The 72,089-nt window shown below is 40.1% G+C and overlaps 1 protein-coding gene and 1 pseudogene across 2 annotated transcripts; both read left to right on the top strand.

The window, feature by feature from the left end:
* Nucleotides 1–27,689: 27,689 nt before the first annotated feature.
* LOC147895635 (transcription/mRNA export factor) lies at nucleotides 27,690–60,517 on the top strand. 2 transcript variants are annotated; one of them, XM_087382654.1, is made up of 5 exons: nucleotides 27,690–27,910; nucleotides 27,996–28,083; nucleotides 28,179–28,273; nucleotides 35,791–35,855; nucleotides 60,247–60,517. In XM_087382654.1, coding segments are annotated over exons 1-5 (324 nt in total). In that variant the 5' UTR covers nucleotides 27,690–27,908; the 3' UTR covers nucleotides 60,321–60,517. The 2 variants fall into 2 exon arrangements, with proteins under 2 accessions (XP_087238780.1, XP_087238779.1); XM_087382653.1 differs by having other exon boundaries at nucleotides 27,699–27,910; nucleotides 35,779–35,855.
* Nucleotides 60,518–67,830: 7,313 nt separating this feature from the next.
* LOC147895634 (putative pentatricopeptide repeat-containing protein At3g01580 pseudogene) lies at nucleotides 67,831–71,723 on the top strand (annotated as a pseudogene).
* The last annotated feature ends 366 nt before the right edge of the window (nucleotides 71,724–72,089 follow it).

The following is a 72,089-nucleotide window of genomic DNA, read 5'->3' as shown; positions in this document are numbered from 1 at the left end:
CCTTAACCCTGCTTAGGTTCCTTCTTTGCATGTAACATGATTATTTTATTGCTCACACTCCTATTGCACATTGTCTGAATCTGAGTTGAGAAAATATGAGAGAGAGAGGTATTGCAGCATCCATGTCTTCTTCTTTTGGTGTCTATAGTTCAACAACACATTCTGCAACTTGATTAGCATCTTTATGGATGGGATTGTGCAATTGTACCAACTATTTCTAGAGATTTATGATAATATTATTCCAGATGATCTTCTCTGCAATTTGCCTAGCCTTTTGTTTCATATCACGTAGAGTTCTACTTGAGGATGATAATCGCCACAAATTTGGGGATGTCTCTCGAATCGTGAATCAAGTGAAACTTTGTCTAGATATTGTTTGAATGTGCTCTTAACCATGCAAAACATGCCGAAGGCAAAATGGCCTCCTTTAACCCCTATCATTGCACAATGTTCCTTCCTTTCTCTAACAAAATCGCATTGTGAATCTAGGAGCTTGGAACTTGGAGGACAAAATTAATATAGGGATATAGTACTATGCTTTTATAGCAATGTGCACATAACATTTTCCTTGGCTTGTGCCTAATTTGAGAATCATTAGAGACAAAGGTTCTACTGCCATTACCGATGTTCATCTTAACTTTGCATCCACACAGTAGTTGAGCTGTGTGGAAGTCTTCAGCAATTCCCAAGAACATGTATTTCTTTTTCATTATGACTTAATATTAGAATTTGAGGAGCCTCTAAATTGCTCGAGCCTTCTTTCTTTGTTTCAATCATTACCTATCTTTTCATCGTTTTTGAACTATGATTTGGTGTCTTTAAATCCTTTGCTGATCTGTAATTGCACAATGTTCCTTCCTCTCTCCAACAAAATCACATTGTGAAGCTAGGAGCTTGGAACTTGGAGGACAAAAATAATATGGTGATATAGTAATATTCTTTTATAGCAATGTGCACATAACATTTTCCTTGGCTTGTGCCTAATTCGAGAATCATTAGAGACAAAGGTTCTAATATTCTTTTATAGCAATGAGCCTTTGAAGTACATTATAGGGTTTTCATAATGTCGACAATAATGCCTAGCCAAGTGGCCCTTTCTAATGAATCCTCAAACTCAAATTTTGTTGAAGTTAGAGAAAAGAAGAAAATGAAGTGCAACAAGAGAAGAAGCAAACCCATAATCAAACCTTGGTACTATGAGATTGCTAGGGCATCAAGGTTTTCTGATTTTATGAGCACACAAATGCACTTATACAATTAGGAATTTAATATCTAGATGGACAAGGTTTACTATTATATGGATTTGAAAAGTCTTATGATTTGAACATATGTTTATAATTTTGAAATGCTTTATATCATGTTCACACTTTACACGGCAAGTTTGTCTACTAGCTTCATGAACATAAGCTCATATTTGTATATAGATGGACTCTCTCACAACACGTATCATTAGAATCATTGAAGGAGAAGTTAACCCTCACATTATGTGATATTGATATTGCATATTGTGTCCATCTTTTTAATATGTTTTGTATGCCACTTTTTGGTAGTTCAAAATGTCATAGTGTGGAATATATGGCTTCAATTTTCAACTGAGCAACTGTGACTTGGAATAGTTGTAGTAGAGTACATACTTCAAATTATGTAATGAATCTGGTATACTAAAACTGTAATGATTAATATGGGTGTTTCAAACTCAAGCACCTACTATAAGAAGGACGAAGAAATCGTTCCTAATGATATTGATGTAGAATCATCAACTTGTGCTATTGTGACTATTGATAAGTTATCCATAAAGAGATGCTCTCATGATGTCGATGATAGAGATGAGAAACGAATCAAAGTAGAATCCTAGAACGAAGAGAGGTGTCCTAACACTTTGACTCTAGAATCCTCATATCGATTGAATGGTGACAATGAGTACTGCCCAGGTGATAGGTCTTTGTTGATACATGAAATAGACTTATTTGTTAAGAATGGGATGTTTAAGGAGAAAGAACTGAACAAATATGATAAATGGCCCTTGCAAAAAGCTGGGTATCGAAAGATCTTAAATTAGAGCTAGCTAATAGAGAAGGAGGTGTGGATGCATTACCTTGCCATAGGTGAGGTGTATTGTGCTGACTTTGTTAAGACCTTAAATATAGGTGACTACATAAAGATCACCAACTTTTCAATCTGTAGCATAAACACCAACAATGACAGGGGAACGTCCAACTACACCTCAATTTTTTATTCGTACCACTTGGATTGAGCATTTAGAACCATTCATAGTTGACCCCATATTTGTCCCAACAACAACCATTTTGAAGGACAAGGAAGAATGCAAGGATCTCATCAACAAAGTGCAGGTGAACTGCCTGCTCAATGCAGCAAATGTATGAGTTGATCATTGGTGATGGTGAAGATGTGGACAATCTTATAATGGTAACATTTCAATAAGGAATTATTATCTTCTCAATGAAGTAAGATCGATTGTGATGGGTTTCCTACTATTAGATCAAGAAATTGTTACTTGCCTTCACACTACATCTAACATTTTGGAGCAATTGCCACTCTGACTATGTGAAGATTGTGGAAAATGTAAGATTTTTGGCTTCATTGAGAAACGTTGGCACAAAAAAGAATAGCCATCTGATCGCATTAAACATGTTAGATTTAACCATCTTGGTGCCATCTCAGTGAAACGTGCCAGGTGTTTCATAAGCATATCCAACACATTGGGTATGGGAACAAAGTAATGTTTATTATGCATAAAATGGTTCCCTTAATTTTCAAACAAAATGTACTTTATTAATAGTTGACACTCTTTTCGTTTTACTTATAGATAAGGGGTTTCCTCTATCACTGTCACGATGGGATTAACTCAACATTGTTTGAGCCTATATCTTCTTTTAGCAAAGAGGGAAAGATATCAAAGGAAAATACTAAAGCTAGTTGTCTAACATGTGGCAGAATCACTATCTTAGAGAAAACTCCTGAAGTAAAAGGTCTTATCACAACTTTGGATGGCGCAAGCATTGAGATCACACTAAAGAATGTATGGGTGGACAAGGTTTTAACTTTACCTTGGCCATTCATAGAAATGCTTGACAAGGAGACAAAGCTCCTAAAATCAGAACTATTTGACTAATAGATCGAGGGGAGATTTTTGGTTAACATGCATGGGCTAGTTGTAGGGTTCATTCCTTTGTGGAATGACACTGCTTAAGTAGTTCATTGGTCACATGTTATTACTATAGTAGTGCAATTGGTAGTGGTTCATCACCTCTCCTTTGTTTATTCCAAAGCATAGCACAAAGTCATCATGCATATACTATTCTCCATTATACAGTGCAAGACCATCAAATCTATTGCTCTTTCTCCATTGCATAATGCAAGATCATCAGCTTTGTTCCTTTGTAGCATAGTAGTACTTTACTATTGTGCAGTCCAAGTGTTTTTTCCTCGTGACTGAAGGAGACATGTTGTCTAATGTCCCCTTTTATAAATACGTTTTGCTTACCTTTAAAAAATGAAAAAGTTGTACATACAAAATGTTCACATATCTTCTCTCTTTTATAAGTGATTATTTGTTACGTACGATGTGATTCATCCATTTATGAGGTTACAAATTTATTAGAAGTCAAAACACTTGATCATATTTTACTAAGGTTAGGTTCATTTGTTACTTGATATATATCCATCAATAATTGTAACCCTATTAACTATGTTGCTTTATTAATCTATGCATATTTTCAAGATGCTAACAAAATTTATCCCTTCTTTATAAATTCGCCTATCGTACATTAAAAAAACAAAGAAGTTCTACATACAAAGGACTTGCCCATCTTATTTATTTCATACGTGGTTATTCGTTATGCACAATGTTATTCCTTTACCTAAGGATTTGGAATTCGTACCCCTGTGACTCTCAAACGTTTTGTATCATTGCATATTTTAAAGAAAAGGTTATAAGTTCATTACAAGTAATTATACTAAGCACAATTTCTTCAGGTTAGGTTTGCTTATTACATGGTATGTCTCCATTGCGCATTGTAAGCCAATTAAGAAAAACTACTACACATTATTGTAAGATGCTAAAAAAGGTTGCATTGTTTTTGTAAATCCTAAATAGTATTTAGAAGTTTGAAATTCTTGAATTTTCCATTTATTGTAAGGTGCAAGATCTCCAACATTGAGTATATTAATTAAACTTTTTGATATTAAAAGACAAAGACAATGTATGCAAGCAAAAGGATTTTTGTAAAATTCCCAACTTTCCATGGTATACTTTAAGTACCTCTGTTGATAAATAGAATCACTTTGACTTGCAGCAACAACCTAAGAGATACATGGATGACAATGTAAGGTTTAATATAGAAGCAACCAAAGCTTGTGTTCAAAGTTACTAGAGAATAGTTTCAAAATTACCGAAGCGCTTCTCCTTCTTTTGTATCACACAGAACATAGTAGTGAATCTGTGACATACATCAAGCAAACATGTACTCCATTGCATGTGGCCAACTTCAAAACATTTTTGACCTACCTCAAACACACGTCAAAATCAACTTGAACTTATGCTTAGGACTTAATGTCACTTCTGATTGTTCATATGTTCATTCCACTATAATAATAGCAATCTCAATTGATGTATAGAAAGCATAATGAAAAGATAACTTCCACTTAACATTAAAGAGTGCAATTACTATAACATATTCAATCACCTTGTGTCAGACTACGCACACCTACACATTACACCCTCTTAAATATTGTAACATTTTCCCATATAGTGTAAATTACAAACTGCTTGTAAATACATTTTACTACATAGATTGATAGCAGAAGTTCAACTTCGAACTCGACATTCACAAAAAACAACTACAACCTCCCAAAAACTTATTCGCAACTTTGTACACTCCAACATTTACAATTTGCTATGAAATCACAAACTATTATTCTAACAACCAAATCCATGTGATGTATCCATTACACTCAAGAGCTTCGAATTTATAATTACAATTCCAATGAAAAAACAACATTTACATATCTTTGCAGCATAATCTCTTCTCGAAAACATAATCTTTCATCAAGCTTCAAAAATCAACACACACCCACAACTTCAACTCATGCAAATGGGAATCAAACACCATGACAAACAAATACACATGAAGTGTAAATTACTGCAACATATTTAATCAACTCGTGTGAGACTATGCACATCTACACATTACACCCTCTTCATTACTGTAACATTTGGCCCCACAGTGTAAATTACAAAGTGCTTGTAAATACATTCTACTGCATAGATAGATAGCATAAGTTTGAAATCATACTCTACATTTGCAAAAACCAATTACAACCCCCTAAAACCTTGTTTGCAACTTCATACACTCCAACACATACAATTCCCTGTGAAACCATAAACCGTTGTTCTAATTACCAAATCCCCATCACTTATTCACTACACTCAAAAGCTTCATATTTACAACTATAATTCCAATGACAAAACAACACGTACATACCTTTATAGCATAATCTCTTCTTCTCAAAAACACAATCTTCCATTAAGCTTCAGAAATTGATGCACACCCACAAATTCAACTCATAAAAATGGGAAGCAAAAACCATGCCAAACAAATATGTGTGGATATAGAATTTTGCAAACTGTATCTATAAAATAGGTTCGTGTTCATTATATCTTCTATGTTACAATTTCATATCACAACATTAGCATAAAGAAAAATGTCTACTTTCAATCCAGAAACATGTCAAAATACCTCTCTTTCAGTAGGAGGAATGGCGTCGAAAATTCTTTGAATCAAAATTTTTCAAACAACTTTACCCAAAACTCCCAAGTATTGAACAATATTTGGAAGCATTGTTAGACAACAATTCTTACTACTACATGGACGACTTGTTCTTACAATATGTTTTCTTTCACATGTCCGGCTTCAAATTTGAAACACATTGTTTGCATAGTGAAATTAACTACGGCACTTCAAAAAGTATGAAACTTCCACAATAGCGACAAAAAATGCAATTCGTCATAAAATACCCCAAAATGTTCACTTTCCCATGTAAAATCAAAAGTACAAAAAGGAGGAAGGCTCTTTGGACAAAAGATATGGTTATTACATTGGAAGATATCATTGAAGAAAATGCATACATTTCCACAAACAACGCAATGCACATCTTATATGAAAAATTTCCTACAACATTAATTCATGCCGACACTACTAGGCATAAAATCTCATAGATTAAAGAAAGGAAAACAACTACAATGACATGATACAAAGATGAGCCCAGCAACCAAAGCAATAATCACTGTGAAGAGATTAAATAACATCACAACATGACAATAATAACCACACAAAAAAACAACTCAATTCCGCAAACAACATCAACAAAACAAAAAAAAAAAATGAATGCACATAGCAGATGATTTATAACATTGCAAAAGTATTCAAAAGTGTTTGGAACTACTTTAAAGTTTATGCATACATACATCACTATAATTGAAGATATCCCAACATGAATGCTTGTCCTATGGACATTTATTATTCAAGAAGTAAACAACATACATAAAAGAAGACACACACACTTGGATGATAAGAAAAAGACAATGCAACATGCCTTTTGAGAAAAAAAAGCATCGCATTTGCATAGAATGTAAAAAAGCCATAGAAGCAAATAAGATGCCGAATATTGCATACCTCTACAAATTCAATAAAATGCTGAGTTTCTTGATGTGTCAATCCTAAATGATATTGAGGAATGATTGGTTGCTCCAAGAATAACATTTACTCAAATTAGAGAATTAATAAATTGTGGACAATATGGGGTATAGAGTACCATTGTTAACGTCATGGCAGATACAAGAAAAGTACAACATATCTTACCATGATTGATTTTTGATGAGTCATCCATAATATTTGGAATTAAGAAGAAACTACAATATAAGAGTACATACTCTCAGTAAAGTTTGTCCAACTATCATGATGTGAGCGCTACATACGCTCGTTCAAACACCACTTTGCAAATCTAACAATGGAGAAATTAACTAACAATGGACCGAGCATTTGCAGTGCACACTATATTCAAAACAAAATATAAAAGAAGAAGACAACGAAGAAGAACCTAATGCAAACAATGTTGAGCAGACCTACACAGATACTCTAATACATAACCTCATTATAGTTGAACAAATCATAGATTATGAAATAGAGATCATATATCTCGCTCCTTGTAAGATTAATAAACCAAGGATTATTTCAAGACAAGCATAGTGAAGAGTTAAATTTCCCCACACTTTTCTTCAACTTTGAAACGCAAATTGGAAATGCTAAACTAACATACCAAGGCATTATAAAGTGGGAGTTAACACATGCATCCCTCAACTTCCCACAAAATGTAATGAACCTTTTCTTTGAATCAATTAAGGTTCTGGTTAATCAAGCAATGCAATCCATTTGGGTGTGCTTACATAAAGGAGCACTGCAAAACAAAACAATATATGCAAAGGATGTTATGAATGACACCAACATATTAAGCCATTTTAAAGTCTAGAATTAGGTACAAGGACTTCAAGAATGTACGCATTTCCCCAAACCAAAAAGAAAAACTTGGGAAAGATACACTTGTAGTGACAAGGCCTCCAATGCTCTTTATGACATTATCATGTGGAACGAGATGTTTAAATGCCAAAAATTCAACCAATAAGAACAAACACACAATACAAAAAAACATAAGCATTGAAATAAGAGAATTAATAAGAGACAATCCAACAATTTGTGCAAGGTATTACACTCACAAAATCCAACGATTTCTCACATTAATAATGGACAAATAATTACTTGGAAATGTGCTCGATTACTACTTCATGATAGAATTTTAAAATAGAGAACGCCAACATGAAGATGTGGATACAAAGTGCAGCCATATATGGACACTAATGAACTTACATCTTTTGTTGACAAATCCATAACATGTGATAAGAACCTATTAACAAGAAATATTAGAGACATCCAAACACACAAACATACATCCACATGCAATAAGAAAATAATAATGTCTACAGATTCCACTACCTTAAACCTCCACTACATCACACCATGATACTAGCACTCCTACAAGATAATGAACTGCATATTCACAAACAAATATGCACAACCATTCCTACACATATCGATTACATAGAAGTTGAAACACAGATGACATTTGCCAAATGGATTGACAATATTAGAGTAGGCATATCAACATACATACTAGCACTATGATCACAAATACCAAAACCAATGCTATTCTTGAAAAGATATTTTCACAAATGCTTTCAATCCAAAAACAAGTTTCTTATGGCAATCAAATATGGAAATACAATACATTATGGACCCATACTCAGCCACAACATACTGTACTTTGCAATTTGTAACCATATATAAAAGTTAATTAAAATAAATAAAACATTAATTTTAAAAAATTAAAAAAGGGGGAAAAACATTTTTAACCATAAGAATAGTAAATCAAAATACAATGCATGTGTGTAATTGCCATTAAACTCTATGTGTGTGTGTGTGTGTGTGGGTGAGAGAGAGAGAGAGAGAGAGAGAGAGAAAGAGAGAGCTATGTGGGTGTGTGATCTCTCTCACTCACGCACGCACACACACACACAGACACACAAAATAAATATTTAAAAAATAAAAAAAATTGATTAGTAAATGTATCTCACACACACACATTTCTTTACACACACACACATGAATACTTTCCTAACTATGAATTATTCTTTTATGTACCCCCATGAAATCTTTCCTTTACACTTTCTTTTTAACCACCCCACATACCAAGCCCACTAATCGTCCCATACCTCCTCTAATCCCTTTTTAATCCATGCACTCATTTGATCCTTACTCCACTTGTGACTTAAACTTCACTTGTGGCTAAATTATTTTTTTAATTATCTAAGAATCCATATGGTTGTCTATATTCCTAGGTAAAGCGATAACAAGCCAGGGAAAACAGGCATTACCTATCTACCCAAACGTAACTATGATGTTCTAACACCTAGTTTGTTTGGATGGTAGCATGTAAGTGGACTCCAACCTCGGAACTTGGATTGCTTGAGGAAAAATACACATGAGCGCGCACACACACACACACACAAAATTTTTGGGGTGAAAAATTGAGTTGCTTTATATTACAAAATCATCATCCCAAAATAGGAGGATGAGTAATACATCGAGAGAAAACCTCAATATTAGATAGATATACATCATGACATACGCATTTTGTCTGCAAGCAATCATAAAAAGATTGCTGCTGCAAAGAGTGCCTAAAGAAGCAAAAATTGGAAATGTGGGATCACCAAAGACTCTATGATTTCTATGCTTCCATAGAGTCCAGAGTGCCTAGTAATGAACCCAAACAAAAAAACAAATCAAAGTCTCTCTCTCTCTCTCTCTCTCTCTCTCTCTCTCTCACACACACACACACACACACACACACATTTTCACTTGATCATCTCTTCACACACACACACACACACACAAAAGCCTCCTAAAATTATTATCCACCCATTAAAAAATAAAAGTTTAATTTTAGTTTCTTCCCCTTTTTTTCCATTTTGTTTCCACATCCCCCATTTTCTCTTTTAGATTTCTCCCCCCTCCTAACTTTTGATTGTTGATTTTCAAAAAAAAAAACCCTTCCCCCCGGTCTTTCTCTCCATCAAATTTCACTGGTTAAACTTCTCCCGTTCTTCCACTAATTTTGGTCCATGGATCTTATAATGTTATTTTAGTGGCATCCTTTAATATAATAATTATATTCTAACATATGGTAATAATTATATTCTAATATATTGTAGTTAGTTAGACGTTCTTTCTTCTATTTAACCCATGAGAATGAAATAACATTAAGGTTTTAAATAATTATTAAGCATTCTAGAAGGATAAATTTGAAGAGGTGCACGTGAGTATGAGTTGGATGGCGGTGGAAGTTAAGGCATGCCACACCTTGCTTATCATCCTCGCTAATCCTTGGCTCGGCTCCCCTTCAACCTTCTACTTATTTTCTTCTCCTTGCTTGAGTGTCTTGTGCCATGTATTCTCCATGATTCATGTCATAAAGTGTCACCTCTTTTGCCTTTCTTGGCCTTCACACCTCTGGCATGGCTTCTTACTGGTATGCCTCACCTTTTCGACTCTGTGCCCTATGGCCTCTCTACACACACAATTCTTCTTCTTGCTTGGGACTGCCATAGCCTCATCGCCTTCCTTCACAACTCCTTGTCTACTCCAAATTGGCTCTCGGCTCTCCCTTGATGCTGGATAGCCCTTAGCTATGTGCCTGCACATTGGCTTATGTTCTTCCTTTTTTGCCAAGCTTCCCTTGAAAGAAGTCATGCCTCCCTCCTTGTTCTTTACTTTGCGAGTTCTTCAGTCAACATGCTCAAACCTCTCTTAGTCTTCATTGCCAACCTGCACAACGACTTGTCCTATGAGCTGCTCGTTGATGGCATTGTCACGTAGGTTATTGTCCCACTTGTCACTCTTTTTGTAAACTCTCGCATAGTCATGACTCACCTCTTCCGTCTCTTTGCTTATGCCCTATAGCTTTCCTACAAAACTGAGTGGTCTGCTTTTCACAATCTCAAGTCTATGGTTGTTGTAGCTTCCTTCTTTTGCCACTCTTGAGTCTTCTTGGCCCTCCTTCCTGGCCTCTACATTGCCCTTGCTAAGCTTGTCTGCATGGCGACTCATCTTGGCACAAACTGCTGGCCACTTCCTCTACGACCATTTTTTCTTACTTACCTCCACCCTTTCTCTATGTACTTCTTGTTCCTTTGATGAGACACTCGCTTGCTCCCTTTGCATGTTCTCAATAGGTTGTACTTATATTGCTTGATTTGTAGTAAGCCTCTGAGTCTCCTCTCTTTGAGTTGGCAATGCTTTATTGTTTCTACAAGTTCCCTATTTGGTTGGAACGGTTGAAATTGGAGTTGAGAACCTATGAGCCTAATGGTGTCTCCCTTATCGTGTTACGATTTAACATGCATGGAACTCAAAGTTGAAGATGCTTTAACATGCTTCTTTGTTCTTAATGACTTTACATAGAGTCCATTGCGCTTATTACGCCTCCCTTACCTTTGATAACAACTACGACCGCTAGCTCACGTCGCTCTACCTTTCAGGGTTCGAATGTAATTATTTATGTTTCAATTATTTTTATTAAAATATATTCATGTAATTATTTACTTATAATTGCTTTAGTTTCAATAATATTACTATTCCTAATTATGACATATAATGGGCCATGGCTATCACCTTGTCAATTTTCATGATACAACTTGCTTAAGCAATTTATAAGTCTTCTCAGTAATGTTTTTCTACCGTTCCATTATTTTATAGCTATGTATTTATTTCTTTATATTTTCTACATCTTTAATGTCTTTACATTTCTTTCTACATCTTTAATTGCTTAATTTCTCGTCTTATGCTTTTATTCTTAGGCCACTTACATGCTTTCCTATGTACTAATTGGTCTTTATATTTATATATATGCTCTATTTCTTAACACACTTCTACATGTTTATACCTTTACTTCTTCATTGCAGTGTAATTTCCTTATATCTTTATTTCCTCTTAAAATCTTCCTTCGTAATTCCCATTATGTACTTTAGATTTTTTGCTCTTGAGTTTCTATTTTCTAGTGGAAAGTTTTAATGATGAGAAAATTTTGATCAATTAATCTTTAGCATGACCGTTGAAATAATGTGTACTATGGCTCTTGCACTCTCCTGTGCTAGTAATTTTTTGTTGGGTACTTTCCTTTCATTTACATGTATTCAATGTACTCTTTATTCCTTGTACTTATTCATTTATTTACTAGACTAACCATGGATTGGTTTGTCTTGTGTAAATAATCTACTTTCGTATTCATTCTTAATTTTGTAAGCACTTTAATTTTCTTTTAAGGATTTTTACTTTAACACTTTAATTTTGAATTGTGCTGATAACAAGCTGCAGTGCACATGCATTACCTGTCTTCCCTCAAATATCTATGTTGTTCTAACATCTAGGTTTGTTTGGATGGTGGCAGCAGAGGTAAGTGGACCCTGACCCCGGAGCCTGGACTACCTGACAGATTCAACACTTTGGTAGCAATTTTAACTTTATGTACACCCATATATTAATACAATGTTTTATCCACTCTTATTTAAGCTTCGTGTGCTGTGTTGTTAAAAGGTATTATTTTGTACACACACACACACACACTTTCATTTTTCCATTTACTTGCTCCCCCAATTCCCCCCCCCCCCTCCCAACACACACACACACTTTTGAACTACACTTTTATTATGGTTCTCCTCCTTCCTTGTTATTATTTTTATTAAGGTTCTCCCCCTTCCCTGTAATTATTTTTATTTTTATTAATGTTCTCCCCTTATTTTTATTATATTTTTACTAATGTTCATTAATTTTCATGCTCTCTTATTATAGTATTCTCTCCCTTAAACACACACACAAAAATCATGCACATATAGTTCCCTCTATTTTTAGTGTACTTTATATATTTATGTAATATAATCACACTTTCTATATACATATATTCACACTTTATCCCCCCCCCCCATTTTTTTGTGCTTTTAATTGTAAACACTAGGAACACAGACTTAACCATCTTATAGCGATGTGGGGCTACAAATAATAGCACCATGTCACCAGTGTTAAATTCCAGGTGACGTCTATGTTTGTTGGCAGACCGTTGATACCGCTCTTGCGCTTTTCGCATATGATCCCTGACTTGTAGTAGAATGTCTTGCATTTCTTGAACCAGTTGATCAGCTAGGGCCACTCGATGTTGAAGTACAAAATTTGTTGGTACAATCGGAGTGTGTCCATAAGCTGCTTGGAATGGAGTCGTGCTGATGGCACTATGGAAAGAGTTATTATAAGCAAACTCAAGGAGTGGTAGATACTCTTCCCATGCTGCTAGGTGTGACTGAACATAATGTCGAAGCATTTCTTCCAGAACTTGGTTGACTCTTTCAGTCTGGCCATCTAATTCTGGGTGGTAGGCTGAACTGAACAGTAGAGTTGTACCCAAAGAGCCACCCTCTTTAGTTCATGGCTTCCCCTTTCGCTTCGCTTCTACGTTCTTGTTCCTAAGGTTTTCCATTCTCTTAGTGAAGATAAAAGGCAAGTACTTGTTTGCCCTCCTCCTTCTCAGATGCTTGATCATCTGCCCTTCTCCTTTGCTTCGTTACACCCTTTTCGAGTTTCCTCCTAGAACGACTTCTAACTCCTATCTTTCCTCCTACTTTTGCTTCACTTGTGTGTGTGTGTTAATGACCCTTTCTGAGCTCTATGCAGGCTGCTCTACCATCTGCACCATCACCTAGCTTTCTTCTAAATAATGCCCTTCTCCATTTTTACAGATAGCTCCTTCTACTACTTTGATAGCCTGATCTTGGTTGCCACACAACATCATGGCATAGCCGTGCTGCCTTGCTCCCTTTCTCGTTTAACCTTCTATGTATTTAGCTTTCCTTGCTTCACATTCCTGGTGCAGTGCCAAGTGTGCAATTACTGTGATTCTATGCTTCTTGTTGTGTAGTAGAAGACGTGATCGTAGTAATAGTTAACCTTTTCCTCTTTAGTGCATTCTTTTTCATAGTTCAACTGCACGCTCGACTAGATTACTTACACTGCACTTTGTTGCGCTGCCCTTCTACCTACATTTACTTCACTTGGCAACACTCTCTATTGATTTGCGCTTTCACACAGGTACTTTACGGGTGACTAGTCCTTTCACTTAGCTTCACTTGAGGTGGTCACCTTTCCACTTCGTTGCATTTTAACGTTCATGGCTATCCCTTCTCGGTTTATTCTTGTAGTCTTAGATATTTCACTTTCCTTCTAGAATCTCAAAGGTCTGCTCAATTTCTTAGGTAAAGCGATAACAAGCTAGGGAATACAAGCATTTCCAGTCTACCCAAATTCAACTATATTGTTCTAACAAGAAATAGTTGGTTTGGATGGTCCAGGTAAGTGGACCCTGACCTCAGAGCCTGGACTACCTGACAGATTCAACACTTTGGTAGCAATTTTTATTTTATGGACACCCATATATTAATACAATCTTTTATCCACTCTTATTTGAGCTTCGTGTGGCATGTTGTTAAAAGGTATTACACACACACATACACAAAACACAATAAAATATGGACTTAATAAATTAGTCTCGTAGTATAAGATTAGCCCAATTCTATTCTATCCCTTTGATGGTCGTCGTTATGCTTGTAATTACCAAGCTCTTTAGTATCATGTATACGCAGTGATCAAAGGTTCCCTTTCAATGATAGTCATTCTTTTCTTCACGGGAGACGAGAGTGATAGGTAAGTATCATCACCTTTAGAGTGCTTGCTTGCTTTTGTAAATAGTACTGCCCAACATAGATGCCAATCATTCGAGCTTTTGTGATGGAGAGTGGTTCGTATCACCGAACCCAGTGGATGTCCTTAGCTTGAAAACACTACAGCTGCCCTGTGCTTGAGTATTATATCATATACTAGCACCATAGTTGCTGGCTACTCTCTCTTTGGGACTGCCCTCAATATTCTTCATGCTAAGCTGCGCTCAAGATTCCGAATAACACAGATCTTTCATGCTAGTGAAGAACTATGACTAGATGGCTATCCATTGTATTTTTTGTCTTTATATAGTGTTATACAGGTCTTCAGCTGACTCAGTCAGTTTATCTTCTCCCCTTTCCATCATTGGGATAACCTCATGCATTGGGATGTGAATCGACTAGGCATGGGTTGATTTTCATACGTGAAACTGAGAAATATTGCATGTCCAATTCAAATGCTCATAGGCTAGTCTTCATTTATCTGTTTTAGATAAGGGGCCTTTTTCCTCTACGAATTAATGGGATCCTAGCTCATGTAGAGCATATCATATGAGCAAGAAACTTTTTATGTAGAAGGCATGGAAAAAAGGTTCCAACACGAGTTCATAATGGTATATAATCATTAAAAAATATTTTACAAGGTCTAGTCCTAAGTGTTGGTCAAAATTATTCATGAAGTATTAGTGTGGCAAGTAGAGTATGGGCCACAAACCCTATTTTAATGTATATAACTTATTTGTGATGTCCACCCGTATGTTTCAAAGATATAATTCTCCACTAGATGTAAACCATGAAGAGATGAAAAATGTTCAGGTCTAGCAATGATAGTATAGCCAGTCACAACATCATGTAGATACAATCCTTTGTGTGTGTGTGTGTGCGCGCGTGCGCCCAACCATCTAGCCGCACAGTCATAAACCCATACCCTATGAGGGTCACTGTGCCCCCTCGTAGGGAGAGGATCATGGTGCCCACCTTTAGAATGAATGATATCTGAACAAGCTTAATTAGATCATGAATGTTGATTAATCTTCCAAAAGAAACCATTTATGAGAAAGTCCCATTGTAATCAATTTTGAGGAATCTTGATACTTTTCAAAGGGAGAATTTATACAAATTTTATTAGATCCTCAGTTTTGATTAAAGTTCCAAGGAAATCACCCTTGAGAAAGTTACATACAATCCTTTTGAGTCTCAGCTATTGCATCCATTATCAAAAAAGTATCTGAACAGTTCATGGATAAAATACCTAGCCTACTTAGGTTGTTACAAATGTAAATGATAGGCATAATTTGAGAGCATATACCCATATAGCATAGCTTTGATGGTCTATTGTTGTCCACTTTGATGAATCTCGACACCTTAAAAGGGAGGGAATCCTTCTTATCATATTTGAGGATGGTGAACGTCCCATAATATATGGATATGATAACGATCTTTGTGTTAAGAAATTTAGCACTGGTTCCAATTATGCAACCATTATTTAGCTGCAAAAATGTTGTCGTGTCAGCTATAATCTCCACAAAATCTAAAGGGTAAATACAATATTCACCATGGGAGCAAAACTTCATAGGGTTAGGTTTATTGACCAAGCTAATGTCATCGATATATCTAAAGGGATATTGAAACCATTTTAGAATATCTCATCTGCCTTGTCTAGCCAAATTAATGCAAAATTTGTACTCAAACTAAAATAGGTATAAATTGCACCAAATGGGTGAGCATGATAAGCCCATAGGAATTCCAATCTTCTGTCTCCAAGTCATGTTGTCTAGTTGTACATACATGTTCGAGATAAGCCATGAATCAATTTTGATGACAGTTTCCATATCATAGTACACATCAAGTCCATCTGTCGTGGTCCAAATTCCTTCAATGGGAGAATGGGGCATCCTTCAAAAAGAGATGAATTTGAAGTTACTATCCTTGAATGCCATAGTGATTATTTCCCTTATGATGTTAACTAGACCACTTTCACTGTCAAGAGGAATGTTTTCATAGCATTGTGCAATGTCAGTGGAAAAAATACTGAATATTTTGTCGGGAAGATTTAGAGTGTAGTCATAAAGGGATTCGATCCCCCACCAACAAGAACATTTAACTCCACTCCTGAGAAAGTTCTCATGCTGAGTTTTAGCACATTTATTTTGAGTTGTGAGATGCATGTTTTTAGTAAGCATGTAATGATAAGTCCAATTTCATGATATGTACACCCAGCAACATTGGTAATCCATCTAAAAGTGTTTTTATGGGTTTTGTATATTCCCATAATAAATGGTAATTTGGTGGATAAAGGTGTCATAGAAAATGAATGGAGTTCGGCTTCTATTTTAATCTCTAAATTTAATGTGTTTATAATTTCAAAATCTCCATCATTAAGTCTCTTGTATGCCAAGTTATGGACAAATTTTTGACAAGCCCCAAGTTATTAGAAGCTTTGTTGATTCCATGCATGAAAAAATGTTCTTTGAGAATACTTAAATTTTCCTAGAAGTGTTTATCACTCCATACATCTTTCATAAACCTCTTATGGTTGGGTAACTTTATATATTGGTTCCACAACCAGTCATAAGAGAATTTTTTGAAAATTTGTAAAGTAATATGTAGGGATATGCCAAGTATATGGCACAATTTTTTCCACACTTGTTCAAGGGCTTTATGGGCATCTCGTACACAAGGTATTTTAACTAGTATGTGGTTTAATCCCTTTATAGGCTCACATCTTAACAGTTCATAATCAATAATACTTAAATCACAAGTAGCCACATGACCCCATTAACTATCGATAAATTTTTCAAATTTGTGGCACGAGCATTGTAACTCAGCACTATTATAGAAGGTCTCCTTTGGAGAATAAACATATTCTAGTGGATTTTTGTGGAGTTTCCACGTAAACAATATTTCATCAAAGATAGAATTATCCACCATTACTTTGCATACATTATAAGAATTTAGGAAAAAGTCTCTTAAAATTATGCCCTCAAGTAGCAGGTTATCAAAAAGAACATGGATGAAGTGTGAAAAGAGGGTGAAAAGTTACTTTCTCTCATACTTTCTAACATCTTCCTTCTAGGAGTTTAAAAAAAGAGCCATCTATGAACCTGTATCAAAAAGAATCCTTTTAGTAGGATCCTCTAGCAGCCATATTCATGTCATCTCATTGTCTATCCTCTAGCAGCCATATTCATGTTGATGGTGCATGGGATTCTTTTATTTCCAAAATGCAAGTTGTGATTAGAGCTTATGGCAAGTCTTACATGAAGACTCTGAGGGAAACCATTGCTCAGGCCAAATCCACTTGTCAAGACCTCACTGAACTCAATCATCATCGTTCGTTGTCCATGCATGAGCAAACAACACTATGCCAGGCCAGAGATTGTCTTAAATTAAATGATCCTTTTATTGTCTATCCTCTAGCAACCATATTCATGTTGATGGTGCGTGGGATTCTTTTATTTCCAAAATGCAAGTTGTGATTAGAGCTTATGGCAAGTCTTACATGAAGACTCTGACGGAAACCATTGCTCAGGCCAAATCCACTTGTCAAGACCTCACTGAACTCAGTCATCATCGTTCGTTGTCCATGCATGAGCAAACAACACTATGCCAGGCTAGATATTGTCTTAAACTAAATGATCACAGGAAACTGGCCAAATGGGAGACTAGAGCAAGACAAAGAGCCTTTACAGATAAAGGTTGCTCTTCCAAAGAATTTTTCAAAAGTTTACATCAAAGGAGAATCAAAACAGAAATTTGCAGAGTGCTTATGCCTGATGGATCATGGACTACTTCACGATCACAGCTTGCTTCTGTTTGTGTGCATCATTTCTCTCAGCAATTTGGCTCTGCAGCTCCTCCCTCGCAACAGATTTTGCTTGCACGAAATTTATTGTTGGAACATGTTTCTCCTATCATTTCCCCTACTCACGCTTTGGAATTGGAGGAACCCTTTACCGAGAGGGAACTGTCAGATGCAATCAAATCATGTGGCAGATGGAAATCCCTAGGATGGGACGGTTTAATAGTCGAGTTTTTTCTAGAATATTGGCCTATTTTGAAGCATTCATTGCTATATATGGTGAATGTTGCATGGCAAAATCAGAAAATGCCGGACACATGGAAGAGAGGTCTTGTTAAACTCCTTCCCAAAAAACAAACTTGTGAGTCTTTGGCAGACTGGAGACCTATCACTCTTATGCCCATAATTTACAAAGTCACTACCAAAATGATTGTTGATCGACTAAAGGGGTTTTTACATGATGGGTTGCATACTGCTCAATATGGCTTTGTCCCACGTAGGCATATCACAGATAACATTGCTCATGCCTACATTGGAATTGAATATGCCAAATACACACAACAGGATGTTTTGTTATTGCAAGTTGATATTGCTAAAGCCTTTGATACTGTTCAGTGGGATTTTATTTCATTGACTATGCAGGCATTGGGTTTTGGTACAAAAATGCAGCAACTCAACACTTGGTTATATCAGGATAGTAAAGCTGCCTGCATACTTTCAGGAGATATTTCTCCATCCTGGACTCTTGCTTGTTCTATCAGGCAAGGATGTCCCCTGAGTGCTTTACTTTTTGCCATAGCCACTCATCCACTGCTTCAATATCTGGATCACCTCTTGGACACTGACCAATTGCACGGTTTGGAGATTCTTGGCAGTCATAGCATGATTGCTCAGGCATATGCTGATGATTCATTCTTTACTCCAAAAAATACTCGGGCTGATCTGTCCATGATTATGCACGCTCTTTCTACATATGGATTGGCTGCTGGCCTTCGGGTAAATTTTCAGAAATCAAAATTGCTGCCGTTACATGCACAGGAATGGCACAACCTTCTGTGGCCTGGGGAAATTGTCCCCGCTTCTCAATTCATTTGACATCTTGGTTATCCTCTAGGCTGGGGACTCACCCGTTCCCAACAAATAGGAGAATTTTTATTGACTAGGGATTGGTTAGGGCATAGTTAAAAAAGGGGGGAGAACCAAGTTAGGGGGGTAAACAAAGATAAGAAAGTGTGAGAAAGGGAGTTTGTGTGTATGGGTATGTGTGTGTGTGTGTGTGTAAAGTATAGAAAGTGTGTGTGTGTGTGGCCCACCCCCAACCCAAACCACATGGTGGGGAGTACGCCCACCATGTGGAACTTACTCCCCACCTAATAGAATGTTAAGTGATTCTTGTATGGTAGAAATATATAAATATGATAAGTATGAAAAGTGTTTCTATAAGTAGTTGCGTACTCCGAATTCATGAGGTTGGATCCACTATTTATGCACAAGAAACCAATAGTTAAAAAGCAAAGGAAAGAGTAGCCATTATTAAATTGAAAACCGATTGTATGGTACTAGCCCAACCAAGGGCTAGTTGGGAGATCAATATGTGTGTTTAGATTTAATAATCCCATCAATAAATGAACCATACAATCTATTAAATCATTAATAACATTGGCTAGAAATAATTCAAATATGGAGAATAAATACTTTAAGAACTCAAATTAGTTTAAATTCCAATGTATTATTACAACCAAACCCCGGTAGAGTTACAAAAAATGAGTAAATAAGTGGCAAATCCGTCATGTAGTGCAAGCTCCAAGGTTAGGGTCCACTTACTTGCCACCATCCAAATAAACCATATCTTAGAACAACATAGGTTAATTTGGGTAGACAGGTAATGCCTGTTTCCCTTGGCTTGTTATCACTTTACCTAGGAACAAGAACATCCCTCCATACTCTAGCCTATAAAAGTATAATGATTTAACAAAGAAAAGCACTAATAAATAATGCTTTAACTCAATTTTAAAGGAAATGTACCAATAGACTAAAGTTGCATTTATAGAAGAGGAACTTAATTAAAGAAGATATTAATTAAAAATTTTGTGTGTGTGTGTGTGTGAGAGAGAGAGATGTACCAGAAGTAGTCTTGTAGAGGATGCTTTATTATAGGTCGGAAGCCTCTAAGCATGATGCACCTATGGGGTTTCGTGCATGTTCCTCCACACCTCAAAAGTATTGTTGAGGTGTCCATGCTGTAGAAACTGCTTCCATGACTCCCATCCTAATGTCTAGAACAATAAGCTTGCTCAACAGGAATGCTGCTATCCTTGGGTCAATGATCCCAACCCCTTTCTGCCTATGGAAACAATCATAGGGTCGCATCAAAACCTCTTGTAGGAGGTTTCAACTGTGCATCTTTTGTAAAGCACCAACAAGAAGCCACATACCATGCTTTAGCTAAAATGACAGAATTCATCACCAAAGATGGATAGCTAGAAAGCTTTACGGTGCTCCCTTCAAGTGGTTTGTGATGCTTTCCAATACATCGGGGACCTACAATTGTGTCGAACTTTCAATTTCTACCTCACATAGGAAAGACATCAAGATCTGTCCTTTATGATCAGTTCCCTATGCCACGAGAGAGAGAGAGTGTGTGTGTGTGTGTATGTGTGTGTGTGTGTGTATGCTTTTATTGATCAAAATGTGTGTGCGCACGTGTGTGTGTGTGTGTTTTTATTGATCAAAATGTGTGTGTGGAAGCGCGCACGCATGTGCGTGCATTGTGCATGCATGTGCATGTGTGTGAGTTCATGCATGCATGCATGTGTGCGTGTGTTATAGAGTGTAAAAGGGTATAAAAGGGTTCAAGTGTAATGGGTCCACAGTCCCATCCAAGCTAGTTAGCTTGTTCATATGTGGTTGATGGATGTACAACATACTGACAATAACATTTGGAGGGAGGTATAGATATCCAAGCATACCCAGAGTGGTGTATACACTGGTAACAAATACCCAAAACAACACATTTAAAAGCAAACCCTTTGCCAACAACCAAAGAAGCATGTGAATATGCAATAGTTAGGATCTTTGTCACCCCAACCTACTCATAAGGGTGTGTGTTGGCTATTGTCATAGTACTATTAACATCCTAGTTAAGCAACCCAAGGCAATGTAATCATGGGGAAAATCTTTTAGCGAGCTTTTTAATGTGAGCTTTTTTACCATTTCCTTTGTTTTTGCGAGCTTTTTTTAGAAATCCATACATGTTTTTGTTATAAGAAAGATGGGGAGGTTAGAAAGAGGGGGAGAGAATATAGGATATGTTCATTTTCATAGCATGTGGGAGGGGTGGAAGAGTGTATACTATGCACAAGGGGGGGGAGGATATGAGTGGCAGTAGGAGGCAAAAAATTATGGAAGATATGTCCATATTCAAAGTAGAAGGGAGGAACTAAGGGAGATATGTACATTTTAAAAGTGTATAATTTGAAACTTTTGACCTCATATTTGGATTCCTCGTCGAATTCCGGTCATTTTGAGTACCAACATGACCATATTCTGATAAAAATTGGAAAAATGGTGTTTTTGTCATTTTGGCCTGTTTGGGGCCTGTTTTGAGTCTGCGCTAACAGGCCAAAATGACAAAAACAGGCCCCAAACAGGCCAAAATGACAAAAACACCATTTTTCCAATTTTTATCAGAATATGGTCATGTTGGTACTCAAAATGACCGGAATTCGACGAGGAATCCAAATATGAGGTCAAATCTGTCAAATTATACACTTTGAAAATAAACAAATTTCCCACATGCTCTCCCTTCCCCTTTACATTTAGTACATGAACATAACTTTCACATTCCTCATCCTCTCTCTCCTCCTGCACTCCTCTTTGCATACCTTATAAGTTGCCCCTCTACGTTCTCCACTATGATAATGAATATATGTTCCAACTCCCCTCCCCTCCCTTCTCCATGCCACCTTACCCATGCGCCCGTCCCTCCCCCTTTCCTTTATCTCCCCTCCCCCCCTCTCTCCTCTTAACTACAACCACAACCCAAACTTTCAACCCACCCCACTCCATGACCCCCCCCCCCTCTCTCTCTCTCTCTCTCAGGTGAATGAAAAGCTCGCAATATTCATAAAAATTGAAAAAAAGCTCATGACAAAAAGCTCACCAAAAAATCACACCCTGTAATCATGATCTTCATTCTTTCATAAATGAATAAGGATTGTCAAATTCATAACTTTTATTCTCTAAAATCTATATATCCAACCATGTAAAAAGGTTTCCAAGGTTATTGGACCCATTTTGAAGTGGTACATTCCTAATATGTTGTAGTGTTTCGATCCGAAGTGGTAGCAAAATTGCTCTGGTCTCATTTGGTGTCATCCATGCATTGAAGGTAAGTCGACTCACTTGCATTGAAGGTAATACGACTCACCTGCATCCATCCACCACAATGACATGTTAGAACAAAGTTCCTTAAGGGTGGGAATGCAGGCTTTACGATTGTTTTCAGGCTATCATCAATACATAGCAAACCGCAAATGAGGCTTAAAGGAATCAACTTAGCCATAAGTGAATAAGAGTGAATTGAATACAGTTTCAAAAGAATATGATCACTCAAAGTACAAATATACAAGTGTAAATATGAAAACTGCAGTAATTGGCAACATCCTATGTCCACCATCGTTGCTTGCCAAGTATCATACCTACATGAAGGAAGACAAAGCCAACAAGCAAACCATCTAGCCAAGGGTGAACAAAGTCAAGAAGGAATAAGTAACTCTAGTTTCAAAAGACCAAAAGATGAAGACAAAAGACAATGGGATGAAGGTGGAAGGGCAAAGGCAAAGAAAGGACGAATAAAAAACTAGCGACAAGCAATGGTGACGGGTTGAAGAACAAATCTACCATCAAAGATGAAAGGCTAAATCACCAACAAGCAATGAAGTAAAGCCAAGAAGGTAGGTGTTGTGAGAAGGTAGCGAATTGATAGGTGTGGTACAATAGACTATCAAGCACCACAAAGCACGACACTAGAGACCTCTCAACATGATGGCAGTGCAGGGGTGCCAAGATAAGGGTGGTTGCAGAAATCTCAGCTCAAGGTGCGAGAGGATGATGGATGAAAAGCTATGAAAGAAGAGCCCTCCTCCATTCTGGGGGCTATTGGAAGTGGGTCATGAGACATAGATTGTTAGCTGGATGGCCAATTTAAAGATCTTAGTTTTGGGCCTATGTGCGTGAAGCTCTAAGAGTTAAAGGGATTAGCCTTCTTGTTTCTTGATGGTGCTAGACCCCCCAAGTTGTAATAGCCTTTAGATCCCTCTTAAGGGAGATATAATAGAATCTCCCAAAGAGACATTAGTACGTACACAATTTTGTGGGTTGTTGCACTTAGAATAGGAAAACCACCAACTGAATACCACAAGTCTCTCTTTACTTGAACGTGTTTGTTTCGAATTCATTATTCTCTTCATCTTGCAACATTGGTTCCATGTCGTTGCTTGAATCACTCCTTTGTTGCTCTTTCAAGGTGTGTAAGTGATTATAACATTCATTGTTTATAGTTATGTTATTGCTTTTGTAAAGAGGGGTTGGTAATAGTTTGCTCATTGTAGCCATGAGAATCAATGACCTAATATTCCCAATCATGTAACTTGACTTGTACTCCTTTTTTTTAATGCCAATGAGCATGCACACATCATTGTCCATGAAGCATAGCAAGATGTTTTGAACTTTCCAAGTGTCTACCATAATATTAACAATGCTTCCTTTCACACCAAGCTATCCATTGAAACTCAAATTCCATATCTGTGTGAAAGCTATTATTGGAGACACTAACCTTTCTTTAAGATGGAAACTTTTGGTATTGGTTGATTTATTTATATTTGACCAGGTGTAAAGTATTTGGGCACCCTATTCTTCTTAATAGCTCTTCAAAAATCCTTGCAAATATGGAATTCTTTTGTGTGGAATGCAAGATGGAAGATGTTTTGCATTTCAATGATCCACTAATAGTTTTATTTCTTCGCTCACGTGCTTTGATAATATGGGTATCTTTGATTACTTCTATATAATTGAGCACGCTTTTAGATGCATCACCAAACATAGAGGAAAATTCATTCTTGTCTAAATTTTCATTTATAACATGGAAGTTTTGCTTTTTTGTGGTTGCTTTTGTTCTTATAGTTTTTGTTGAGCTTGAGATATTTGAGAATGAGTGGATGTATTGCAATTAGTTTGGAGAATTTGTGGCACTAGATGAACTGTTTCATTGTTCTTTCTCCTATCTCTTATTTTTTATATGATTGTATGTATGGACGTTTCACTAGTAGGGAAGGAATCTTTGAAGGCAATAGCTAGATGTCTCAAGTTTCTCTTTTCATTATTGTTAATTGTTTCTTGTAGGGAAGATTCCAATTGAGTTGTCCAAATTTTTTCCTTGTTAATGTCCTTGCAAAAAGTGCATGCAAAGATGAACATGTCAAGATATTGTATAACAAGTTGTACTATTGAGAATTTGAGAAAGAGTTATTCATGTACTTTTTAAATTTATGTTGTTGTCATATATTTCAATTTTGAAGTTGAAAACAATTGAATCCAAAGGAGAGAAAGTAAATGAATTGTTGTTTAGTATTTTTAAATAGTCCTCCATGTTCTTTACTTGAGGGCACAATTTTGGAGATAGATTTGATTTCCATCTATGCTTCATTGTTTACTACACCTTCAACAATCATCTTTTTTTTTAATTTTTCATTTTGTCAACTATGGCTTCCCTAGTTGCCTCCTTTCCAACATAGAAACTCAAACATACGTCCAACATGCGAAGATACACTTATTATTTAAATAAAGATCCATAAGAGAGTAATGCAAAACATAATGAGTGTTGGCGTTAAAAAGGTCCATTTGCAAGATTGATCTAGGATCCAAGGAAAACAGAAAATTTCATATCATTATATAGTGACATGATACTTTGGTCATATGAATGGTCTTTTTGAAATTTCTAATTAAATGTGAAAATCAATATTTCACAAGCTATACAAGTATAAAGTTTCAAAGTAGAGAAAGAAGAAATGTATCTTGGAATTGCACCAAGAAAAATGGTAAGTTCTAATGCAAGATAGAATTATTTGCTGTAAGAAGTAATAAAAAGCTATATCTAGACACAATATACTATGATCAACTACTCATAAATAAAGATATTGACAATCTATGCTTTGAGTATTAAGCTTTACATGCACTTTAGTTATTTAATTTCAGCTTATTCTCTAATTCAATTAGCACTTCCACTCAATATCCTATAGTTAATAATGTCTTTAATACACACCATCTAGAAGCTCATTGGTGAATACTTAGAATTCAAGGCTCTTTGTGAATTTTGTTGTTGGATAGCACAAGAAGAGATATAAAAAGATAAGTTTTAACTTTGTCTATATAAATAAGAAATAAAATCTTTTTGCAATATAATATAGAGAAGAAGACAACATGTAATCCCTTAGGGGCATGTATGGATAAGTTATTTACAAATGTGAACATATAATTGTTCCATTAAAAGTTCAAAAGAGAACATCATCAACAGGTACATGACTGCTTGGAGCAATCAAATGCTACTTGCATGTGAAATTCATCAAAGGTTCAAGAAATCTAATATTTGCCCAAGTTTGAAATCAAAGGGAATGCTGATAAAAAATAGTTACAACAGAAACCATCTATTCAAGCTCAACAATAAAACTATCACGAGCCCAAACATATTAGTGAGCAAGAGACCTTAAATTTCTTAGTGAAGAGCCAAGACATAAGTATTGGGTATTCTCTTCAAGAAATTGTATAAATAGAGAGGATAGTTGTGCACTTTATCCACTAATGCATCTTTGAGAATTACTTCAATTTCAGCACCCTCGAATGCAGTGATCACACTTTTGATCTTTGGGATCTTTTGGAGGGTTGTGTGCTTATCATAACTCATTCAAAAAACCTTGTGCAATTGCCTAGAGCACTTTCCTTCCTTGGAAAGTACACATACTGACTCATACAATGTCGAATTAACACCAACCGTTATTAAAACTCCAATTACTTTTGCTAAGGGTGAGAGTATCTCATAGTTCAACATGCAAATATGATCTAAGAGCTAGTGCAAAAGATTTAACCAAGTGTCAAATCTTAGGGAGCAAAAGCATAAAAGATTGAATAAGTGTCAAAGTTTAGGTGCTCGGTTTCCATAGTCTATGGTGAATATGTGTCAAAAATACTTTGGAAAGCTTGGTTAAGAGACATGGATCCTTAATTGGTACAATTATGGTAGCATCCAACATGTTGAGTGCAATGGGTCGTGTTTTGCTTCAATCCCACATTTCGCAATATGAATTGACATTAACCAAAAACCTTGAAGTTATTGGACACCTTCAAGTAATATGACCTTCTGCTACTCTAGAAGGTAAGCTAGGGAGAGATTCTAATCATATATGTCGGATCATTACAAAGTGATTTATGACATCAACTCAAAGTTGAAATAAAAAGCTAAATTTTAGAAGCAGCACTTATGGTGATAGGTCAGTAGCCAATGCATCGTCCCCAACTATAAGCTCATCCCTTTGCTTGAAAGAGGTGCCCAACTTGATAATAGTGACTGCCAAAGTTGCCAAAGGTAGCTAGTTCCCCTCATCCTTATTAATGAGATCCTTGTAAGTTTCCTTATGCTTGGAAATGTTGTTTTTTGGTAGGAATTAGGGCTCTACAATGAATGATTTCCTTTGAATGCGAGTGGAGGGATCAAATGTGAGGGTGCAATCTATTGTGCCACCGTCATTTCTCACGTTTTTAACATAAACAGAGAAATTGATTATGTGCACACAATCTCCCACATTCAATGTCTTCAATAATTCCACATAAAAAACCTCATCTATATGTGAAGTAATACACCTAATACCTTTCCTGTCTACCAAATTAAGCTTTAGGGACTTATGGTATGTCACATTCTACAACATGTAAGTACCGTATTTGTTTTAGGGCTCTACCTCAAAGACTCCATTTTTCATTGACAAATCAATATCTTGAATGCAAAAAGGCCTACAATGAAGTGACACTCATAAACTTGCAAGAATCTGTGTCTGCACCACAATGCAAGCAATTTTCTAGGGTCGCACGACACTCCCATAAGCAATGAATGACCCTACAAGGTATAGCGTGAATGAAGGTGAGGCAGATCATGAGCCGGCAGAGAATAAATACCCTACAACACAAAAGAGCCGCCACAAGTAATGAGCCTGCAAGCTGCCCCAAAGCCAAGGAGGGAGATTATTGAAGCTGCAGGGCATCAAAGAACGCACAGAGAGAAGGAAAGAAGTAGATTCGGCCGACATTATACCCTCACATAACTCTAGAAATCTACCTAAACCACCCTGATTAACTTAAGAGAGACTCCAAAGGAAAACAAGGTGAATGCTCATAAATCATTCATAAGGCCTACGTGAAACGTGAAGCGTGTAAAAGAGGGCGGAAAGTTGAGAGAGAGAGAGGTCCAAAGTTAGACTTTAGACTGGACTAAGTTTAGGAGAGAGACTTTTTGAAAATGACAATGTGTTATTTCACTTCAAGGCTACCTTTAGGCAAGCCAAAAAGCAAGAGTGGTTATCTTTAGGTTGACACCTCCAGGGGATTCGTGGACCTCTGATAAGTTGTATAAAATCCTGAATACTCATCAAATAGGACTGTTTCTTAGCCATGTAAGTTGCCTTTACAGTTTGTAATGCTCTGTACGAGTGAGAGTGGGCGATGTTCCTGACGGGAACGTGATTGTTTTGCACCCAGGAGGGCATCCATAAACAGACCTCCCACACCTGATGCTGATGATGTAAAGGACACTGAGCCCACGTTGCAAGAGATAATCAACATCAAGGTCGCTGGAGCTTACGATTCAGTTAACAGATTTTTTACTATCGGGATGCTTAGTATTTCCAACTAACAGGGGTTGAGATCTCCTGCTTGCCGCAGCTGATTGAAAGCGGAGAAAAAGAGAAACTGAAAGAATTACTGAGGGAAAGGTTGATTGAATGCGGGTGGAAAGATGAAATGAAGAGTCACTGCAGGTGCTCCGTTTCTCTATCCATTCTTTTAATTCTTGTCTTGTTTTCCGAATTATCGGTTTTATGGCTCTACTGAGGTTGATCTTGATACGATCGGTCTCTCTCTCTCTCTCTCTCTCTCTCTCTCTCTCTCTCTCTGCATTTCTTTTTTCTTCCAGAGATCCCTTCTGTGGGTTCACTAAACCTTTTTGCATTATCCAAGTCCTCGGTATGGTAGTGCTAGCGAATTTTTGCTGTATGTATATAGTCAAGGGTTTTGCACTGTCTAGAATAAGCAAGGAGGTGATCTAGGCATTGGCTTCATTGTCGCCAATTAGTGGGCGTATGAATGTGTGTGTGCACATGCGCACGCTTATGTGAGTGTCGTGAATTATTGAACGCTAGTGAAATTTGTGGAGGTGTCGTATGAGGTAATCTCTGCTACTTAAGACATAGCTGATTGGTTTATAACGCAGTAGAAGCCTGCCATGAGTTTTAAGCCTGCACTTTTCATTGTACTTGTACTTAATAGGATTGGGCAGGGTCTGGATGCATCTAGGTACATAGTTTCTCCGGATGCTTAAACTTAGCCTTTCTCTTAAGTTTTAATTCCTCTTAGTATAGTAAGCTTTTCTGAAATCAGGGAGTTGCTTGGTAGTTCTTGGTTACCATGGCACATATTTGATGTTGCTTGGTAGTTCGTGTTTACCATGGCACATCTCTTTGTATCAGACCAGCATTCTTTTTGGTACCACTTCGTATCTTTTTGGAGTTCCATTCAATTTTCCATTCAATTTTTGTGCTCTCTCAAGGTGTCAAACGTGTTGTTCTCAGTGATTTGGCTAGGGGTAACTCCCATTCGATAATACACACATAGTGCACTTCTTGTTCAGTGTATTGCAGTATTTTCTTGTCCTTCCCATTATTTCATCCCTTTGCTTGAACTTGGGATCTTAATATTGAAATATGGCATCTTTGATTATTTTTGGTGAGGTTTGCCATATTGAACAGCAATGTACCATTTGCTTGTTTCCAACCATGATGGGGAGTTTTGCAGCTTGAGCAATGCCTACTAATGCTGTGGATCTATCATTGGATCCATGGTGTCAACGTGAGTAACTAAGGTCGCAATTGGATTGTTTGTAATAAGGCAACGGCCATGAAATGAGTGTTTTGTGTGGGTTGCTATGGCTTGGAGCCTTAAATTGTGTGTTGCCCTAATAGCTAGATTTAGATCCTCGTCTGGGAGAGTTTAAAATGAAATCGTTTAGTCTTCACAAGCAATTGTAGCTTAAATGAAGAGATTTTGGACTACCTTTTGATTAGCCTTCTCCTTTAGTGCTAGCCTTCGTCATGGCTGAGTCTGCTCTTCACCTCCGGAATGCCGACAGAAACTCAGTTGAAGACTTTGTATAAATGGATGCTCAAGTATGTGTGGGTGTGAGGATTTGTATGTATTGAGCATATGTTTATACTATGGTCTACACCCACTATTGGGCGTTGATGACGTGAGTGGGGATGTCATAGTAGCTAGTCCTTGCCATGCGTGATGGAGTTTATGGTTTTCAACCTTATGAGTGACTATCATGAGATTGAAACTGCACTATGTTGTGTTTCTAGAGGATGAGTTCATGGACTCATCTAGGTATATCTGCAACCAAGGTGGACTTATGAGTAAATCAAATGTGATAGGGTCTAAGCATGGTCATTAGCTAGGCCTAGCTAAGGTTGAATCATTTGGATCGTGGCTGTTTCAATCATTTGTTTGCTACACTAGTTAGTACAGTTGGTTAGCAATTAGAAAGGGACAATTTGGACAGAGGCCTTGACAGGTGGCAAAGGACATGATCTTAGCATTTATGTCAATCTGGTAGGTGCCCCCAAAGGTGATGAGTTGGCATTGATGTCAATCTGGTAGGTGCCCCCAAAGGTGATGAGTTGGTGCATTGCCTTGCCCTATCAGCTAGATTTAGATGCTCGTTTGGGAGAGACTACAATAAAATCGTTTAGACTTCACAAGTCCACGTTGCGGCTTGCTGGTTTTGCGATAATTGTTTCTATCTTAAATGGCGCGTTGCCCTATCAACTAGATTTAGATGCTCGTTTGGGAGAGACTAAAATGAAATCGTTTAGACTGAAGAGATATTGGACTACTTTTTGATTAGCCTTCTACTTTAGTGCTAGCCTTCGTCATGGCTGAGTCTGCCCTTCACCTCGGGAGTGCCGACAGAAACTCAGTACGAAGACTATGTATAAATGGATGCTCAAGTATGTGTGGGTGTGTGGATTTGTATGTGTGAGAGCATATTTTCATGTGATGGTCTACACCCACTGTTGGGTGCTGATGACGTCAGTGGGGATGTCATAGTAGCTAGTCCTTGTTATGCGTGATGGAGTTTATGGTTTTCAATCTTATGAGTGACTATCGTGAAATTGAAACTCCACTATGTTGTGTTTTTAAAGGATGAGTTTGGGAATGTTCCTGGATTCATCTAGGTAGATATATTTAAAAGATTTGAGCTCATATACTTGAGATGCCAAATTGAGGACCTAACTTCTTCCACAGGTACACTTAATTGGAGGCCACCTACTCTCTCTCTCTCTCTCTCTCTCTCTCTCTCTCTCTCTCTCCATCGACATCGACATCGACATCGACATAGTTTCGCTTACTGAGGAGAGCCAGTGGAGATAGTGCGGTCCTACACGTACCTAGAGGCAGTATTCACGGGACCAATCTTCATGATGACCCATGCCGCCAGATCACGACTCACATGAGGGAAGGGTGTCTTGGCCCGATTAGAGAGACAGTGCTTCTAGGCGCATTTTCAGGACCCACCGACAAAGGGCTGGCTTTTTGACACTCTCGTGAGACCGACTACCATGTTTGGAGCACTTTTTTGGGGGAGTGATCTTTCAGTTACTACTGACTGGGAGGGATTTGAGAGGCTACAGGTGATCATGGGATCTAGGATGATTCGGAGTAAGCCTTCAGTTCCCCATCAGATCATACTGGCAGAGTTCGTCATGATACCTCTCCAGGTGGACACCCTCTTCCAGACCGTGACATTTCTCCACAGAGTTTTGGCCCTACCTCAGTGGAGACTACCGAGACTGGCACTGGAGTCATCCCGACGATTGGCAGGGAGAGGTTTTGATATAGCTTGGTATGCGTGGGTGTCCACATGGTTTGATAGCCACGGTATTTAGATGGATAGGCTCTCCCCCTTTCAGTACAGCTTGAATGCACCACCGGAGCTCATACCACATGATGAAATTAACCGTATCATATTGTTAGACCTTCTCCAGCTCCACACATCTCGGGCTTGGGGGGGGATTAGGAGTTCCTCACCAAGACCCAGTTCTATCATGACCACTTTTTGAGGATATCGGAGCATGGTCTCATCATCAGGCCCGAGTACCTCGAGGATAGGAGGGTCTCACACTCCTTGCGGATTGCTATCGGACAGATACGAGTCTCGTCCCACTAGTTGAGGATTGAGGCAGGGAGAGCGGCCGGCATACCTAGAGAGCAACGGGTTTGTAGACTATGCACGATGGGGGAGGTTGAGACAGAGGAGCATTTTCTATGTGTCTGTCCGGTCTACTATGAGATCCGAGGGCTATACCACTGTCTCTTTCAGGAGGAGCTCAGCTTCGGATCACTCACACGGCTGATACATTTCCTCGACTAGGTTTGCATTGGGCTCTACTTGATTGAGATGCGGAGACACAGAGATTCCCTTGTGCGGCAGGTCAGAGATAAGCTAAAGTTGATGCCTCAGGACACCGAGCTAGACTAAGCGCAGACACGTGTCACTGATTTTTACGCATCCTAGCCAGCACCAGATGAGATCGAGGGGGTGGAGCTCGAGGAGACGAGAGCACTATGGATCAGCAGTGAGACCCGTCACCAAGATGTGGCTGGACGAGAGACGCAGAGATCACACATGGCACATGGGGCGACCAGAGCGCGCACAATTGAGGTCCGGCCTATCTAAGTCCTCCTCAGAGGGGACTGCCAGAGACGAGGCATTACTCTCGATGTAGCCCATCGGTTACAGAGATCCAGGAGAGCGTGCCCCTCGCCACTACGGGAGATAGCCCAACAGACAGATACGTGAGCTCTTTGCATCACATCAGAGGGCCATCGGGGAGCTGGGTTACATAGAGCCTGCACATGTACTTGGAGCTTTGGTCCTGAGCACTATTTTGTACTAGCTTTTTGCATTTTTAACACTTAGCACTCAATAAGGGCCTTAGTGAGCCGTTTGCTTCAGCCCATAGTGGCTTGTATGGGTTCCATATATTTTGTACCTTGTCTCATAGACCTGCGAGGTCTCCTGAAGACGTTAATACATCTTTCTTTCTTTCTCTCTGTCTCTGTCTCTGTCTCTCTGTCCAAGATCCTCATGCCCCCTTTAGATGAAATGGAGCTTACATTGTGCTCTAGATCTTGACGGAGGTATCTTAGAGATGCGGCGTGGATTTGGTGCTATTCATGGAACTCCTAGAAATCAGCACTGAGTCTGATTCATGCAGAGTCATTGGTAGCTAGTGGAGGGTATCTATCTTGGCCTGCCAAAGGAGACCTTTATTAGCGCTGCTTCACTGTGAGGAGACCATCAAAGAGGCAGTCTACCTCAGTGCACCCAGCACGAGGAAATTATTTGGTCATGGACGTGTTGGAGAAGGGGCTGATTCAGCCCACACCCTACTGCTCACCCGTGCTTTTGTTCCAAAAGAAGGATGGGTCTTGGCGGATGTGCATTGGCTACCGAGCCCTCAATAAAATCACAATTAAGAACATATTCCCTATACTCAGGATAGATGATATTTTGGATAGTTTACAGGGATCTGGAATGTTCAGCCGCATTGATCTGAAAAGTGGTTGTCACTAGATCAAAATTCAGCAAGAGGATGTGCACAAAACAGCTTTCCATACCACTTTTGGTCTGTATGAGTTTCTTGTCATGCCATTTGGTTTAACGAATGCACTTGCCACCTTTAACAGAATGATGGACATGATTTTTAGAGAACACCGAGCCTTTGTTGGCCATTTCTTTGATGACATCCTCGTGTTCTCTCAGGATGAGGCTGAACATAAGAAGAAACTGGCACTTGTTTTGAGGAGCTTTGAAAGTAGAAGTTGCTTGTCAATGCCAAGAAAAGTGAAATTTTCATGCATGAGATCCATTTTCTCGAGCATATTGTTTCTAAGGATGGAGTTAGGATGGACCCTGCCCAAGTAGAGGCTATTAGGAATTGGCCACACCTAAAGAACATCCATGAAGTACGTAGCTTTTTGGGCTTGTGCACATACTACTAGAGATTTATCCTGCTGAATTTCTTACAAGCGCAACTGAATTTGTCAATCAAAGTCCGGGGTAAATTTCGTTTTTTGAGAGAAGGTGAATTTAGTGCAAGACTATCTTGATTGTGAGGAAGGTTGAGCCAGAAAGTTGAGATTCGAAGGAAAGGACTGCATCAGTGTGAAATCCTTGGGAAAGTTGGGTCTAGGACTGGGTGATTTGATGTTTCACCTTTAGGAATGCGATTTACAATCTGAGTCAAAGTCAAAATACATAGCCAGGTGTCATGGTGGCTCTCTTATGGGCTGCGAAAACATCTCGTATCTATGTCTGTCGGGTCGTCTTTGTGGTGGGGGGTGCGGTCTCCTTGATCTCTGTATCCGGTGGGCCACGTGAGAGATGCCTCTGGTCGAGCGATTCCCTCCAAGTAGAGCTGTGATGGGCTGAACCTCCATCGTGCCTGTCCTTGTTTGTCTTTGTATCTCTGGGTGCGTCTCTACTTGCCGTCGTTTCATCCCACTGACCCACGTGGTCCTCATATCATCTATCTTCTCCTCCTCCACTCTGCCATGTCCAGGGGCAGCAGACTTAAAAGTGTAAAAATCTGTGACTTGTCTTCGAGCTCGATCTGTCACAGTTTCATGTGTCACTGCCTCCTCCTACTCTCTAATCTGGCGCAATAGGGTCTCTCTATGTTGTCGCATCTCCATCATATATGGGCAGTGGCTGATGCAAACCTAGTCCTGGAAGTGGATCAGATGGGAGAGAGGCCCAAAACCAAGCTCCTCCTGAAATAGGCAGTGGTATTGCCCTCGGATCTCATAGTAAACAAGGCAAGTCCATAGGAAGTGCTCCTGTGTCTGCACCTTCTCCAGCTTGCATGGTCTACAAATCCGTCGCTCTCCGTGCGTACCAATGGCTCTCCTTGCCTCAATCCTCAGGTGAGGGGACGAGACCCGCATTTGTCAGATGGCGATCCTCAGAGCGTGTGAGACTCGTCTGTCCTCCAGATACTAGCATAGACATAGCCAGAAGCTACCATGTACTAGTAATTACATAGAATCTGAACATTTGACAATAGATTCTGTTGAGATTAAAATTCTAAAAGCCAAATAACAAGAGGGCTAGCCTGCAAGGCAAGAGGCTACTATGAAAATGTGCACAAAATACCAAAGTCCGAAAACCTATGATAGATAATCGTCATGGGTATCATGAATGAAGTTCGATACATCATAAAGAGGATAACTGAAATACAAGTCCCAAGTCACATGTCAAGTGTTAATAATGAGCGGACAAAAGAAGATTTAAAAATTGGGTTAAAAAAAAGTAGGGGAACACGTTTAATTTTTAAAGTTCAAAAAAACATAAAAAAAAAACCATTAGATGCGTGTCTTAAGCACGTGTTCAAGACACATACATTTCTAATGTCTCTGAAGTGGCTTACGTGTAAGAGACTCATTCTAAACAACCATGGTCTTGCCCTTAAATTGTGCTCAGTTTTGCAGCCAAGCAGGCTATAAGGATAGTAGCAAAGTGGCTGCGTATGTGGATCATCTTTTAAGACTGATCCGTGCACGCATTGTGGAGCATGGTAATGGCATTTTGGCTTGCATATCTTGCTATGTGTATTCTGGATCTATGTGCGTTCTTGATCTTTCCTTGCCCAGGCGAGTGATCTTACAAAGTAGGTCTAGCAAGCTGTACATGACGTTGGAGCAATGGCATGAGCCAAAAGCTTACCTAACTGAAGTTTTTTTTTTTTTTTGGGGCAAAAAAGAGACTTCTATTAAGTATTAAAGAAAACCATTAGAGCAAGCTCCATACGGGAATACGGGATACACCATGCAATGCATGAAAAGCTCAAGAGCCAAAAAGAAAGGATTGGGGCTGATAGTGCCATCTCAATCCGGTAGCAACCTCTGAGAAAAAGGGAGAACCCCTCCAAACTCGAAGAAATACAGTAACTGAAGTTTCTTTTGTTGTGCGTCTTTTCAGTATTGTCATTACTAATTTGTGTCTTGGCATTTTTACATCTTTATATTTTGTATGTTTTGCATGTTAATATTTACTGCAAAGTACCTTTGTAGTTCTAATTCAGCTTTCAGATGCATCAAAGTTGATATTTGATGTTTTAGTAAAAGGTGCTCCAAACTATCAAAGAATTAATACTTAAGTTTTGTAAAGTATGGCCTTGAAATAATGCTTACTCTTTTGATGTAGGGCCTTCACCAGAAAAAGGGGGAGGAAGAGCGTGACAGTTGATGAGCTTGTTCGTACAATCACTCCTAAAGGAAGATGTGAGTTTCAGTTTATTTCGTTTAGTAGGGAGAATGGTGTGAAGGTGCACGTGAACTTTTTTTTGGTCTTACTAACCGACTTGTGTGGTTACAACTTTCTGCATCACATGGTCTTATTTAGATGGTTTAATATCCAAAGGAATAGTAGAAAGTTATAGCATTGTGGTATGTATGCATGCATAGAAGATTGAAGTTCAGAATAGACAAGCTTGCTACAAATGTTTTCAATCTAGATATGAAAGAGGTAGATGCACAATTGTATAGTAGGATTCAAACCCACAACCTTGCACTCCAAGCCTCCATGCACTCACCAGTGACCCAAATGTTCGTGCTTGACATATACGGTCAAGATATACATTATGCGATTACCTAGGTACCTTTTTAAAAATTGTGTGCAAATCATCAAAAGTCGCCTATCATGGGCATTTGCCAGCCCATAGCCATGGCTGTCTACATGGCAGCCATGCAGCCCAAAAGTAGCCGCAACAGGCTCCAGGGAATGGTAGAACCAGCAATAGAGGACCAAGGCAGGAGGTCTCCCCCACTCAAACCCTAGGTGGTTGGTCAGGCTCTAGGGCATGGCAGAACCAGCAATAGAGTACGAAGGCAGGAGGGAGCCATTTATAGGTCTCCCTGACCCACACCCAAATGTAAGAAAAGTAGAGATGGACAGGAAGCAACATAAATGTACTGAATATAAGAGATTGGGGAAAAACAACAAGAGGAGAAGGTTTTGTCTAAGTGACAAAACCTTATCCTATCCACTAACCGTAGTTAGAGATCCTAACTGTGGTTAGGGGGAAAAACCTCTAATGTGGGAAAAGTGTCCCTAACCCACTTATTGACTCTACATTGGTCACTGCCATGAATTATGGCGATAATTCCAACACCCCTTGTAGTGCCAATGTGATGATGTACAAGGAAAGGATCAATCACCAAAAGGAGATAAGTTCAGGGTATTGCGAAATGCCTCAAACTTCTCACGTGGAAGTGCTTTGGTGAAGATGTCTGCAACATTGTCATGTGTGGAGACATAGATCATACTGATCTCCCCTGCATGCAACTTCTCTTTGACATAATGATAATGAACCTCAATGTGCTTTGTGCGAGCATGAAACACAAGATTCTTTGCAACTGCTATAGCACTCTATCCGTGAGAATTGGAGAAGGACCCTCCAACGATAGATGAAGATCAGCAAATAAGCGGCTTCACATGAGGAAGTAGCCACAGTAGATTGTTTTTTACTGAGCCAAGAAATGCAAGAATGTCCCAATTTCCAAAAAGAAACAATAACCACTTGTGGACTGTCTAGTGTCATATCTCCAGCCCAATCTAAGTCATTGTAAGCATGCATCTGCACGTCACCCCCCTTGGGAAATATCAAGCCATAAGACCTTGTGCCTTGCAAGCAGTGTCACAAGAAACGTTTCTAGATTTTTACAGGCGTTTCGTCTAGAAACGCCTAAAAATACTTATTTTATAGAAGTTATATATATAATATACTTCAAAAATAATTGTCTTCAGATTCTCTCTCTCTCTCTCTCTGAAAAGAGCTCTCAGACTCCTCTCAAAAGAGCTCTCAGATATCCATATTGTGCACACAATGCACATTGCACACACATATTACACAGTTGAAAGAGTAAAAAGATGCGTCACGCAGCCTATGGATTTTACAAAGACACAGATCTTCCAGTTTATAAATTACTATTAACTAATTAGTTGCAAGTGCATATGGCTGCTAGCATATGCCATGGCCCATAGTTCAAACAATAAACTTTTAACTTTATAATTCAAATTTCAGAATCAAATTTCAAGATTCAAGATTTAAGATTCAAAATATAACAAAATGTATTATGTATTACTGTTTACATCATACATGTAACATGCCATAATGATATACTGGTAACTGTATGGTGTAAACTGTATACATAATCAAAGCCCGTCTCCTGCAAGCCAGCTGCTAATAACTGCAGTGTACACAGTACACTCTAGAGTCTAGTCTCGACTCTCTAGAGCTAGGGACTGCTGCCCTCTCCAAGATCTGCTGCCTCATCACTGTCATCATCAGCACTGGAATCAGCAGATGGATCTACATCCTCTGTGGAGAAAGAGGAAGTGCCACCCTCGAACCAAGTAGGGGCTCGCAACTGATCTGAGTCCTCTGAGTCCGCACTGTCTACCAATGCCGCCTCCTCCTCTGGCTCATCTCTGCTTGGACGTCCTCGGGATGACGAGGCAAGAACAGATACCTGTGATCCCCCTCGTGAGGCTCGTGCTCGACGTTGATAACCACGAATCTGGGGTGTCCCTATATCCCTTGCAACAGTAGTAGCACGTACTCGTGGTGCACGAGCTTGAGCCATTGAACGTGTCTGACGTCGGAATCGAAGCATATCCCGTCGCAAGAACTCGTAAGCATCGTCATTCTCTCGACTGTGCTGGATGATGGACATGTTGACAGGTTCTAGCTTGATCTTGTCAGGATTGACTTGCTTGGGCTTCCACTCGATGCTACCGGTACCATCTGCAGACCTGTACTTCTCAAGTAGACGTAGGTTGGCATTGACATCTACCAACCTATTGAGCTGCTCCACGCTCAACCTGACATAGTTTACAAAGCATAAAGAAGTCAATTCTCACGACTTAAGAATTGTTTTTCAAAATGTTACAAGCTTGACGCTATACTATATAGCCTATAAATAAGAACTATAAGAAGTTAGAACTTACTTGTTTCTCTTCTTGGTGTGTATGTCTGCACATATGCTCCATATCCTCTCAGTTGGACCTGATGTGCAATCTTGCGAAAGGATGCGGAGAGCTAAGTTCTGCAATGAGGGATTCAAAATCCCAAATTTCTCCCACCAAGTAAGAGCCAATAGCCTGTTGTCTCTTTCCTTGGCAATTGCACGGGAGAAATGACCCATGTCATTGCGGAACTCCACTATGTCCTCTTCAATGCTATTGCAATTTGCAATACAGAAGAAGACAATATAAATAATTAGATAAATCATAAACGATAATAGTAAATACAAAGTTGAAAGCACTTAGAAGTTAGTAGTGAGCAGGTTGCAAACTTGTATGCCATGCTACCTCACCTATTCTGGACCGATGAGTCGCATACTTTCTCCAAGTATTGGGTCCATCCATTCACAAGCACCCGATCATTCCATTTAGCAGGCTCCTTTTAGAAGGGATGGAGCATATGTGCAACAGTGTGGATTGGCCTATGAAACCAATCCCATCTCTTTCTCCAAATTTCTAATATGTCATCCTTTCTGAAAATTTACCAAAAGGAATCAAGTTAGAGGCTAGACTCTAGAGCTAGGAGAACTGAGTATTAAACTTACAAGTTTCAACTTATATGTACCTGCTCTGGTTGAGGATCTCAATAGGACAATCCTCCGTTGCTTTTCGAAGCTTCAGCATGAACTCGTATAGCAAGCCCATAGTACAACCCTCATGGTTAAAGAGTCGAAGCACGAAGTACAAGGGCTCTATGGACATCTGAATGCAAAGGGCTTCCTGTCAAAACTGATTGTCAAAGACAATCCCCTCGACATTCTGTCCAGCAGGCAATCTCGAGTCACTCCAATCCAACCAATCTGAACTGGTCATCATGCGACGAAGGCTCTCTTTGGTCTTAACCAGCCTAAAAATGATAAAGTTTAAACAAATTTAAATAATGAATAATTTGAGGAATTGATCTTTGAATGATGAAAATTGAATCATGATTCATGAATCATATTTGCTAAGAACGAGGAAGATGTAGCCAAAGCGTGTCTTTGAGGGTCTCAATAGCTCCCACTTACACTCTCTTCTGAATAGGGCCAATGCATGTGGCTTACGAGTGATATAAGTCACTAGCTGCATTGCTTTTTCGACCACACTAGACACCCAAGGCAGCTTTCCAATATCCTCCATCATCAAATCAAGAGAGTGTGAGGCACAAGGTGTCCATACTATCTTGGATACTTCTCCTCAAGAAGACTTCCCATTCTCTTGCAGTTGGAGCCATTATCGGTGATGACTTGCACCACATTGTCCTCACCAACCTCCTTGATGGCTGCCTCAATATGACCCCATATCCACTCTCCGGTGATGTGAAGGCCGGCATGTGAGGCATCAACCACCGTCAAGAATATGCTTCCCACACAACTAGTGACCAAGATATTAATCATGTGTCTCCTCTTCGTGTCACTCCATCCATCGGAGACTATGGTGCATCCATACCGACTCCAAGCTTCCTTGGGTCCCTCCATGTCTTTCTTGATTAATCCCACCTGCTTCTTCAAACGTGTGGTGCGGAGAGTCTCAGAACTAGCAGGTGTAAGGGATGATGCTCCTGCTCTACCAGCAGCTACAAGTGCATGATAAAACTTCTTGTAGGCAGGAGTCCTTGCAACATTGAAGGGAATATTGCAAGCGTAGAAAAACTGCTCCTCTGCAATTGCAGCCTCTTGCTTTAGGTGTGGTGCCCAAGCAGCCTGTATAGGAGTAACTCTCGGAGTGATAGCTGCTGGACCACGCGGCCTCTTGGCAGGAGGCCGTGGAGGAGCTGATGGCATAGCGGACAGCCCAACTGATACGGATGCCGATGGAGTGGTGCCATGTAGAGGCTGAGTAGAGGCACTCCCATGAACTTGTGATGTCGATGTAGATGGAGTATACCCATGCCCCTCGTGCTGTGAGTGAGAACACTCCACATTCCCGATATCTGACTGGGATGATGTGAGAGTGACGGTTTCCTCTATGCCCAACTTCTGCTGCTCAACCAACACATTAGCTTGAAGAACTTGATCTGTGATCACGGGATGGAGGAGGGATCGAATCTCAGCAAATTTGGATGAGGTACCTCCATATGCCAAGAAGATCCCCTCTGGAATGGCATGGCAAGCACTCTTACCTTGGCCTCCGATCCATAAAAAATGTGCTCGAACTCGAGGGGCAGATCCCGTCAAAGCGTCACCACAAAACTTGCATACTGACCTCCTCGTGCCAGATGTGCCATATCTCTTTATAAAAACGGTATCCTGCCATACATCCCGTTTTGTGCTTCCACTTGGTCCACCGGCACGTCTTGAGACCATGGTATGGGAGTAGAGAGTAGAGTAGAGTAGATTGTAGAGGCTAGAGGAGAGTAGAGGGTAGAGACTAGAGTAGAGGGTAGAGTAGAGGGTAGGGTAGAGTAGAGTAGAGTAGAGTAGAGTAGAGGGTAGGGTAGAGTAGAGGGTAGAGGGTAGACCGTAGAGGAAAGTAGAGGGTAGAGTAGAGTAGAGTAGAGTAGAGTAGGGTAGGGTAGGGTAGGGTAGGGTAGGGTAGGGTAGGGTAGGGTAGGGTAGTAGGGTAGGGTAGGGTAGGGTAGGGTAGGGTAGAGGGTAGGGTAGGGTAGGGTAGAGTAGGGTAGGGTAGAGTAGAGGGTAGAGGGTAGACCGTAGAGGAAAGTAGAGGGTAGACCGTAGAGACTAGAGTAGAGGGTAGAGTAGAGTAGAGTAGAGGCCCGAGGGTAGAGTAGAGAGTAGAGAGTAGAGGAGAGTAGAAGGCGGAGTAGAGGGTAGAGTAGATTGTAGATGGTAGGCACTAGGAGGCTGGAGCAAGGCAAGCAATGGAGTGGCGCGGGAGGAGCGAAAAAATGAAAACGGTGGCCAAAATCTGCAAGAAACTCGTCAGCGGCGGATTTTTGGATAGGCAACGTTTTGCCCTAACTGCGCGTTTCGGGTGTTTCGAAGAAACGTTTCGGGTGTTTCTAGAAACGTTTCTTCCCGTTTCGATGCCCCGAAACGCGTTTTTTGGTGACACTGCTTGCAAGTAACGGAAGATGCGTTTTACAGCTTGCCAATGTGGTGTCTTTTGGGCTGTGCATATACTTGCTCACCTGTGATATTGCAAACTGAATATCGGGCCGTGTATTGCACAAATAAATGAGGCATTCAGCAGCCTGACTGTAGAGTGTGGCATCTACTGATTCACCTGCATCATACATAGTAAGCTTCAGCCCTGGCTCCATGGGAGTGGTTATAGGCTTGCAATCTTGCATGTTGAACCGATCCAAGAGCTTTTGCACATACTTGGATTGAGAAATAATAATGCCACATCTCTCTTGTATAAAAATAAAAATGTAACATGCCCCCAAATCTGACATGTCAAATGTAGCTTTCAATTCAGCTTTGAAATTTGCAATTTTTTCTTCTTGCGACCTTGTGAGCAGCATGCCATCTACATTAAGAATGATGACCAAAATATCCCCCCCATCCTTCTTGATGTAGAGGGTACTTTCAGCTGGACTATTATGAAGCCCCTCGCTGGTTAGAAAGGCATCAATCTTGGAGTACCATGCACGTGGGTCTTGTTTCAGCCCATACAAAGCTTTATTCAGCTTGCAAACGTTATGTGCATTACCCGAAATTTCAAAGCCAGGAGGTTGTTTGACTGAAACCTTTTCCAACAAGTCTCCATTAAGAAAAGCTGTTTTTATATCCAATTGATGAACATTCCAATCAAAATGTGCAGCCATAGCAATAACTGATCTGATAGTTGTCATCTTGGAAGTAGGAGCAAATTTCTTCTCATAATCAATGCCCTTCTTCTGAGCATAGCCTTTTGCAACCAGCCATGCCTTGTACCTGTCAATGGACCTATCTGACTTTCTTTTTACTTTGAAAACCCATTTGGTACCTATGACATTCTTTCCTGGTGGCAAATCCACAAGCTTCTAGGTCTGTTTTTTCTCAATGGATTGCAACTCATCTTGCATGGCATTCATCCAATGCACATTGTCCTTAGCTTCTTCAAACGTATCAGACTCTTCCTCATCAAGAAGAGTATGTGCATAAGCTGATTCAACAGACAGAGCCTCCCTTTTGTGCCTTGCTGCACTATTGCCAGGCAAAGGAGCATCAAGTTTACTCTCCTTGAGAGTTTGGAGCAGCCGATTGCGAACAGATTTGGCTACGCGTATTTCTGTAATCTCTTGCATGATAGCATCTTCCAGTGCCTGTGGAGGAAGTAAATCAGCCGGTGGCTGAATCGGGGCATGTGGAACATGATGAGTTTGCTGCAAATTCTGATTTTCAGCAGGGATGTTAGATGCGGAACCCAAAGCAATGGGTATTAATCCCTCAAAAACATCATCTGATGTAGAAGAAGCTGGCACATGGGGACGAGCATTTTCCGAGCGAAATCTTCCAAGCGTCCGAGCGAAGGAAAAAAGAAGCTTCCAACTATGTAAAAATATGGCAAAAATAGATCGGAACAAAACATAGTTTCACTTAGAAATACACAAATTATTATAGCAATGCCTATTTTATACACAAATATTTACATGAATCTTTGGGAATTGTGAGTAACATAACGGGATGCCTTTTGAAGAAACCCACATGTAGAGTAGACTTCTCTATGAAAATTCCCTTATGATTCTACTTACAACCTTTACTTAATAGGGCGTGACATTGAAAACCCTCTCTCAACCTAGCCTCATGAACTCTCTTAACCTAGCTTCATGAAAGGGTTTTTCCAACAAAACCTCATTGAAGCAAGCTATTATGCTCTAGCCGAGATAGCATGACCTCGGAAAGACCGGTGGGCATTTTCTCTTAGATGACCGACTTCTGTAATATTTCATGTGCGTAAATTAAATGGTCAAGGGAAGTAACTGCCAAGGTCCTAGGTGAGGGTGTATTGCCATCGACTAGGTGGTTCTGAGTGCTCAGGCCTAGGTGCACCTAAATGTGTAAGAATGCCAAGGGGCAAATGTTTTAATTGTGCCCCAAGAGAGGGGTAAATGGTGTACCAAGCTAAAGGTCTAAGATGATGACATGTGGCAGGAGGAAACCATCTAGGGAATTGTGGGCTTGTGGATAGGCATGAAGGAAAAAGAAATTACGTATCGTCATGTGCATGCAATCTACAAGTGAGGCTGGGAGGAAAAATACGATGCCATCGTCTGTGATCGCCCCTGATTCGATGAAAACAGATAGTAGTAAATAGTGTATCATTTGGTATCAGATGGTTCAGGCTGGACGAGGGAATTGCGTATGAAGGGAGCGCAGGCACAGGATATGTGACGACGATATAGCCAAGCTCCAGGCTTATAAGCAATCGTAGGAGTGTAAGGTTCCCATAAGGCAAGTGACGGAGGAAGACTTCAGCGCAGGATTACGTCGTGGAGCTGAGGTGTGGCGAGGGGCGACGCACGGGCAGCGTCATGATTGTGTGGATGACTGGTTCGGTGAGGACACGACCAGAGTTGGGGGACGGAATTGACTGTTCGTGGGCTCCACGAAATTAGTCGGGTTTTGGTTCGGTCGACGGGCCATCTAGAAGCTCTTCAAGGCAGGATCGCGTACAGCCGCAGGCTTGTAATTTGGTATTTGGGATGTGGTCACGTAAGTAGCCCGTGGGCTGAGGCTGATTCCGAAACAGAGAGCAGGCTGGAGAAGAGTGGGCTGATTCTATAGCTGTTCCGAAGGTCACCTTGTTCTTCATCAAAGGAAATCGGGATATCTGCATTACGTGGAGCTTCCAGGGGGCATTTTTTTCCCTTCTATATAAAATTTTAGTTTCCAGTTTGCAGTCGATTTATTCCTGTACAGCAGAGGGAAATTCGAAGTGAAAAAAAAAAAAGAATATAAAATTCTGTTTTTCCTTTTGAAAGAATGGAGGCAGAGGGACAAGATTCCAATCCTGGTGAATCTAGAGCGCGATCTACACAACAAGTGTCCCATCACACAACACCTACTCTGGTGGGTAGGATTTCTGTACTAGAAGATGCCTTACAACAGATCATGAACCAGCAGCTTCAAGTGAACGCTGGTCTAAATGAAATTAGAGAGATGGTGCAAGCCTTGTCGGCTAGACCATCTATGATTTGCTAGATGCATTACATGGGGCCGTAATTTTTAGTAAGATAGATCTTAAGTGTGGCTACCATCAGATCCGTATTAGAGCCGAGGATGTGCATAAAACTGCTTTTAGAAGCAGGTTTGGACATTATGAGTTTTTGGTAATGCCCTTTGGACTTACCAATGCTCCAGCTACATTCGTCATGCTTATGAACGATTTACTACGTCCGTATATCGAAAAGTTTGTAGTACATTTTATTGACGATATTCTGGTGTTCAGTAAAAGTATTACTGAGCATCATGAACACTTAAGAATAGTGTTCAGTACTTTGAGGAAAGCCAGTCTTTAAGTAAATAAGAAGAAAACTATACTGTGTATGGTAAGACTTGAATATTTAGGATTCATAATTACTCCTGAGGGGGTAGAAATGGATCCAAAGAAAGTGATTGCGATACTGACTTGGCCAATCCCTCAGAGATTGACCGCTTTGCGATCATTCTTGGGATTTGTCCAATTTTATCGAAGGCATATCAAAGGATATTCCGAAATAGTATCGCCATTGACTGATCTGACCTCAGATAAAGTACCTTTTATATGGGGATAGAATCAACAGGAAAGTTTTAACACCATAAAACAAGATGTGGTCTCAGGATGGGTGTTAAAAATAGTTGATCTCCAGAAACCGTTTTTCCTTGAAACCGATGCAAGTGGCATTGCGGTAGGAGCAGTTCTCTTCCAAGAGGGAAGGCCAGTAGTCTTTGAAAGCAAGAAGCTTTCTCCCTCTCAACGAAATTGGCCAACTCATGAATTAGAGTTGTATGCTGTTGTTCATGCTTTGAAAACATGGAGACATTATTTGTATGGATCAGAGTTTTATGTGGATGTTGATCATGATACTCTGAAACATTTTTGTAAACAACCTGACTTGAGAGGCCGCCAAGCTAGGTGGGTAGAACTCATGCAGGAGTTTAACTTGATGATTCGGTACCGAAGAGGGAAAGATAATAAAGTTGCTGATGCGTTGTCACGCATTATGCATAACATGAGTTTCACGATGTTAGAGAGTGCTCTAATGGCCGAGATTAGAGAAACTCAAAAGGTGGACGAGTTCGTCCAGAGCCTATGGCCTAAGGCTCATATGTTAAAACCCGGGGAAAAGGATGACCTGGCATCCAGAAAAGGCCAAACTTATGCAAGATATGCCATAAGGGATGGTATGCTGGAAAGAAATGGCAAGGTAGTAGTACCTAATCAGAATGATCTCAGGCAGAGAGTCATTCAACAATGCCATGATAGCCCATGTGCGGGACATCCAGGAGTCGAGAAGACATATGATCTTGTGAAGCGAGATTTCTTTTGGCCAAAGATGAAAAAGCATATTCATGAATATGTGACATGTTGTTTTTCGTGTTAGGTAAGTAAGGCAGAGCGGGTGAAGCCACCCGGACTTTTACAGCCCTTGGAGATACCACTAAGTAAGTGGGAGAGCATTTCCATGGACTTTATTGTAGGTTTGCCTATGACACAAGGTGGATATGATTCTATCCTTGTGGTGGTTGATCGTCTTACCAAGATGGCTCACTTCATTCCAACTAGAGAATCTGTTAGTGCCCCGCAAGTGGCGGATTTGTTTATCAGACATATATTTCGTGTGCATGGATTACCCAAATCCATAGTGTCAGATAGGGATGTCAAATTTACCGATCATTTTGGACTGCGGTATTTGAGACACTAAGGACTGAGTTGGGAATGAGTAGTGGGGATCATCCAGAAACGGATGGTCAGACGGAAAGAATCAACCAAATTTTAGAGGATATGCTTAGAGCATATGTGTCATTGAGGCAACATAAATGGGACAAGTGGTTGCCATTGTTAGAGTTTGCCTACAATGATAGAAAACATTCCTCTACAGGGTTCAGTCCGTTTGAGCTGAACTATGGTTATAGACCAGCAAATCCAACTATAGTTGGAATACCTCAGAAAGTGCCTAGTGCCGCGAACTTTGTGGTTCAGATGCGGGAGATGCTAGCACTTGCGAGAGCTAACATCTGCCAAGCTATGGAGAGAGCTAAGGCGTATGCGGATGAAAACCGATCCGCTAGAGAATTTAAGGAAGGAGAAAAGGTTTTTCTCAGAGTTCCTTCGCACTCTAAGTCTTTGACTGCAGGAGAGTGTGCTAAGTTATCACCTCGATATTGTGGGCCATGGTTAATTCTAAAGAGAATAGGCAAGGTAGCCTATAAATTAGAATTACCACAGGGGTGTAAGGTGCACCCAGTGTTTCATGTTTCTTGTTTAAAGAAATTTTTGCATACTGGTGACTCACTAATCGAAGGTGTTGTTTTGTTTCAGGAGATAGAGGATAATGCAAGACGCAACCAACAAGAATCCTGGACCGAAGAACAATGCAAGTGCGCAATCGGAAGATACCCATGGTGTTGGTTGCATGGCATGGTCTACCTCTATCAGAAGCTACCTGGGAATCTGTATACCGGTTACGGAGAGTGTTCCCAGATTTCATCATCGAGGACGTTGATGCTTGAAGAGGGAAGGAATGTTATGCTCTAGCCGAGATAGCATGACCTCGGAAAGATCGGTGGGCATTTTCTCTTAGATGACGAACTTCTGTAATATTTCATGTGCGTAAATTAAATGGTCAAGGGAAGTAACTGCCAAGGTCATAGGTGAGGGTGTATTGGCATCGACTAGGTGGTTTTGAGTGCTGAGGCCTAGATGCACCTAAATGTGTAAGAAGTCCAAGGGGCAAATGTTTTAATTGTGCCCCAAGAGAGGGGTAAATGGTGTACCAAGCTAAAGGTCTAAAATGATGACATGTGGCAGGAGGGAACCATCTAGGGAATTGTGGGCTTGTGGATAGGCATGAATTACGTATCGTCGTGTGCATGCAATCTACAAGTGAGGCTGGGAGGAAAAATACGATGCCATCGCCTGTGATTGCCCGTGATTCGATGAAAGGAACAGATAGTAGTAAATAGTGTATCACAAGCCATCGAGGTAGTTTCGCGAACGAAACCCCTTTGAAATAGATCTTCCAAGGTAGTTTCGCTGGCGAAGCCAACGAAGCTACCATGGACAACACTTTTAAAAGTGGCCTAACTTTCACATCCAATGTCCAAATATAGTCATTCAGCCACTCAAATTGATCGAAAAACCCCATTTGAGCACATTTATGGAGTTATATTTTGGAAAATCTTTCATGAGTATTTAATATTACATATATTTTATGAGAGTGATATATAAGTCCAAGTTAATACTTATTTATAGTAATTTAAACTTCTTTAGAAACATATCCATAAATATCTTGTTATTTATGCTATTAAAACACTAGAAAGCTCTTGTCATATTGATATAAATGTGTTTAATAAGTAATTATATATGTATAATATTATTACATTGAGAGTGATTATGAGGGATGTTCTTAAAGGAATTATTTTTCAATACTTTTTTAATGTAATAACAGGGATACAAAGGATGTCTATGAAGATTAGTGTTATGTAAAATTAAATGAGTGACAATTCTGTATATTTTTATGATAAAGGGATCTAGTTCTAGTGAAAATAAAAGTGTAAAAACCATGTTTCCTAAAGAAATACAATTTTTTAAATCTCTTGAAAAACACGCTCGGATAAACCTACTCATAGGTTTTTGCTCGTAAAATTGACGCATCCCTGGCACATTAAGTGTGTATGTGCTGAATTTTCTGAAAAGATTACATCTTTGTTGACAAAAATCTTGCGTGAAGCAAGATTGTAGAGACTAACCTTTGCTTTCTGCACTATACCTAACAAATATGCATTTAATTGCCTTGTCTGGCAGCGTATGTTAAAACTGAACAGGCACATGGGCATACGCAACACATCCAAAGACACGAAAATGTTTCACTGAAGGCTTTCTCCCATGCCAAACTTCATAAGGAGTCTTTGTTTTCAAAGCCTTGGTGGGAGCCCGATTCAAAACATAGTTGGCACACATGAGATCCTCAAGCCAAAACCTGTGAGACAACTTTTTGCTTGTGAGCATGCATCTACTCATCTCCATAAGAGTTCTATTCTTTCGCTCAGCTTTGCGATTTTGCTGAGGGGTAAGCCTCACTGTAAGCTGATGTGTGATGCCTTTCTCTTTCAAATAAGCCTCAAATTCATGAGACATATACTTTCCTCCTCTCTCTGTACTTAGAATCTGAACTGTGAGGCCTGTTTCATTCTCAACCTTTGCCATAAAGTGTCGAAAATATTTAAACACATCTGATTTTTTCTTTAAACTATAGACCCAAGTGTAGTTTGAGTAGTCATCAATAAATGTGACATAATAGAGAGAACCACCCAACGCAGGAGTCCTCATTGGACCATAGACATCACTATGAATCAGCTGTAATTTCCGAACAACTCGTATTGCACCATCCTTCTTAAAGGAAAATTTGTGCGTCTTCCCAAGTATGCACCCTTCACAGGTATGAGGAGGAGGTGACTCCAACGGGGGAAAGCATCAACCATAGAATGTTTTTGAAGTGTCATCAAGCTGCCATAACTCATATGCCCATATCTAGCATGCCATAACTCCGTATTCTGCATAGCAACAATGGGAGAAGAATTTGCAAGTGCATCATCTGATTTTTTTCTAAAAAACATCAAGCTGAAAAAGACCACGAAACAGCATGCCAGATAGTCTTAAGGCATAATCATCTTCCCTATCTCGAATTGCACACTTGTCATCTTCAAAGATGACATCAGAAATGCAAGTAAAAAAGGCAGTCTTCTTACACTAAGTTGGCTGAAGCATCACCATCATGTGCATGAGGAGATGATTTGTGACATCCATAACTCGAATCCTTTTTCTTTTCCTTGGTAATTCTTTTCTTGCATTCTCCTATGTAGTGACCCGGCTTCTTGCAATAATAACAAACACCCTTTCTCTTGGGCTTCTGTGCATCATTCTTAGCCTTGTGAGAAGGCTGTCCATAATCAGCTTTATGCTGATGTGAAGGTTGATTTGCATGTTGCTTATGCTACCTCTTCCCTTTGGGCTTGAATTTCGAAAGCATGGCGTGCTCACCAGCCTATGAAGCCATGCTGTTCCTGCAATAAAATCCCTATCAACTCATGAAAGGTGAGAGGGTTGCCACCCCCCCCCTCAAAGACAAGTTCAATGAGGTGTGAAAACCAAGATAAGACTTAGGAAGATAATTCAAAGTGGTAGTGACCATCTCTGAATCTGGAATGATCTCATCAATATTCAACAATTGCTCTCTCAAATCCTGAAGTTTAGTGAGGTGCTCAGTCATAGAGTCACTCTCATCCATATGAGTATGAGTCAACTCTCTCTTCAGGAAAGAGATTCAGACCTTGGCATCATTGCGGGCTGAAAACATACTCTCCAAAATATCCCAAGATGCCTTTGAGGTCTTGCATGACTGAATGTACGGAATAATAAACCTTTTGACAGAAAGGGAGATTGCTGAAGTGCTTGTGCATCACGTGAATCCCATCTTTTCTGTTCCTGTGTGGGAGCCACCACTGCAGCAGCTTCTGCACCCAGCATTGGTCCTGCACCCTGAGCTTGCCCTCTACCCCTTCTTCCACCTTGTTAAGGAGGAGTGGCAGGTGCAACAACATTCTCCGGCCTTGTCTCATCGCCAGACATAATCCCACAAGTGTTTGCTAACTAAGATATTGCGTACCATAAAACTCCATAAGGAGTAATTGGTACCATCCAACTTATCCTACTGTGTGAGGACTCCAAACACTTCATTGGGATTGTTCTGGGCCATAACTGCCAAAGAAAAACAAAATGCAGCAAAAGTGAAAATAATATCCCTTCCTAGGATTTAGATGCACAACCCAAAATTGCTGTCCACAATGACAGCTTATTGTCAAGGCCAATTAGAGGCTTAAAATGCACCCAAAATGTCCTGCAAATGCTTGCCCAAAAACTGTCAAAATAACATTGTAAAAATTGTAAATGTTTGCAATGTCACTTAAACCGAGTCCAAAACTGCTTGCAACAGTCCCAAACTGCTAGTACACTGCCAAATTGCAATCCGAATGCCAAAAACCCCAATTCCTTCAGGGAAATTGCATCCAAAAGAGGGCAAATTAATTGAAAGCCCCAAATTTGCAGACAATTGCATTACAAAAACAAAAGCCCCTAATTTTATGGAAAGATTGAGCTGAATTTGGGGCAAATCACCCAAAAGCCCCAAATTTGACAAAATACCCAATTCACAAAATGTGACCAAATCTGTCCACTGCAAAGGGACCTTGCAAGGATACCTTGCAAAAACAACCTGTACAGAATATCTGCTTTCAATAGCTGCAGGTATACAAGCAGCATGTACGGACAGCAGCAACACTGTTGTAGGAGATGTGCAAGTACTGATTGTATGGCCTTGCATGTGCATGTACGGAAATGTACGGCGCTAACATCAACACATGATGCATGTACCAAAAAGTACCGTACGGCGTACGGCTCGAGTACACTTGCAAGTATGAAAATCCGTACATAGTACATATGAGGTAGAGGGGCGTAGCTGTACAGACGAGGCAGTTGTACGGACTGGTTGAGGGGCTACTCCAAAGTACAAAATGACGGTTGCTCTAGGTGTACGGAATGGCGGTTTCTCCAAAGTATGGATTGACAGTCCGTACTATATACGAACACCGTAGCTCGAGGTGTTTACGAACGTCTCCACACGGAAGGCTTGGTACAGTTGTACGACTGTACGGTGCAATACATCGGGCAATGAATTTGTCGCATGGTTGAAGAATGTACGAACAAGGACAGCTTGTGGACGAATCTCACACACGTGGGTTGTATGTGCAAGGAGCAGCGTGGAAAGAAAGAAAGAAAGTTTATTAAAGTCTTCGGAAGACCAATGGGTCTATGAGACTGAAAAACCTAATACAATGAGCTGTGGTAGTGGAGCTACTAAACGAGCATCCATACCAATGTAGAATGCAAAAAAATGCAAAATGGCAGTACTAAGTCCCAAGTACAACATAGTCATATCCCGACTATATATATGTCCATCTCAGCATCATCGTCGGCATCACCATAACCATCATCATCATCATTATCATCATCACCATCATCATCATCATCATCGTCAGCAACAGGACATCAGGATGTATGAGGCTGTGGAAGTGGAGGCATGAGGTCAGTAATAGAACGCTGTTGCCCCCTCAAGGGTGTAGTCCTGGTACGTCTCCTGGTTGTAGCTCTGCGTCTAACCAAGGCCACTGTGACCCCCGTCGGTCGGGCTCGGACTCTAAACAAGGAGGGGATGTCCCCAAGTGTGATCTGTGAGTCAATCCTCTGTTTGAGTTGTTGGGTCATGGGCTCCGGGTCACGGTCGTGTCGGGGTCTCGCCTCGAGGGAGTCTATGTGATCTGGTTGAAAGAACTCGGTGATAGAGCTCTGAGAGGTATCAGTCGAGGGAGAAGGCTGCTCCTGTCTCTGTGTTCTGAGTATCCTATCGCGGTGTCTGAGCATCTCATGAATGAAACCAGCCAAGCATCATTGGTTTGGGTAGGAGAGGACATGTATGAATGGACGTATGATGGCAGGCTGCACGGGCAGGAGCAGGAGCTGGTCTAGGAGCTTGCTTTGATACGAAATGTAAGAAAAGCAGAGATGGAGAGGAAGCAACACAAATGTATTGAATAGAAGAGATTGGGGAAAAACAACAAGAGGAGAAGGTTTTGTCTAAGTGAAAAAACCTTATCCTATCCACTAACCGTAGTTAGGGATCCTAACTGTGGTTAGGGGAAAAAACCTTTAATGAGGGAAAAGTGCCCCTAACCCACTTATTGACTATACATTGGTCACTGCCATGAATTATGGCGATAATTCCAACACCAAACCCTAGGTGGCTAGACCAGCCAGTATGTGGATAATTGTTTACGGACTCATTGTATGGGTTTACCGGCCCACCAGCCAATCTAAGACCAAGTTGTTAGGTTTACAGGCTATATGGTCCCACTTCTCTCCCTCGCTCTGCCTCAGCAGCGGCCTAGAGCCCTCCATCAGAGCCAGGGGGACCTCTCAAGCTTTGAGCATCAATTAGGGAGAGGGAGAAGATGAGTAGCCAGCCTGGCTCTCTCTATCTCCATCCTATAGGAAGGGACACCCCTTCACTACAGTTTGTGCGTCATCCTATTGGCAAATGGTTGTATAGCAGCCTATTGATGAACGGTAATAAAAGTAAATACTCTTTATAGAGGGCGAGGCTAATCACAACCCAATTTTGCATTCCCTCACACGCATTCACAAGAGCGAGCACGTGAGTCTTTTTGCCTGTTATGCAGTACATACTGCTGCACTTTCAATTAGATAACGGGCCAGAGATAGAGTAACATAGCTCCCTTGTTTCTTACGTTGACATCATTGATGTCTTTCCTAAGCTTGTGAGGTGTATTTAAGAAGGGGGTCTAGTGTATGGTAACGACTCGTTCCGGCAAAACAACCATGAGCAACGAGACACCTTCCAACCAAGGATGGAGGATGAGGCGACATCTACACTAAGTGGAGCCCCACCAATAGCACCCTGCCACTAGAGGTGCATGTAACTCACTTGCCATGGTACACATGATGCATATGCAAGCACAACAGTTAGAAAATCTCTTCGCTTTACAAATCTAGAATGTGAGAGAAGATCAAAACTGTGCAAAGAAGGAAGGGAACTGGGCTGCCCAGGAAGCAAAAGAAGAGCTAGACCACGTGGCTTAGGAGACGAAACAAGGAAATGTAGAAGACACATGAAACAAAATTAAGAGTTAGAGAGGAAATTCAAAATGATGTACTGAGCAAAGCTATGTTTATGTTCTCATTAGTATCGAAGCGTAGGCTCCATCTAGGTTTCAAAGATTCTAGAATCTCTTGGGAAACATAGTTCTTACTAAACTACAAATTCTCAACCAAAACTATGACAATGAGAAGGAAGAAAACAAATAATAGAAGAAGAAGAAATACAAAAGAGGGAGAGAGACGGAGAGAGAGAGAGCTATATTAAGTTATTCATAAAACAAAAGAAACACCATGCTAACAAAAAAAAAGAAAACCTAGTGCAAACATATGGAAACGAAAGAAACAACAACAATAACACAAGCAAACAAGTTGGGAGTTGAGAGGAGGAAGGTTGAGGGTGGGGACACATATCAAAGCGAAATACTACCTAAGACAAAAAGACATACAAAAATAGTACAAATCTAAGAACTAAAAAGAAAATGGTTTTAGAACCACTATAACAAAGAACATAATGGAATTTCTTCATTACTTTTGTTATATTTTAGCCTTCTCTTTTTGATTAGCCTTCTCCTTTTTGATTAGCCTTCTCCTTTAGTGCTAGCCTTCGTCATGGCTGAGTTTGCCCTTCACCTCCGGAGTGCCGATAGAAACTCAGTACAAAGACTTTGTATAAATGGATGCTCAAGTATGTGTGGGTGTGTGGATTTGTATGTGTGAGCGCATACTTTTATACTATGGTCTACACCCACTGTTGGGCGCTAATGACGTCAGTGGGGATGCCATAGTAGCTAGTCCCTGCTATGCGTGATGGAGTTTATGGTTTTCAATTTTATGAGTGACTATCGTGAGATTGAAACTGCACTATGTTGTGTTTTTAGAGGATGAGTTTGGGAATGTTCCCGGATTCATCTAGGTATATATTACTTTTGTTATATTTTAGCGCTTTCAACGAAATAATAGAATTACTAAATTGAGAGATTAAATAATTTTTACTTGTGAGAGAGTGTCTATCAAATGGGGAAGTAATTTGAATATGATTATTGAACGCAGCATACACAGGTTGGTTCCATTTATCATAAAGATCGATTTAAAGATCAAAGAAACTACAATAACTTCCACTAGTTGTATGATAACGTTCATAAAATTCTGGAGGATTAATTACTCCACCAAAAGGATTCAGATCTTGCTACATTAAATCTTTGACGTAAAGTCTTTATGACCCTCCTATCTTGACTAAGGTTATGAAGAATGATTGGACAAAGTCTTACAAGAGACAAATCATGAACCTTTAAAGTTAATTTACTATGACTTTCCTAACCTAACTCAGTTTATGAAGAACAGTTGGACAAGTCTTAAAATGGATCAATGGTTAGGTAAATTCATATTCATAACTAAAAAGGAAAGTGCCCGTGGAAATACCACTGCTTTGTTGGAATAAAGAGTCCCCTGGATTAATGAGCAAGTATCTACATGTTGTATGCTCAAAGGGTACATTTGAGCAAACGGTGTGAGTGCAAGAATCACACACCAATTGTTGGTGTGCAAGCCTTCATTGTCCTCAACAAGATGACTTCCATGGCAGAAACACCTTGGTCTTTGATGGCAGCAGCTTCCACATTTGAATATGTTGGATCAAGAATCAGTTTGTGGGAGGAAATCTATGGGAACTTGTCGTTATGGAGATGAAAGCATCAGCAGAAGGATCACCTTGAGTGAAAAGAATGCCTATGATGATGTGAATGCCAAGACTATAGACAATATTCACAGCATGCTTAAATATTATTATTTTTCCCAAGTGATGCATCAAATAAAAGCATCGAATGTGTGAACATCATTGGGGCCAAACATTGGTGCCCACTCAAATCTCAACTCACATATGGCAAACTTGATGTGCGAATGGAGATGCCATTATGGATCTTGATAGGCTGGTTTGACATGGAGGACTTAAGAGTTTGTGGATCAAGTTCTTGAGTGTTCTCCCCCATCCTTTGTAGGTCTCTGCTTCTGGAGGCTTGGTAATCAAATGTGATGAGTTGATTAGACCGTTGATTTAGGAAGAGGATCGGTGGAAAGGAGCTGTGCAGGACTATGCTAAAGGTGCATTGGTAGCAAAAATGCATGTTGTGCAGTTCAAAGGCAATAAGCCTTCAGAGGAATGCACATCATGGTGGTTCTATGTTTAAGCGTGGACGGAAATAATCTAATGCCAAGTATGAGCAAGATAAAATGCTACAATTGTGGAAAGCTAGGCCACATCGTCGAGGATTGTGTTGTAGCGAGCCTAAGAGTGGGCAAGGCATTAAGGGCAAAGAAGCAAGACCAAACAAACACATTAAATCGAAGTTATGCCTCTAAAGGGTCAGACTAGGGGGACACATCACCAAGGTGTGTTGTGCCATGGTTGACGGGCCAATAGAGCCAGTTGGGCCATACAGAGAGAGATGCAGCTTGAACCTAATTGAGACATCCAGATGTTGGACTCCAGAGCATCGCAACAATTGTCTTGTATGGAGGAATTGTTCAAGACACTTCCATTGGCCATGGGTTCAATCAAGGAGACAATCATTCACTTCAGTCAAATGCATAATCCAGTTGACATGGTTGGATTTATCTAGGTCACTCTCCTCACCTATGAGCCCCCAATCGAGGAGAGCATGGAGGAAGTGTACCAACTGGGATTTGGAGATGCCATATGGGCAAGGAAAGGAGACACATATGTTTACAGGGCTGCCACATGGGCACCCATGTAAGCTGCCATGTGGGCAGCATAAGCATCAGTGTCGCAGCTTGCAAGGCAGAACAAGCCCTGAACTGTGGGCAGAAGGGCCCACACATGGGGCGAGGGCTATGACCTGGACCAGCAGCAAAGGCTGCTCTGATATGGGCAGGGTTGGACTTGCAAGGGAGGCTGCAACAAGCAGCCAAAAAATGCGCAGCACCCAGGGATTGTTTGGAGGGGCATACAAACAGCTTGGAGCAAATCAGGCGCCTATTTTGGGCCAGAGAAAGTCTGCTTAACAGGTCGGGCCAGTATGCAGACTGGTTGAGTGTTTTGTGAAGGTTTACAGCCCTATAAATGGCCCCCAGCCCTGGGGCCATTCTATCCTATCCAGTCTACGAAGCCACCAGTTCTGGCTGTCTACCATGGCAGCAGGGAGGCTGAGGGACCGCCGGGAAGTTTTGTGGTACAGAGTGCAGATCACCTACAGGGTGAATAGCAGTACCCTGCATTTAGGGTTTACAGGTTCTCAGAGGTTTACTGCAGTTCCAGAGCAGCAAACGATGGAGCACTCATCTACAGCTCTTCTTTAGGAAGAGCAGCAGCAAGGAGACTCCGTGGAGCACCATTTCACAGCCCACTGAAGCTCTAGGAGAGCACGCAGGCTGAGAGTGTGTTGAAGGTGCCATGAGGAGGTAGGAGAACAGTTTTGGAGTCACAGGGCTCCACATCTGGTGGCACACTGTGTACACATTTTGTAAATGGTTTGGTCCACCTAAGGGACAAATATATATTACTGTTTCTACTCTCTTTCTTCAGGATATTTCAATTACTGTCTGCACATCTCTCTCTCTTTTTCTTTCTCTCTCTCTCTCTCACACACACTCTGTCTGTCTGTGCACTAGTACACAATATGATTCCTGAGATACTCTTTGTCTATATTCTGCTGCGGCAGCAACCTCCACCTCTGTTTTCTAACAGACATGGACATATAAAATCCATATATGTGGTTTATTTGTGCCGGGACTAGCCATAAATCTTCCATTTTTGTTACAATGTGCTGATAAGAAGGTTTTAGGTTCTCTTTGATAACAAGAACGCCATCTCATGGGAACCATTGGGCATGGAGTTAGAGATGGCATATTTTACAAACTTGCAATAGCACCGTTGGTCAAAGAATGTGCATGATAGCATATATGATTCTAAAGAGCTCACTTTAGGGCGATATGGATGTGAGAAGATAAACACAATTCATGGTCTCCCACCTGTCAAGAAATGGGACTTGTGTGGGGAATGCCTTCATGGGAAGCAACATAAATAACCATTTTTGAAGAATCAGGCCAGACATGCACAACAGGCTTTGGAAGGAGTGCATAGTGATATACAGGACCACATGCTTTCATTGGCAGGTAGTAGATATTTTGTGATGTTTGTAGATAATATTGCTAAGTATTTGTCTACGTCAAGCTCAAAGGGTGCAGGGGCAAAAACTTAGTCAAATTATGTCTTCAATCTCAAGAGTGGTGGGTGAGGATGTTATTTTAAGGCTTTCACTAAGTTTTGCAAACAATGGGGTATGTGCAGGGGGTTTTCCTTGCCAGATGAGTTTCGGACAGAAGTGGGCATGCACCGTGGTCTGTTGGGTCAATTTTCTTATATCAAGGCTCTAAGGGATATCACACTACAGGAAGCATGGACTGGACATAAGCCTATTTCTCAACATCTCAGAGTTTTTGGGTCAATTGCTTACACTCATGTGCCAAAGGACAATTATGAGTTGGCATGCATAAGAGCATAAGCTATACAAGCTATATAATTTACGGTGATTGCTTGTAGGGATTTGTGTTCGATGAGAAGGTAAGAAAAGCAACACGCCATCTTGGCTATGAAGAGTCGGATGAGGACAAAGCAACATTAGTTCATGACAATGCAATAGACTCAGAGCTGCAAACATCCACCGAAGGTGGAGTATCTAATAATTTTCCACTCAACACTAGCAACAGGAGTTAGTGGAATGCGGAATGTATCGCCGAGGTGTTTTGGAAACACTAAGTCAGATGATGCATTTTGTGTTTAGCAAAACCAAGAAGCTTATATATTCGTGAAGGTGGGCAAAGACATTGATGGAAGAGGTGGAGGACATTTTCAAAGACCTGAAGCCTAGAAGATTGCAAGCAATCTATAGGCGTTGTATGGCTCAAAGTCAAACATAAGGTTGACGATAGTGTAGATGAGGACAAACAGGTAGCAAAGTGGTATGCATAGCGAGAAAGGCATTATCTTGAGGAGACCTTTTCGCCAATCAACATGATAAAGACCTTTTGTCATGGCTGAGTCTGCCCTGCACCTCCGGAGTGCCGATAGAAACTCAGTATGAAGACTTTGTATAAATAGATGCTCAAGTATGTGTAGGTGTGTGGATTGGTATGTGAGAGAGCATATGTTTACACTATGGTGTTGGGCGCTGATGACGTCAGTGGGGATGTTATAGTAGCTAGCTGAAACCGGACCCAAAATCCTAGAATGAATCTATATACCGCTTTGAAACCCTAAAAACGAATCAGTGCTGGTAAAAACGCAGCCTGGTAATAACCAAGGTAGATTTTGAATTTCATAAATAACAGGGAAAAACAGCATCTAATAGCTTCGTCTGACGAGGAGCAGCAGCAGATTTCTTCTAGGAATCAAAACGAACTGAGAGAGGGAGAGAAAGAACAGAGATTGCTACTTCCATGTAATATTTTTGCAATATTTCACAAGAACTTTGCGATAGAAACTGAAGAACACAAACTGAAATCTGAAAATCAGGATTGCAGCACTTATCTCAAAGATTCTTTGTGATAGAACAGAGGGAGAGAAGAAGGAGACGCAGCACGCTTAACACTAGGGCCCAGAACTAAGGGCTGGACCCCCCTGAAGGTCTTTATTGCAATAGAATAATACTTTATACAACTGGCTCTGAAAAGAGCATGTAGCTGAGTACAACTCTTGAATGAATTTGGGAGGCCTTGGGCCTTTCTTTTATAGACTCTAGACCTAGCAAAAAGCTAGGGCCTACTTTCTAAAAGCTACTTTTACATAAAGCCAAACTATTTAGGCTTTCTTTTAAATCTGGTGCTTTTGGCGCTTTTTTTAATCTCGTGGGTCCTCCTTTTAAAGAGGTGCCCCCTTGTCCATGCTTTTAGGCCTCATGGGACCTGCTCTTATGTGCTTTTCTTCCCACTCTTGGGTCCTTCTTGGACTCTCTTAGGTCCTACACATTGCACAAACAATTTCCAACATTTTAACCCATTAGAGGTTAGCGAAATGCCATGCATTCCTAGTTCTTGGACTAATCCTAGTCCCTTGTGGGCGTCTCCACAATTCTCTTTTACTAATGCAAAGCAAAAGTAAAACAAAGCTTATTGTAGTTAACCAAAGTCAACTTTCTTGACCATTGTCAATGCAATAAAGATTCCTCTTTATGTCTTGGGAGACGTACCAATTTGGTGACACTAGTCCTTGCTATGCATGATGGATTTTATGGACTATCATGAGATTGAGACTGCACTATGTTGTGATTTTAAAGGATGAGTTTGGGCATGTTCTTGGATTCATCTAGATATATGATGAAGACCTTTCGGATGATCCTAGAGCATGGATCTTCACTTGTATTAGATAGATTTCAAGCCAACATTTTTGAGTGAAGGCTTGCAAAAAAAGTATACATGACAGATTATTGTTAAGTCTTCGAAAGACCGAAGGTTGAAAAATTGAGATACAATGAGCTGAATGGGTGGAGCCCAGAGAGAGAGAGAGAGAGAGAGAGAGAGATGTCTTTTGGAGACCTCACGGGCCTGTGAAACAAAGTACACTAAAAACTAGTATCTCATACAAGCCACCATGGGCTGATGCAAGGGCTCGCTAGGGGTGTTGCCGAGTGCTATACTAAGAAACTCAAAATAAAAAAGTCAGAAATCGTGAGAGTAAACAGGAGATGTAGTCAATATGAGAGAGAGAGAGAGAGAGAGAGAGAGAGAGAGAGAGAGGGTTCACCTACACATGCTAATCTGTGTGCCGGGTTCCTGCAGCCTCTGTACCAGACAATGTGAAAGCAGAGCTATTGCAACGAATTCGTAATTTCCTCATGTCTGCTGCCCTTTAAAGTAAATTATATGCTACCCTTCTGTTTAATATTCCTCCTTAGAAAGGTTAATTGATTCAAAATGAATCCATTTCGTACTGGATATTTGGCTACAGTCTGTCATATCATAAAAAAGAATTGAAGTCAGGTAATGGCGTGGATGTACATGAGACACACTGTCAATTAAGGGGATCAGCATAGCTATGGTATTCTAGAAATCGTACACAACCTAGCTTGCATGTTATATAAAATATCTTGCTAATTCTGTAGATAGGCTTTGTATGATATGAGTCAAAAGGGGCATCTTTCATTTGATCATATTGGTCTCTCGGGGGATCAAAAGAAAAGGTGGTGTTACAGCTGGCAGATAGGTAAAACTTCTGGCATGAGAAAGCTTGATTTTGTTCAATTCGGTGCTTTTTTATGTTTGTACGAGACTTTCCTTTTGAGTCAAGGCTGTACGAATGGAGAGGATATGAGGCAGACGGATAAGATACATGTCTGTATTCGAGAGTCTTTATATGCTGTATCAGCGCTCGTTTTATGTTGAAGTAGAGGCAAAGTTTTTATTGGATGCTGGCTTGTTTGCTGCTATCAAGGATGCTCATGTGTTGGATCATATAATGGTGTGACGGTGCAATGTTCATTTTATGATAGTTGTTGGAGTCATTTAGAGATCGATCCAGCGTACACTATGCATGAAAGTGTATGTCTTTGGGCGAATCTTTCCACAGCGTAGAACAACAAATATTAGCCTAGGCTACCATTTTTAGGTCGTCAGTGGTGTAAGTAACTTGAACTTCATGCACAGGTTTTTAATCAGATAGAATTTGGAAAATATCACCTTATAGATGGCTCCATATGACTAGTGGCAATTGATATTATCAAATTTTATGCTCTAAATATCAGCCCAGGCAACTTCCAAATTCGCCATTGGGCTAATATATCTATTTTTTCCCTTGTTAATAGATCTGTACGTTTAAGAAATAAATGGGAGTTTATTTGTAGTCTAATTTGCATTTGATTTTATTATATTATGCTTTGTCTATCCTTCTATGAGCGTGCTTGATCAACTTTTTGATCAATAGTGTTTCATCTGTACTAATGATATGTCAACAGACAAAAGCCTTTCTACCCTTTCATTCTCCCCTTCTTTCCTTATTTTCTTGTTTGCTCAATGAAAACCATTCAGATTGGAGTTGATGTGGTGCTTACAACAAAAAGTGTTGATTGGAATCATAATGTGAATTAGTTGTCATTGTTATATGTATAAAGAAAGTCAGTGTTGCATCCATTATTAGAAAATGTCTATAATAGAACAAACTCCATAGTAGAAATCCATCATTGCCATAGCATTGAACCAACCATTTAAAAAAAAAACATGATATGTTATAAACTACTTTCATAATATAGTGCTTGATGGCATATAGAAGTGTTTTACGATCGAAACACAAAGTTCACTCACATTGTTGCAATAAAAAAAGAAACTAAGTAGAACATTTTCATCACAAAATTGTAAACTTCTCCCTACTGTGCTCCTAAACTAAATCAACGACCTTTTCCTACTTGCACAAAACATGCAATTTACCTAAGGATAATTAGCCATGTCCTCTCAACCATCACAAAGGTGTTATAAGGTTTCTTTTAAGAGAAATCTTGCTATAGAGGCTAATACACAGGAGGCACTTGATGAGAGAGCCCATGCTCTAGAGTAATAAAGAAAACAAGAGTAGCTCCTTAGGCAAATGAAACCAAGAGAAGGGCAAAAGGTGCACAGAGGAGAGAGTTTGATAGGAAGCACATCATCCACCTATGCATCAACCCTTGCATAATCACCCTCCACATATAAGCTATTGCCAAGAACTAGGTTCTCCTCTCTTGGGGAGATTTGCAAGTACCAAAAGTCTATGGATCTCCTTACCCCAAATGCTAGTTTTGCTAGGTTGGTATGTGACATCATGCAAGAGTTCAATTCGAACTAGATGGCTCACCTTTTTTGATGGGGAGCCCTTGGAGAGTAATAGTTAATGCATTGTTGCATTGCTAGTGCTACAGACAATTGCAAAGACTTACCTAATAAATCTCTTTGATGACAATTAGCTTGCTTGTAGCAAGTAATGCTTAAGTTTAGAAGAGGCAAGGACATTGTAACTGTAACTAAATAGATATTACACATCTAGGTTCTTTGTTTTGGCATGTACATTTGTGCAGTTATAAACATCATCTTATGGAATCTTGCTCATGAAATACAAAGATACTTTCTTGCGCTTTCTGTCTATGAGAATCTCTATTGCCTTCCAGTTTTGTTTATTGAATTTCTGTGCATTGCATTTAGTTATTTCAAACTTGCTACAAGGCACTCATCTCATATCAAATTAATCTCAACATAAGAAGATAATAAAAATGAATACACAAATATTTCAAATTTATAATTTATTTATTCACAAATCCATTGTACAATGTGTAAGAAGATATCCCAAGTGATGCAACATTACTTAGCATATACTACTCTAGCTTACACTCCTTGTCAATTTGTTGTGTAAGTGAGGACATACTTGTCCCAGTAGATAATATGTTGCCCCGCTTGATGTCACCAAAATTCATCAATCAAGAGAACATCCTAGAATCACCAAATGCACAAGCTATACTGATTTGCATCAAAACTCCAATTAGGAACTTTGCAAGTTATCTATCCCTGAATGTATCAAACCCTGGGGCCTTTAGACATTCATATCAAGTACAATTTTTAAAGTCCTTTTGATTTTGACAAGGCGCATAAAAATGCAAAAATTTGCATGTTCCAAATTTGTGGAAAAGAAAAGGCCTCTAGGACACTCATTTGTTATAGGTGCATCTGAAGGTCACTTTTAGCAAAAAGTCGCCTAAAAATGCATCATAACAGATAAGTGGTCTACATGCCTTTTTTTCACACAAATTTAAAATGCTATGGTTCCTTTTACCTCCATGACTTCACTACTCAAAATAGAAAGGAAAAATCTTGCATCCATAAAAACCTTAATTAGGGGTTTGATGCATTCAAAATTTTGTTTTTATTTTGATCCATAGGATCCATGATGATGTAATAACATGCATTGTAAATTTTCATGCAAAAAAATTGCCTCTTGACCCCTCATTTGTTATAGTGCATCTAGAGGCTACTTTGTGCAAAAAAGTGATCTCTAGATGCACCGTAATGGAGGTGTATGGCGGCCTCTTTTTTGCACAAATTTTGATCATGTGGTTTCTATCATCTCCATGAATCTACTCATCAAAATATATTGAAAAAATATGAACCCTAGTTTACATCCATCAAAACCCTAATTTTTAGTTTATTTTGATCCATAGGATCCATGATGATTCAACAACATACAATTTGAAATTTCATGCCAAAAAAATTGCCTCCATATCGCTTATCCATTATACGGTGCATCCAAAGGCCACCTTTTGCAAAAAGTGTCCTCTAGACACACAATAATAACAAAAGAGAGATATGGAGGAAAATTTTTTAAATGAAATTTGTGGACGTGCATATTGGCACCTCTTGCAACCCATGGGTTGAAAGAAACTTCAAAATATAATAACAGTAAAAGTTTGTAGCAAAAGATGCAAATCTTGTTTTCTATCTGAATAAAGAAATACTATTCTTTAACTAAAACAATGTCTTGTTATCTATCTTTTAAAAATAGATAGAGAAATACTATGATCAAATAAAAATCAAAAGCTACTTTATAGCTTAAACACTATTTCAAACCACTTAAACTATTGAAATAAATTGAGTTCGTAGATTCAAGCAAGAAAATGGACGATCAAACTAACATGTTGTAATCTATTTCTAAAATTTGATTTAAAAAATACTATGCTTAAACTAAAATCTAAAGCTACTTTATAAATTATATTTAAACATAATTAAAACATTTAAATAAATTGAATTCATAGCTACAAACAAGAAAATGGACAATCAAAAGGAGAAAATTTGGGAGCCCTAACTCACCAAACTTGGAGAAGGCATTTTATGGGTTTTGAAATCATATTATTGTCTATATTCAATGAAATTAGTCTCATAAACTCCAATACGTCATGGTACTTTTGATTTTTATGAATTCATACATAATATCTCAATCATTGATGGAGACCCTTTCGAGCCTATGAAGGAGGCCTATGCCACTGATCAAGAATTCTCAAATTTCCATATTTTCCTTAATCTCGTAAGAGCTGTAAGCCTAAGTGCAAATAATATACAAGAAACAAAACAAAATCATTTTAGGTTAGATTAAGATTAAAAATAATCATTGGTTGCTTTCCCTATGCACATGCCAAGCTAATAAAAATCAAAATCTTATTTCTCACAAAAATATAAAAGAATGAAACCAAAATGAAAATCTTATTTCTAATAAAATTATAAAAGAATGAAACCAAAATCCATTGATTAGTGCATGGTAGTCTCTAAAGCTCGCTAGTCTCCATGCATAATACCTTATTCTATGGAATAGACGAAGGTTTAAAGACAAAACCATACCTCCTTGTAATAATGACTGAGTTTCCTCTTGTAATCCTAATATTTCAGAAAGAGAGACAAATATAGAATGGATGAAGAGAGTAGCTTGTGAAAGAAGAGATGTTGATGCACATAAATGTATATACAAGATTTTCTTTGAAAACACTACGAGAGGAGAGAGAAATGTGACGAATGAGAAAGGAAAAGAGCCTCTTTTAAAGAGGTGTCCACATGGCAAATTTATGTGGAAGGGATACATGTTCCCTTATCGCATCCTCTATCATTTTTGTAGTTCTCTATAGGGCTCCTTTTTAACATTTCTCTATAGGACTTCTTTTTGCATCAAAATTTTTTGTAGTCTAAGTTGAGGTGAGCTCTCCAGCACCAATTTGGTCTTATGGTCCACATATCTTGATGGGGGTAGTCCCTTGGGTAGCTCTCGCTCTTGGGCATTACAACTTGGAACTCCTTCTCAATTCCCATCCCCTTAGGGTCCACTTTGGCTACATTCAAGTTCACCTCACCTTGACTTGGTGTGGCTCTCAACACACATAAATGCACTTTGGTACCTCATTTGATTTCCCTTTGTAGCTTCTTCCACTTTGGAAGTCTTCCCACCATTTGGAACCCTCTCATGGCTATGTTCTCTAACTTGGGTTTTTCCATAGCCTTGACTTTACTTGCTTCACTTGCTAGCTTTCTTGCCTCTTGTTGAGTATAACATGATCTTATGAAAGAAACTATGGCTCCATGACCTTGCATCTCGAGCATGATCATGTCTACTCCTTTTCCATGGCCACCACATAATTATCATACTTGCTTAGTCCCATGATAGCCTCGAACACATCCATTGCCACAATTAGGAAGTCCATTCGCCTTCTACTCTCCAAATTGTATTGGTACATCAAATGCGATTTCTACCATTGAATCTTTTCCCTGAGAAAAGAACACATTCACCCTTTTCAACTTCGTAGTTTTTATCTTGCCGCCTATGGCATGATAAAGTTGTGGGTTACACCATAGTATACCAAAACTCTTTGTTCAGCACTATTGGCTGATCCATCCACATAACTGTTTAGTATGACTAGTACTCTTGCAGCTATAGTAAGCTCATTGATAACACTATCCGTGGCATCCCTTTTCTCAATTTCAATGATTCGTAAAGTCCTTCTTGGTTCGTCGCACATATTTCTCCAATATGAGCCAATGTGATTCGTGATCTTGTGGATCCACCTCGCCTCTTTGAGAAACCCTTGAGGAGTGGTCCTCTTTGCAACCATAGCACCCCTCAACTGAGCCATAAGGACTATCACCCAATGAACCTGCCAACCCTGCATTTGCATCTATGAGATCAATGCTCCACTACTTTTAGCCACACCCAAATTTGATGAAGCACTCTTTAACTCAATGCTCAAGCCTCGTGATTATGGTTTGTTCAACCAAGTCTTGCCACTCAAGTTCTGACTTATATTTATTGAGACTAAGTCCTTTTTCCCATCGATGTTGACCATCCTTTCAGGCATCCTCATGGCTTCAAGAAAATATTCAGGTTTCTATTTCTTGATCTCTCATTGAGCATTGTTCTGTAATCCAAACAGGAACCCATGCAACCTATCCTTTGCGTGCATTGCCTTGATCTCAACTATGAGTTGATGGTATGGATTAACGTATTCTTTTAGTTATCGCATCCAATCTTGAGAGTCTTTCATTTATCTTTTTGGTACAAAGTATGCTCTCACGGTACTCACGTTCTTCAATTCATCCCCCTTCTTATACAGACCCTTTGACATTCTTGCATCATACTTATGGCACTCGTGTTCTTCACTGTAGATTTCATCTTATGATGTTCTCTCTCGAATTCTTGTTTAGATATGAATTCAATCATAGCCATTTCTCTTTCAATATCACCCATCTCACCACAAATGGGTACATCTGTTTTGTCTCACCTTTCCTCATAGGAAGACTCCCTCCAGACTCCTCTAGTTCAGTCTATTTCCTTTCCTTTCCCGGTTCTTAAGTTTCTCTTCTGTGTCAAACCGTAGCTTGACTAGTTTCTTTCTTTTAGACTTCTCATCTTTATGATGTGGCATCTTGACTTGCTATGCTAGTATCATACTCTTGGCAATGTCTCAACCAACTCGTGTAGCTTTCTCAGCTCCTTGTAGTGTCTTGCCCAACACGGATGGCGACTTGCTCTCTGGCAGCTTTGAACTAGCTTGGATCTTGACCTAGCACCTGGAGAGTCCATTCTACCCACGGCAAGTAGCTCTTAGGCTTGCTCTAATGCCAACTAACACGTGAACGGCAATCCGTAGTTAGCCAATATTCCTAGCTTCTAGCCCGATAAAGAGGCTTATCAAAATGATTCAAGAAATGTCTCGATTAGAGTTTGGATGCAAAAATTATGGTCTCTCAAAGTTCCTCACCTTGGGCCTTTTGTGCATGTGCAAGTTAGTAACCTTTCCTTCTTCTGTGCTCTTCGTTCTTGTAATCTCAGCAACAACGAAAACCAAATGGGGCTACAAGTACAAAATGCATAAGAGATTTATTAAGATTGAGAGAATGTAAAGGGTTTGGGGCGTTCATCATTGTAAGCACAGTTTAAATAAAGGGACATCCTCATTAATCACTCCCCTCCCCTTGCCTCCCCTCTTCTCTTTTCCACTAACCAATACATTTGGAATTCCTTTCAATTCAAAATTACCACAATGTCATAAGGCTTCAACTGTGCGTCAAATCTTATGTAAAAATACTAATAGTTTTTTAATAGAATATGAATTACACTAGTCGAGTAAGTCTAAACCGTCCTAATCAACATTAAATAATTAGCTATGAGGTTGGGACTTGTGAAAGGAGGTGCCTGTAAAATGTCAACAACCCCCCTAAATACGAAGGTGCCACCCAATTTTGTGCACGTTACTCCTCATAGAAAAATATGACTTAATGGCGCTCGATGCTGGCGGAAGCTCTGAAAGGACAGCACGGAAACTTGGCCACGTGGTGCCAGCGGCCGTTGCTTGGAGCCTCGAATGCAACTTGAGAATCATCCCTAACTTGCTTTTCCACGGTGATGTGCTCGTTGCTTATAATTCCCTAGCATCCAGCTTCTCCGCTCTACTAACGGTCGTCGATTCGGATTGTCATTTGAACCCTCACAGTTCTAACTCACAGGCCTTGTTACGTAGAGAAATGAGCGAAAGTGACTCGCCGGCCTTGTTACACACTGTTCACCAAGCCGCTCGAACAAATGAGAGAATTGCCGCAATGTCCTCCATTCAATTCTAAACAGCAAAAGGTGAACTTAACAGTTGTTTCTAAGGTTCTTCAACGGGAAACCTTATCAACTGATGCTAAGCTTGGCACTCTAATGTGCATCAGAAACGCTGGATCATGCAGCGGGGCCAGGAATGATTGGCCTTCTGGTTCTCTTGAAGGTTTGAGGAAATTATGTAAGGAGATGCAACTTGAGGATGCGCTTCAGGCTTTTAATGCATTGCAGCAGGCTGGAAATTGTGTTTCTACTCGCATCTTTGGCAATGTTGTGCAAGCTTGCATCAAGAAGAAAGATCTGGCTGCAGGCAGGGAGTTGTATAAACTTTTAAGTTCACGTGGCTTCCAGTTGGGTACCTTAGGAAGCCACCTGATTCGCATGTCTGCTTTATGTGGAAACTTATTGGAAGCAAATCAAGTCTTTGCTGAACTATCCAGACCGAATGTGATTGCATGGAGTGCGATTATTTTTGCCCATGCCAAGCTTGGACAAGCCAATGCGGCTATTAAACTGTACTACCAAATGCTTGAGTCTACTGTGAAGCCGGGTGAATATGTTTTTGTTGCTGTCCTAAAAGCATGTTCTGGTGTAGCTGCTCTTGATGAGGGCAAGGTGATCCATGGTCACGTCATTGAAAGTGGTTGTGAATCAAATGTTTTTGTTGGGAGCACACTCATTGATATGTATGCCAAATGTGAGAGGCTTGGTGATGCACGGAATGTATTTGACCGTTTGCATGAGCGAAATGTGGTGACATGGACGGCTATGGTTGCTGGATATTCCCAATTTGGAGATGGGCAAGAGGCCCTCAGACTATTCAAGCAGATGCGCCGTGCGGGGATGGAACCAAATTATGTCACTTATATGTGTGTGCTAAAGGCATGTTCTACCTTAGCGGCCCTATATGAGGGCAAACTTATTCATGTTGAGATAGTGGAAAGTGGTTTCCAGTTAAATGAATCTGTAGGGAACAGCCTCATTGACATGTATGCTAAATGTGGGTCTGTGGAAGATGCACGCAGGTTGTTTGAAGCGTTACCAACTCGAAGTGTTGTGACATGGAGTGCAATGATTGCAGGGTATGCCCAGAGTGGGCATGGCCAGGAGGCCCTATACCTCTTTGAGTACATGCGGCAGGAGGGCTTGGAGCTGACAGACATCACGTTCGTCAGCATCCTGAAGGCATGTTCGAGTATAGAAGCACTAGCTGAGGGCAAGCTTGTTCATACTTGCATCATGGATAGTGGTTGTGATTCTGACCTATTTGTGGGGAATGCTCTTGTTGACATGTACTCCAAATGTGGATCCCTTGTGGAGGCACGTAGGGTGTTCGATAAATTACTGAAACGTGATGTGGTAACATGGAGCGCAATGATTGCAGGTTACGCTCAGGAGGGAGATGGCGAGGAGGCTTTGTATCTTTTCCAGCAGATGCAGCAGGGGGGGATTGAGCCAGACACTGTTACGTTGGGTTCCATCTTGAAGGCATGCTCCACAATATCAGCCCTAGTTCAGGCCAGATTGATTCATGTGCATCTCATAAGAATCGGACGTGAGCTTGAGGTTTTCATTGCGAACAGTCTCATTGACATGTATGTCAAATGTAGAAGCCTTGAGGATGCACACAGGGTGTTTCACGAATTGCCAAAGCGAGATGTTGTGACATGGAGTGCAATGATAGCAGGATATGCTCAGCGTGGGCATGGTCATGAGGCCCTTCAATTGTTCAAGAGAATGCAACAGAATGGTTTGGAGCCAGACAATGTCACATATGTTTGCATCCTGAAGGCTTGCTCTAGTATAGCATCCCTAGATCAAGGAAAGCTTATCCATGAGCATGTAATTGAAATTGGTTCTGAAACGGATTCTTTTGTGGGGAACACCCTTATTGACATGTATGTAAAATGTGAGAAGATCGAGGATGCACTTAAGGTGTTTGACAGATTGCCAAAACGACACGTGGTGACATGGAGTGCAATGATTGCAGGATTGGCCCACTATAATCATGGCCAGGAGGCAATCCGACTCTTCCAGCAGATGGAATATGAGGGCATAGAACCAGACATTGTCACTTTTGTCTGCGTTTTGAAAGCTTGTTCTAGTATTGCAGCTCTGGATGAGGGGAGACTCATTCATGCACAGATAAATGAAAGAGGTTGTGAGACCGATTGCTATGTTGGAAGTACCCTTGTTGACATGTATGCAAAATGTGGGAGCCTTGAGGATGCACACAGGGTGTTTGAGCATCTGGCAGAGCGTGACATCGTAGCATGGAGTGCAATGATAGCAGGGTATGCTGAAAACAGTGACTATGACTTGGCCCTGCAATATTTTCAGAACATGCAACGAGAAAACTTGAAGCCAAATGATGTGACATATGTTTCTCTCCTCTCGGCATGCGCTCACAGAGGGCTTGTGGATGAAGGCTGCCATCATTTTCATTCAATGAATAAAGATCATGGAATGACCCCAACTCTTGATCATTACAATTGTATGGTTGACCTTTTTGGCCGTGTTGGACACTTGGATGAGGCAGCGAGCTTACTGCAAACAATGCCCTTCCCACCCCATATGGCTTCATGGATGTCATTATTAAGTCATTGCAGAATACATGGTAATGTGCACTTAGGGACACGATGCTTTAATAACATAGCCATGATGGATGGCAGACATGCTTCAGGTTACATGCTAATGTCAAAAATCTATGCTGATATTGGCCTGTTAGACCATGCGGATGAAATCCAAGAGCAGAGAAAATGTGCTCATGCATGGAAGAAAATGGGAAAGGCCTTTGTTGAGGTTGAGGACAAGATCCATAATTTTTTGGCAGGAGATGAAGGAAATGTACATAGTAATATTATTTATGTTAAATTAAAGAGAATAGGTGTGCAAATGAAAGAGAAAGGGCATGTTCCGCTTGTGGACATAGTTTTGCAGCCAATGTTCAATGGAGACATCGAAGATGTCTTGTGTGAGTCTGGGAGGCTGGCTGCAGCTGTCATGTGATTAGTTACCCTAGGAAAGAGTTATCAAAAGCAACATTTGCTACACAGGAACAGGTAATACACATTATTGAAAGATGACAGATAGCTTTTACAGATGCAGTTATTGTTGGGAAAGTAGGGTCAACTCCCCACATGTAAGCTGCCAAATGAGGAGTGCAAAGGGGAGCAACACCTGTAGTGGGAAATGGGAAAGAAAGCACTGCCATGTGAGCAGCACGCAGGGTGCCCTGACCCTGCAGGGCAGAGCAGTCCAGGTTGGAACTGTTATGGTGCTGCCCACATGTGGGGCTGCACATAAACCCTGTAGATGGGCATATGGGCTGGACAAGAGGACCCAGTGGGGCAAGGGAGGTCGGGCAGAGCCCGCTGGCCCAGCAAACAGGGCCTGGCGTAGAGGCTTCTGTAGACCCCAATGGAGGCCCTGGTCGGCCAGAAAGTGCAGCAGGTCAGCAAAACAGATGGCTTTGGTTAACCAGGTCGGACAGCTGAGGTATGGGTCGGTCGCCCCATAGACCAGGTAGGCCAGAGAGAGAGGGTGAGTGTCTTGAGCCGAGGCGACTGAGAGTGGTGCACCAACACCTTGTTGCATGACCACAAGTCTATGGCTACGGCTATTTGTAACAGGCTACAAGCCCCGTTCATGATAATACAAGTTGCACACACACGCGCGCACATGCTCGCGCGCACGCACGCACACGCACACACACTCTCTTCTCCTTAGACTGTATGTGCTCACTTATTCCCTTGTCTCTACATGTTGTCGTCCACACTTCCAAATGTGACTCTTGTAGATGACACTCGTTTTTCCACATCCAAGCACCGTTCTGGCATCACCGGCGCGTTCGGAGCGGGAAAAACCCTTGGCAGGACTTTTAAAACGCCGAAAACGGGCTCCTAGAGGCCCGAAAAAGTCCAAAAAGACCCGGGCATGGCCTTACCGAGCGATCGATTGTCATTACTCCTTGATTCTTTCCCTCCCTCCATCCCTCCCTCTCCAATTCTTGGTCAATCATCGTTCA

Source organism: Dipteris shenzhenensis, chromosome 12 (assembly GCF_047967505.1).
Source record: "Dipteris shenzhenensis isolate YYH24624 ecotype China chromosome 12, Dip_SZ_1.0, whole genome shotgun sequence".
NCBI classification, from domain to species: domain Eukaryota; kingdom Viridiplantae; phylum Streptophyta; class Polypodiopsida; order Gleicheniales; family Dipteridaceae; genus Dipteris; species Dipteris shenzhenensis.
This window is presented reverse-complemented; position numbering and strand designations above follow the sequence as displayed.

Coding starts and splice junctions, on each gene's coding strand:
- LOC147895635 (XM_087382653.1), top strand. Junction 28,274..35,778: donor GAAATGAAGAGTCACTGCAG/GTGCTCCGTTTC, acceptor CTTTTGATGTAG/GGCCTTCACCAGAAAAAGGG. Junction 35,856..60,246: donor AATCACTCCTAAAGGAAGAT/GTGAGTTTCAGT, acceptor GGGTTCCTGCAG/CCTCTGTACCAGACAATGTG.